At 42.8% G+C, this 61,421-nt stretch overlaps 1 protein-coding gene across 3 annotated transcripts; it reads right to left on the bottom strand.

The window, feature by feature from the left end:
• Window positions 1–883: 883 nt before the first annotated feature.
• Window positions 884–43,781, bottom strand: LOC115162396 (uncharacterized transmembrane protein DDB_G0289901). 3 transcript variants are annotated; one of them, XM_029713664.1, is made up of 12 exons: window positions 43,647–43,781; window positions 42,638–43,102; window positions 5,928–6,114; window positions 5,088–5,132; window positions 4,552–4,647; window positions 3,895–3,939; window positions 3,538–3,699; window positions 3,233–3,367; window positions 3,016–3,159; window positions 2,548–2,679; window positions 2,325–2,456; window positions 884–2,233 (listed from the first exon to the last, which is right to left on the bottom strand). In XM_029713664.1, exons 2-12 carry the CDS (start codon window positions 43,016–43,018, stop codon window positions 2,112–2,114), a joined length of 1,581 nt encoding a protein of 526 aa, XP_029569524.1. In that variant the 5' UTR covers window positions 43,019–43,102; window positions 43,647–43,781; the 3' UTR covers window positions 884–2,111. The 3 variants fall into 3 exon arrangements, with proteins under 3 accessions (XP_029569524.1, XP_029569526.1, XP_029569525.1); XM_029713666.1 differs by lacking the exons at window positions 42,638–43,102; window positions 43,647–43,781 and adding an exon at window positions 13,420–13,649 and having other exon boundaries at window positions 5,928–6,124; XM_029713665.1 differs by lacking the exons at window positions 884–2,233; window positions 2,325–2,456; window positions 2,548–2,679; ... (5 more) ...; window positions 5,088–5,132; window positions 5,928–6,114 and adding exons at window positions 36,049–37,411; window positions 37,503–37,634; window positions 37,971–38,123; ... (3 more) ...; window positions 40,226–40,321; window positions 40,758–40,802 and having other exon boundaries at window positions 42,595–43,102; window positions 43,647–43,770.
• Between the last annotated feature and the right edge of the window lie 17,640 nt (window positions 43,782–61,421).

The raw sequence follows: 61,421 nt of genomic DNA, 5'->3' as shown, positions 1-61,421 counted from the left end.
TGGCACCTCCTTTACCGTGGTGGGAGTCGGCCAATTACGCAAGGCTGAAATGCGGTCACTCTCCATCTCCACCCTTGCTGTGGAAATGTGATACCCTAGGAAGGAGACGGCCTGCTGAAAGAACAGGTATTTCTCAGCCTTGACGTACAGATCATGGTCCAACAGTCTTCCAAGTACCCTGCGCATCAAGGACACATGCTCGGCGCGTGTAGCGGAGTATATCAGAATGTCATCAATATACACCACTACACCCTGCCTGTGCAGGTCCCTGAAAATCTCGTCTGCAAAGGATTGGAAGACTGATGGAGCATTCATCAACCCGTACGGCATGACGAGGTACTCATAATCCCCTGAGGTGGTACTAATCGCCGTCTTCCACTCGTCTCCCTCCCGGATACGCACCAGGTTGTACGCGCTCCAGAGATCCAGTTTAGTAAAGAAGCGCGCCCCATGCATTGACTCAATCGCCGTGGCGATGAGAGGTAGCGGGTAACTGTACCTCACCGTGATTTGATTGAGACCTCGTTAGTCAATGCACGGGCGCAGACCTCCCTCCTTCTTCTTCACAAAGAAGAAACTCGAGGAGGCGGGTGAAGTGGAGGACCGAATGTACCCCTGACGGGATCGAGGAGGGCCGGGTAGAGGTAACCCCAGTTGCGCTAGTCGAGGCACTGGAGAGACTTCCTGTCTCTCCCAGCGGTCCATGGTCTGGACAACGCGATCCATCGTGGCACCGAGATGTTGCAGCATTGCCGAGTGTTCCCGGACGTGCTTCTCGACTCCTCTGTCCGGGGTACCTGCTCCTGCTGACTCCATGGGTGGTGTGAAATTATGTCAAGGTTGTGCGCTACTGGTATGAAGTCAGGTGCAGGAGAGCAGTGAGTTGTGATTCGGCGCACTTTATTTGGCAGAGGCACAAAAGACAGACGCAACTGCGTACAAAAACCTCCAGCCACAGGTAAGAGTAAACAAGCGTGAAAACACTCACAAATATACAAATGTATGACAAATAACAAGTCAAAACAAATGGAAAAATTTAAAAGTGGAGTGGCGATGGCTAGAAAGCCGGTGACGTCGACCGCCGCCCGAACAAGGAGAGGAGCCGACTTCGGCGGAAGTCGTGACAATGCGTGTATTTAAATTACTTTCTTTCATTGATCTCTAATATTCTGAACATTCTCTCCATATATTCTAGTGAGTCTGTTGAGAAAATTCGACTTTACACCAAATTTAAAGGGATGTCTTTAGAAATAAATGCACTGAAAACTATGTACTTTGAATGAAACTCCACTGGGAAATATGTTCGCCAGGAAGTAGGAGGGTTTTCAGTGGTTAAATTACATTTATTCAGCATGTGCAAGGGAACCACACCTGCAAAGCACATTACACACCTGTAATGGGCTGGGTGTGGTGACAACTAAAAAAACAAACATGTTTCCATTATACAATAGACTTCTATTTTGAAAGTATGTGTGTTGATTATTTTGTCACATGCATAAGTGTTCCTCTGAGTGGATGTGCATGCATCTGTTTGCAATACATGTTGAGTGGGTATATACCAGTATGTGTTTCGGCAACACCAAAACGGGGTTTACATATGCACTCATAACACCATTATGAAATCATTCAAATCAAAATCACATCAAGTGTTATTTGTCACATGCCCCAAATACAACAGGTGTGGGTAGACCTTACAGTGAAATGCTTACTTACAAGCCCTTAAAAATTAAATCTAAGAAGTTTTTAACCAAGAAAAAACAGTGTTGAGAAAATATTTACTATAAACTCAGACCCTGAGGAAGGCAGAGTGTTGCCGAAACGTTCAATTGCTGGGAGTTTATACATGGAGAGTGCGATTTTCTTTATTTTGATAGTTTATAGTTTATTCGCCGTTAGTCAGCACCTCCACACAAACTATTACTCTGGGTGTGCACCAGCTCATGTTTTTTTATCGAGAAAATATTTACTTAAATAAACTCAAAAATCTGAAATAAAAATGAACAATGAGAAAAATATAAAATTAACAAATAATTAAGGAGCAACAAAAAAAACATTAATAACATCAATCAGTTTTTATGTAAAGGGCCCTCTTCTCATCCTCTCTCTTCCCTCTACTCTCCTCCCTTCTTTTTAGACGTCCTGATTCTTGAGAAGAGCCATCCCGCCGCTCCACCAACTGCTGTTCTAACACCTCCCACAGCTGCTGTAGCCACTCCTGAAAGCCCTGCAGCACCTAGAGGAAGACCACACACATTGCTGTTCCACATACGAGATACAAATATCCTTACATTACCAATTAAAATGATAAATGACTCCTCACACACCTTCTGCAGCTGCTGTAGTCGCTCCTGAAAGCTCTCTCTCCTCGACTCCTCCCTCCCCTTCAGATGCTCCACCAACTGCTGCTCTAACACCTCCCACAGCCTCTGTAGCCTCTCCTGAAAGCCCTGCAGCACCTAGAGGAAGCCCGCACACATTGCTGTTCCACATACGAGATACAAATATCCTTACATTACCAATTAAAATGATAAATGACTCCTCACACACCTTCTGCAGCTGCTGTAGTCGCTCCTGAAAGCTCTCTCTCCTCGACTCCTCCCTCCCCTTCAGATGCTCCACCAACTGCTGCTCTAACACCTCCCACAGCCTCTGTAGCCTCTCCTGAAAGCCCTGCAGCACCTAGAGGAAGATCACACACACATCGCTGTCCCAAATATGATACAAACGTACTTACTGTTGTGAAGGGTCATGGCTCTTATCCCAATTACCTTCTGGCCACGCCCCCTCCCAGCAACTCACAACACCTGATCAAGCCTTTACCTTACCTACCAAAAGTACCTTGTCCTTTCATGTATGCAATAAAGTGACAACTACTGCTTGCACTTTTACTACTGCCCCATAGTGGTAGCTTACCTACCGGAACCAGCCTTAGCGTGTACAGTCCTTGGCGCTAGAGGACAAACATTCATTTGACTTACATGACCAATTTATCAATGATAAATTAATCTGACAAACCTCCTGCAGCAGCTGCTCCTGTCTCTTCTCCTTCCTCCTTTTCAGGTGTCCTTGTCCTTGTGGCCAGCCATCCTGCTGTTCCCCCAACTGCTGCTCCAACACCTCCCGCGGCTGCTGTAGCCGTTGCAGAGAGCCCCGCAGCACCTAGAGAAGACCACATACGTCACTATCCCATATATTAGAAACAAACTTCCTTACATTACACTGCCATTCACACCTGCCGTAGCTGCTGTAGTAGCTGCTGCCGCTCCTGAGATCCCTGCTCCTGCGGCCACCCATCCTGCGGCTCCACTAAGTGCAGCTCCAACACCTCCCAGCGCCGCTGTAGCCCCTCCTGAAAGCCCTGCAGCACCTAGGTTGACCACATACACATCTGTCACTGTCCCACATAAAAAATATAAAAAATCCAAACAGCAAAGAAAAACGATATCAAGTCATGTGATTTAGTAATTTATGACATCACAAACACCAACATTGGCTATCTTTATTTCATTGAAAGATTGTCGGACTCTTTGTATTTACCTGCTGACTGTAGAACAGCAACAAGACCCCCGGCTGCTACCCCACCTCCATTTACCACAGCCGCTGCAGACATCATGCTTGCTGCATATGATCCAGCAGCAATCCCACCAGCAGTGAATCCTATCGCTCCTAGGACAACTGGTGCCATTGCCACTGCCGCAACTATGAAGGCCCAGCAGAAACACTTGAGCAAGCAACCATAAACATACCTGGCCTCGTGTTATAGGTTGACAATAGTATCACTATCATGTGAATGTTTGGCCTAAACAACAAAACAAAGTAGTAATACATCTGTAAAATTATTTGAAGCTGGTAATTGATCATTTGAATTCATGCTGACTAAATAAATAATCTTACCTGCTCCCACTGTTGCTGTTGCTGCTGCAGCAATTGTACCTGTTCCTAAATGGTAAAGAAAATATTGCTATTTTATGATAACCTCCTTTTATGGCAACTCAACTTGTAATTCACCCAATCCATCAGAGTAACCTTGGTTGTTGATTGTAAACTAGGTACCATTTTGGATTCGAAAGGTTAAAAGGACTTTTACTCAAAAATGTTCTAGCCTGTCAGTCCACCCTTCATATAGTCCCAAAATATAATTATACACATTGCATACGAAAGCCTCATAGCTATCCTAATAGAAAGCCTGTATTTATTTCCTGGGAAAAAATCTATGATTATGCTTTTTGACACAAAACGCATTATCATAGATATTTTCCAGGACTTCTGGTCATGCTGAATACCACTTAAACCTATGAATGTCATGGAGGTGGCTTTGTGACTTTAGTGGGCTTTAGCTCAGTGGGGTAACAGTTTCGAGGAACATGGGTGACCCAAAATGGATACACACAGGATACACATCCTTACATTATAAGAGCAAAGAAAAAACGACAGTCAATCATCAATGATAAATTCTACTCAATAAGTCATATGATCTAAACACTATAATCACAAACACTACCACTGACTTTCTTTATTCCATCATGCCATTAAAGCTTTCTTTGAGTTTACCTATTGTGGCGCCCCCTGCAGTTGCTCCAGCAGCAACCCCAACAGTAGTCAAACCTGCCACTCCCAGGGCAACTGGTGCCCCCACCACCGCCGCAGCTGTGAAGGCCCAGTAGACAAGAGCATGCAACGAGCAAACAAACAAAAACATACATGGCTCCCTGTTATAGGTTTGACAATAGTATCACTATAATGTGAATGACTTAGGCCTAAATGACAAAAGAAAGTATTAATACAACTGTGAAATTATTTGAAGGTAACACCAAGAAAGGCCTTAACCAATAATGTTCAGAGCATAGACTAGAGATTCCTTTTCTTATACTGACAATTATTGTGCCATTTATATTGTGTTTCTTATTCTGGCAATTATTGTTCCATTTACGTTGTTTGAACTTATCAAAAGTATGTTTACAATGGATTTTGACCACAGTGTTTTTTTTTGTTGTTGCAAAAATCAACAAATATAATACAGATCAATCAGATTAGTGGAGTTATTGGATCAAATAGAATATTCATGCTGACTAAATACATTATCTTACCTGCTCCCACTGTTGCTGCTGCTCCTGTAATGATCATCCTTTTTCCTAAATAGAAAATAAAATATTGGTATTTTATGATATCCTGCTTATTGACAAAGCTACTGTGTGTTAGCCAGCAAGTCAACTAGTAATTCACCTAATCCACAACAGTAGCCTAACCTATTGTAATTTGTTGAAAGTAAACTAGCTATTCACTATTTGGGATTTTAAAAGGTTAAAAGGGTGCATTTTACGCAAAAACCATCCTCTAACCCAAGGGGGCAAAGTACGGCCCGCAAAACATGCATCTTTTTTTTACCCCTTTTTTCTCCCCAATTTCGTGGTATCCAATTGGTAGTATTGAGAATTTTCCAGAACATGTGTGGCCATTATACATTTCAGGCCATTTTACATTTCAGTCCACACAGCTATCCTACATTTACTACCTGTAAAATATCCATGACACAAAACACATCATCATGGATATTTTACAGGATTGCTAGTCATACTTAATATCACTTGACAACAGGAAACCTATGAGTGTCATGGAGTTGGCTTTGTGAGTTTGGTGGGCTTTAGCTCAGTGGTCTACTTAAGAGGAATACAGATGACCCAAGATGGATACAGATATGTGACCTGTATTACTGTGACCTGGATTCAACACATTATGTTCTGTTATTAAATCGATGTTTGTTTTGGTAAATTCCAAAAGTGTTGTGTACAACTATTAAATGTTTTCATAAGTGTTTATGATCTTTAAACATTATGGGTGCATGTTGCTATTAGTACAAATGTTGAATATGGTGCTGCCATTTTGATGATCAGAATTGTGAAAGTTTTGGGAAGTTCTGTTTGACTCACTGTTCTGTTTGATACTTTGTGAATCATCCGGGTCCTGAGGCTCCTGACCGTCCCGAGGCTCCTGACCGTCCCGAGGCTCCTGACCGTCCCGAGGCTCCTGACCGTCCCGAGGCTCCTGACCGTCCCGAGGCTCCTGACCGTCCCGAGGCTCCTGACCGTCCCGAGGCTCCTGACCGTCCCGAGGCTCCTGAGCATTGCTGAAGTAAATAGTGAGGGCATCAATCATTGCTGCACATGTTTCAGTCATTGTCAGGGTATTTTAGATGCACAGTCACTCATTGCCAAGGTAAGCGCGTAACAATGTTATCTTCTCTTCGTCTGGCAAACCTATTTTGTCTGCCCTGTGTAATGTACAATTCAAAATATTCTATCCAGTCATTCCAAGGCTCCTGCAGCTCACCTGGTACCGGCAGAGATGTGGTTGGTGCACTACAAAAGATATTGTGCCCCTTTTACTTTAAAAAAATGTAGGTAACTATTTGCATCAGCTTTTTAAGTAAATCCAACAAGGAGGATATTTTAAGTATAATATGCTTCACTTTTAGTGTATTACAAACTCAAACATATTAAGTGCAACAACTGGATTTCAAAAATTCCTTTCATTCAACTTAATTTTATCAGGTTCAGAAATGTTATTTTTTTGTTTGACCTGCTTAAGTCCTTCAAGTCCCAGAACTAATGTTATAAGTTTGATATACTTCATGTAATTAGTTACCAAACTACTATTGTAAGATTAATTTGCTGAATTTTCTCAGTATCGTAATTGATATGTTTTATCTACAAATGTTTTTTGCTCAGTAACTTATTGTACTCAGGTTAGTAAAATGCATTTAAATTGGGTTCCTACTACTCAAATATATACTCACAACTATACTTAAAAAGCTGATGTAAATAGTTACCTCAACATACTTGGGATAATTTACAAAAAAATATTATTTCTATACAAGGGAATACGCAAAAAGAAACAACAGTGTTCAACTTCAACACCTTTCTTTTGAAAAAATAAATGTTATAATTTCATAATTTCTTCAAACTCAAATTGCCCCTTAAACCCTACTCCTTAGGCATTTGTGGAGAGCTCATTATTTTGTAATATGTAAGCATTCTGGGTATAACTACACCTTGCCTCCTTAGGTAAAGTTACAACCAGATAGCTTGCACCTGACTACAAATTATTTCAGATCTTCACAACTGCAGGTTTAGGTGATAGTTTGGGATTAGCACTTTACACAAAGCACAATATGAACTTTAGCTCAAATACCTCATTCAAACTGTTTTAGATTAATTAAAACATGGGTTTTCAAAACATACATTTCACATATTGTTACAAAATACAGTGGCAATAAAAAGTATGTGAACCCTTTGGAATTACCTGGATTTCTGCATAAATTAGTCATTGATCTGATCTTCATCTTAGTCACAACAATAGACAAACACAGTGTGCTTAAACTAATAACACACAAATTATTGTATTTTTCTATATTGAATACATCATTTAGACATTCACAGTGTAGATTGGAAAAAGTATGTAAACCCCTAGGCTAATGACTTCTCCAAAAGCTAATTGGAGTCAGGAGTCAGCTAACCTGGAGGCCAATCAATGAGATGAGATTGGAGATGTTGGTTAGAGCTGCCCTGCCCTATAAAAAAACAGTTACAGAATTTGAGTTTGCTATTCACAAGAGGCATTGCCTGATGTGAACCATGCCTCGAACAAAAGAGATCTCAGAAGACCTACAGTAAGATTCATTGTTGACTTGCATAAAGCTGGAAAGGGTCTCTAAAAGCCTTGATGTTCATCAGTCCACGGTAAGACAAATTGTCTATAAATGGAGAAAGTTCAGCACTGTTGCTACTCTCCCTAGGAGTGGCCGTCCTGCAAAGATGACAGCAAGAGCACAGTGCAGAATGCTCAATGAGGTTAAGGTGAATCCTTGAGTGTCAGCTAAAGACTTACAGAAATCTCTGGAACATGCAAACATCTCTGTTGACGAGTCTACGATACGTAAAACACTAAACAAGAAGCCACTGCTGTCCAAAAAAAACCATTGCTACACGTCTGAAGTTTGCAAAAGAGTACCTGGATGTTCCACAGCGCTTCTCGCAAAATATTCTGTGGACAGATTAAACTAAAGTTGCGTTTTTCCTGGAGAAAAAAAAGGCACAGCACACCAACATCAAAACCTCATCACAACTGTAAATTATGGTAGAGAGAGCATCATGATTTGGGGCTGCTTTGCTGCCTCAGGGCCTGGAGAGCTTGCTATCATCAACGGGAAAATTATTTCCCAAGTTTGTCAAGATATTTTGCAGGAGAATGTAAGGCTATCTGTCCACCAATTGAAGCTCAACATAAGTTGGGTGATGCAACAGGACAACAACCCAAAACACAGAAGTAAATCAACTACAGAATGGCTTCAACAGAAGAAAATACGCCTTCTGGAGGGGTCCAGTCAGAGTCCTGACCTCAATCCAATTTAAAATGTTGAGGCATGACCTCGAGAGCGGTTCACACAAGACACCCTAAGAATATTGCTGAACTGAAACAGTTTTGTAAAGATGAATGGTCCAAAATTCCTCCTGACCGTTGTGCAGGTCTAATCCGCAACTACAGAAAACATTTGGTTGAGTTGCTGCCAAAGGAGGGTCAACCAGTTATTAAATCCAAGGGTTCACATACTTTTTCCACCCTACACTGTGAATGTTTACACATTCTGTTCAATAAAGACATGAAAACATATCATTGTTTGTTATTAGTTTAAGCAGACTGTCTATTGTTGTGACTTAGATGAAGATCAGATCAAATTTTATGGCCAATTTTATGCAGAATTTATCCAGATAATTCCAAAGGGTTCACATACTTTTTCTTGCGACTGTATATGCCAAATTGTCCCTTAAACCTGACTCCATATGCACTAGTGAAGCCCATATAGACATATATTTTGACAGCTATAAGCATTCTGGGTATAACTCCACCTTGTCTCCTTAGGTAAAGTTACATCCAGATGGCTTGAACCTGACAAATAATCTCAGATATCCACTAGCGCATATGGAGTAAGTTTGAAAACAAAGCTGTTTTTTAAACAGGAATTGACAATGTCTCTTATGACTTCACCTGACAAAGAGCATCATGTTAACTGTAGCTCCTATGCTACCTAGCAACTAGCTGTTCAGCTTACGGAGTAGGGTTCAGACCACAGTTTGAGTGGCCCTTTGAGAGTTCTCATATATATCGTTAGATATCTCTGAAAACAAGTAACTTCATCTATAGAGCTTGGAGCCGTGGGGAGGTCCTGAGATCATCAAGTTCCAAGAATACTTTTTGGAACACCTCAAAGGTATATTTCAGTTCTTTGGGGGTACCTTAGATTTAAACCATAGATGAGGCCCATAAGCAAGGTACATGACTGTAACACTGGGAATACCAGCCAGGACCTCTGCTCCTTCGATGCAGATCCCATGCGCTATATTCTGGTGCAGATCCTTCACAGTGAACAACTTAATCACATGCTGAATGAAAAAAAATGAAGAAATAACAGACGGGGGGGGGGGTCTTCTGAACAGATAAGGACAAAAGATGATCTGAGAGCCATAATACTATTGGGGAACCCCTCCCAAAGCATGTGCAGAGTGAGAATGTTCAGACTAATCTTGACTAATCTTTAATGCATATTTCAATGTAGATTAGAATATTAGGTCAAGACAAAAAAATATTTTGATCAATATACATTTTCTACCTACATTGACTATTTTCATTCAGTAGTATGTTGTACCTGAGTGAGCTCAAACAGGGCTGGCCATCTTTCTTTGAAGTCCTTCACAGGAAGGGCCTGAACGACATTTTGGCACTCACAATGTTGTAGTTGTCACATATTTGTACTTCTCCCAGTAGCTCTTTGTACTTCTCCCAGACTCCCTCTCCAGGGTCTCATCTGTTTCTCCAGCAGGGTGGGGTGGGAGGTAATTTACCTCTGCCTTCTTTGGTTTTTTTTTATATTCCTGTCCTCTGGTGATTTTCTCTTGACAGAGTTCACTTCAAATCAAATTTCATTTGTCACATACACATGGTTAGCAGATGTTAATGTGAGTGTAGCGAAATGCTTGTGCTTCTAGTTGCGACAGTGCAGTAACAACAATAATATCTAACAGTAATATCTAACAAGTAATCTAACAATTCCCCAACAACTACCTAATACACACAAATCTAAAGGGGGGAATGAGAATATGTACATATATAGTATATATAAGTATATGGATGAGCGATGGCGAAGGTGCAATAGATGGTATAAAATACTGTATATACATGTGATATGAGTAACATAAGATGTGTAAACATTATTAAAGTAGCACTATTTAGAGTGCATTGTATAAAGTGACTTGTGATCCATTTACTAAAGTGGCCAGTGATTGGGTCTCAATGTAGGCAGCAGCCTTTCTGAGTTAGTGATGGCTGTTTAGCAGTCTGATGGCCTTGAGATAGAAGCTGTTTTTTCAGCTTCTCGGTCCTAGATTTGATGCACTTGTACTGACCTCGCCTTCTGGATGATAGCGGTGAGAACAGCCAGTTGCTTGGGTGGTTGATGTCCTTGATGATCTTTTTGGCCTTCCTGTGACATCGGGTGCTGTAGGTGTCATGGAGGGCAGGTAGTTTGCCCCCGGCGATGCATTGGGCAGACTGCACCACACTCTGGAGAGCCTTGTGGTTGAGGGCGGTGCAGTTGCCATACCAGGCTGTGATACAGCCCGACAAGATGCTCTCAATTGTGCATCTGTAAAAGTTTGTCAGGGTTTTGGGTGACAAGCCAAATTTCTTCAGCGTCCTGAGTTTGAAGAGGCACTGCTGCGCCTTCACCACACTGTCTGTGTGAGTGGACCATTTCAGTTGGTCTGTGATGTGTAAGCCGAGGAACTTAAAACTTTCCACCTTCTCCACTGCTTAGCCCTTCGATGTGTGTGTGTGGGGGGGGGGGGGGGGGGTGTTCCCTCTGCTGTTTCCTGAAGTCCACGATAATCTCCTTTGTTTTGTTGAGTGAGAGGTTGTTTTCCTGACACCACACTCCGAGTGCCCTCACCTCCTCCCTGTAGGCTGTCTCGTCGTTGTTTGTAATCAAGCCCACTACTGTTGTGTCGTCTGCAAACATGATGATTAAGTTGGAGGTGTGCATGGCCACGCAGTCGTGGGTGAACAGGGTGTACAGGAGAGGGCTGAGCATGCACCCTTGTGGGGCCCCAGTGTTGAGGGTCAGCGAATTGGAGATGTTGTTTCCTACCTTCACCAACTGGGGGCGGCCCGTCAAAGTCCAGGACCCAATTGCACAGGGCGGAGTTGAGACCCAGGTCCTCCAGCTTGATGAGCTTGGAGGGTACTATGGTGTTGAATGCTGAGCTATAGTCAATGAACAGCATTCTTACATAGGTATTCCTTTTGTCCAGATGGGATAGGGCAGTGTGCAGTGCAATGGCGATTGCATCGTCTGTGGACCTGTTGGGGTGGTATGCAAACTGAATAATGGTCTAGCGTGGCCGGTAAGGTGGAGGTGATATGATCCTTGACTAATTTCTCAAAGCACTTCATGATTACAGAAGTGAGTGCTACAGGGCGGTAGTCATTTAGTTCAGTTATCTTTGCCTCTTGGGTACAGGAACAATGGTAGCCATCTTGAAGCATGTGGGGACAACAGACTGGGATAGGGAGCAATTGAATATGTCCGTAAACACACCAGCCAGCTGGTCTGGGCATGCTTTTAGGACGCGGCTAGGAATGCCGTCTGGGCCAGCAGCCTTGCGAGGGTTAACACGTTTAAATATTTTACTCACGTCAGCCAAGGAGAAGGGGGGGGCGAAGTCCTTGTTAGTGGGCCGCGACGGTGGTACTGTATTATCCTCAAAGCGGGCAAAGGTGTTTAGTTTGTCTGGAAGTGTGACGGTGTCCGTGACATGGCTGGATTTCATTTTGTAGTCCATGATTTCCTGTAGACCCTGCCACATACGTCTCGTGTCTGAGCTGTTGAATTGTGACTCTACATTGTCCCTGTACTGGCATTTCACTTGTTTGATTGCCTTGTTTATATTCAGACATTTACAAAATAGCCTCCAACACTCTACTCAGCAAATTGGATGCGGTCTATCACAGTGCCATCCGTTTTGTCACCAAAGCCCCATATACTACCCATCACTGCGACCTGTATGCTCTCGTTGGCTGGCCCTCGCTTCATATTCGTCGCCAAACCCACTGGCTCCAGGTCATCTATAAGTCTTTGCTAGGTAAAGCCCCACCTTATCTCAGCTCGCTGGTCACCATAGCAGCACCCACCTGTAGCACACGCTCCAGCAGGTATATTTCACTGGTCACCCCAAAGCCAATTCCTCCTTTGGCTGTCTTTCCTTCAAGTTCTCTGCTGCCAATGACTGGAACGAACTGCAAAAATCACTGAAGCTGGAGACTCAAATCTCCCTTACAAACGTTAAGCACCAGCTGTCAGAGCAGCTCACAGATCACTGCACCTGTACATAGCCCATCTGTAAATAGCCCTTCCAACTACCTCATCCCCATACGGTTTTTTATTTATTTTGCTCCTTTGCACCCCAGTATCTCTACTTGCACATTCATCTTCTGCACATCTATTACTCCAGTGTTTAATTGCTATAATGTAATTATTTTGCCACTATGGCCTATTTATTGCCTTACCTCCCTTATCCTACCTCATTTGCACACACTGTATATAGACTTTTTTCTATTGTATTTTGTTTATTCCATGTGTAACTCTGTGTTGTTGTTTGTGTCGCATTGCTTTGCTTTATCTTGGCCAGGTCGCAGTTGTAAATGAGAATTTGTTCTCAACTAGCCTACCTGGTTAAATAATGGTGAAATAAAATAAAAATGCTGTGAGGATGTTTTTCAGCAGCAGGGACTGGGAGACTAGTCAGGATCAAGGGAAAGATTAATGGAGCAAAGTACAGAGAGATCCTTGATGAAAACCTGCTCCAAGGCGCTTAGGACCTCAGACTGGGACGAAGGTTCACCCTCCAACAGGACAACGACCCTAAGCACACAGCCAAGACAACACAGGAGTGGCTTCGGAACAGGTCCTTGAGTGACCCAGCCAGAGCCCGGACTTGAAACCGATCGAACATCTCTGGAGACCTGAAAATAGCAGTACAGTGACACTCCCCATCCAACCTGACAGAGCTTGAGGATCTGCAGAGGAGAATGGGAGAAACTCCAAAAATACAGGTGTGCCAAGCTTGTAGCGTCATACAAGACGACTCAAGGCTGTAATCGCTGCCAAAGGTGCTTCAACAAAGTACTGAGTAAAGGTTCTGAATAGTTATGTAAATTTGATATTTCAGTTTTAAATGTTTTATTAAATTGCAAAATGCCTAAAAACCTGTTTTTGGTTATTTGAATCAACATGGTTGATTCAAATAACCAACTCATCATCAATCTTTCATTATTTGAATCAGCTGTGTAGTGCTATTGGCAAATACTCACATAAAAAATGGTGGTGTCCGTGGCACACACTCCATGAACAGTTGAGGAAGGGGCCGACATGCGCGCAAACTCATTGGTCCATGTATAGCCCACATAGGTTACGATAATGATAAGCCTTACACGGGTTACAAACCTATGATAATGTTAACCATCAAGCTAAGAAAGCATCAAGCCTTCTATAATGCTTTTTCTACTTTCACTTTCGATCTTCAAGCACGAGATCTCCGCCCAGCAGTGTTGCCAACTCCTCAGTAAGGAAAGTAGCTATTGGCTCTCCTAAAAGTCGCTAGAAGTCGATAAATGACGTCATCACCTAATTTGTTTTAATTGCCATGTGAATGCAATTGTGATGAACGCTGTAGGAGAGGGGAATAACGTCGCGGGAGAGACAAAAAGTGATTTAAAAAAAACAACCTAAATATGTTTAGAACTACAAATGAACTTCTGTCAAGTCTTGTTTTTTTTAATATCACAATTCCAACCTTCTTCCTTTATCCGGGCTTGGGACCGGCAAAGTGACCCATAATAGACACTCTGGCGGAGTTACTTCGTTTTTTATTTAAAAAAAAATGTTTTTTAGATTAGTTTTCTTAATTTGGTTTGGTTTTTAACCTTATGGTCCACTTAGGAGCCTAAAACAAGTCACAGTAAAAGATGAACATTTAAAAAAAAAAAATTCTATACAATCTAAATGGACCAAAAAGAGACAATATAAAAAACTGTCAATGGTAATGTGAGAAAATTATGGTAACTAGTCTGGCCAGGGCGGGATCAGCCAGCGGCGGCTTCCCGCATGCGCGATTCATTTGCAATCTGGACGCGGAGGGGTGAACATCTCTTGCTCTGACTGGGCCGCCTGTGAGTGCTTTGGGACTGGGGTGGGGCCCACGGCAGCACCCGCTGCTCGTTGAGAAGAGTAAGAACGATACGTGCTTCCAACGTCAGTTTCCAATACCACCAGAAAAAGTCGCTAGATTTGTCGCTAGTCGCTTTTTTGAAAATTTGTCGCCAGAGGGGTCTGAATACTCGCTAAATATAGCGACTGAGTCGCTAAATTTGCAAAACTGCCGCCCAGTACCCATTTCAGGGAAATGAGTGTAGGTTTACAGCTAGTGGCATATGCGAGCGAGAGATACAACTCTGCACTTTGTCCTGGGTGAAATACGACGCAATGCAGACAAAGCGGTTAGTGTTTTTTTTTTTTTTTTTACTGGAAGGCAATGGGATTGTGTCGCATTTGGTCAAGAAAAATATGTATTGCTCATTGATAACGTTGGGCATAACTAAGAGACCTTTTGTGCCGAACTTGCGAACATAAACAACAATTTAAAGAGAAATGGATTCTCCAGTTAAAAATGCATATCAGCCAATGAAAAGCGTCGATTTGCTTGCATGTGGCAGAACGCGAAATTGTAGTTGGCTGAGTTCAATACGTTTGTACGTTCTGAGACATTCAATTTAATGGAAACAGTGCTGTACTGAACGACTGGAAAACGGGGAGAGGTTGGATTATGTATGGAGCCAGATAGCTGCCAAAAGGTTGAACGTATGTATCGTTCACATTTTCAAGTTAAAAGTCTCCATTCTCTAATACTCCTCAGTTGAGTTTACTTCACAGTTAGGTCGCTAATGTAATGGATTTTCCAGTGCAAGTCTAGATAGCACTAGCTGTATTACGCCGACAACAGTGAAGTTTCAGTCCGCTAGGTGTCTCTACAGCATGGGCATATAACTGGGTGACGTGGACATCCCCATGCATGCATTCACCTTCTCAAAATACGACTAATTCAATATTGCACTATTCCATTCTCTGGGCTCTGTCTGCAATCATAACCAGTAGTATATCCCAGGAATAATGAAACATAGATTCACCAAACACTTATTATTATTCTATGAATTATTTATGACCACTGGAGTCTTTGCCACTCAAAATATTTTTTTTTATAGAATATTTAGACATTTATTTCATAACTCAAAATCTTGCCAAAGCATATTCTGTTTGAGGGGTTAATATGAATTGAAAATAATTTGACATGATTTATATGAATCTGGTCATGAACATATGGGCCTTCCCTGGGCCTTCCTACAGGGCCTTCCCTGTAGCTCAGTTGGTAGAGCATGGTGTTTGCAACACCAGGGTTGTGGGTTCGTTTCCCACGGGGGGCCAGCACAGAAAAAAAATGTATGAAATTGTATGAATGTATGCATTCACTACTGTAAGTCGCTCTGGATAAGAGCGTCTGCTAAATGACTAAAATGTAATGTAAAATGTATATGGACTTTGAAATGAACAAGGGAGAGGGTAAACGTAGGCTAAGTCTGGCATAAGCTTATTCCCACACTTTACAATAACTCTGTTACAGTGGTTTTAGGTAGTTTCCATATAGGCTATTCCCTCCATCGCAACACTGCTGCTCAGTAGAAGAGCTTGTGATCTCCATTCAGCACCTTAAGGGTTTTTTTATTATTTTTTATTTTATTTAACTAGGCCTGTCAGTTAAGAACAAATTCTTATTTACAATAACGTCCCACCAAAAGTCCTTCTTTTGGAGGCCTTTTGGGACGGGGGCTTGGATTATAATTTTTTTAAATAGGACAAAACACATCAAGACAAGAGAGACACCACAACGCTACATAAAGAGAGACCTAAGACCACAACATAGCATGACAGCAACACATGACAACACAGCATGGTAGCAACACCACATGACAACAACATGATAGCAACACAACATGGGAGCAGCACAACATGGTAGCAGCACAAAACATGGTAGAAACATTATTGGACACAGACAACAGCACATAGGCAAGAAGGTAGAGAAAAAAATCATCATGCAAAGCAGCTACAACTGTCAGTAAGAGTTTCCATGATTGAGTCTTTGAATGAAGAGATTGAGATAAAACTGTCCAGTTTGAGCGTTTGTTGCAGCTCGTTCCAGTCGCTAGCTGCAGCGAACTGAAAAGAGGAGCGACCCAGGGATGTGTGCGCTTTGGGGACCTTTAACCTCTCTAGGGTATGTGGGACGGTAGCGTCCCACTTCGCCAACAGCCAGTGAAATAGCAGAGCGCCAAATTCAAATGCCCTTCTGGAGGCATTCAATCATATATACTCTAATGTAGGCCTAGGCAAATAAAGTGCAGAGCATGCATGATGCGTGCCACTCATCATTCCAACATATTTAAATATTTAATTCATCCTTCATTCAGTTCCATCAATCAGTATGTCATCCATTCTGTAATTTTTCTGAGTTGCAATAGGAACTAAATCAAAGAGAATAGAACAGTCTTATCTATTTGTTTATTGAAATCTTTGTGTGTATTCAAAATTATCTAAATTCTCCAAAGTTCTTAAGCCTATCACTTTAATGATTCAATGTTTAATTTAGGCCTATCCAAATAAACAAATAGGCCTTCAACTTGTAGGCATTGCAATTTAGGCTATTATTTTTAGTACTGGTGTCTTGCGGAATCCTAATGATACCTACAGTATGTTCAACCATTTGGCAGCTATCAGGTATGGAGACAGATACAGTTGCTGCCAAAAGGTTGAACGTATGTATCGTTAGGAACGTATGTATCGTTAGGATCGTAAGACTCTATGGCTGCATGCTTATGCCAGACTTAGCCTACGTTTAACCTCTCCCTTGTTCATTTCAAAGTCCATATGTTCATGACCCGATTCATATAAATCATGTCAAATTATTTTCAATTCATATTAACCCCTCAAACAGAATATGCTTTGGAAAGATTTTGAGTGATGAAATAAATGTCTAAATATTCTATAAAGTTGTTTTTTGAGTGGCAAAGACTCCAGTGATCATAAATAATTCATAGAATAATAATAAGTGTTTGGTGAATCTATGTTTCATTATTCCTGGTATATACTACTGGTTATGATTGCAGACAGAGCCCAGAGAATGGGATGGTGCAATATTGAATTAGTCATATTTTGAGAAGGTGCATGCATGGGTATGTCCACGTCACCCAGAGATATGCCCATGCTGTAGAGACACCTAGCTGACTGAAACTTCACTGTTGTCGGCGTAATACAGCTAGTGCTATCTAGACTTGTACTGGAAAATCCATAATATTAGCGACCTAAATGTGAAGTAAACTCAACTGAGGAGTATTAGAGAATGGAGACTTTTAACTTGAAAATGTGCAGGATTAGGTGACCATATTACCGCCACACCGGCGGTCACGAGTAATGAAGGCAGTCAAATTCCACTTGACCGTTTAGTCACGGTAATTAGGTTTCTCCAAGCTCTGATGTTGCTGATGGTCATTAGTAGCCTACCAAACTTGCTATCTGGTACTCCGCACTCTATTGTCCTTCTTATCACTCTGACATCAATGCAAATGTGATCGAAAATCTAATCAAACACTTATTGAGAGCCAATGTTGCACCAATGTTCTCATGTTGCACAACATTTCTATAGGCTATGCAATTGCGTGAGATGGCTTCTATTAAAAAGAGGAGGATCCCATCAGCTTTTTATAGGCTAGGCCTACTATATTTATATCTCAACTTTCCTAATATTAAGTACATTGCTTGTCTTTACAACAGCTTACCTGACTGGCATGAAAATAAACCCCGGGAAAAGCATCGTCCATTTGCTATTTAAGTGCATAGATTACGTGTTTTTTTTCCCACTGCCCCAGTTTCCGGACAAGTACATGATAATGGTCTATTCTAAATTTAAACACATTTCACACATTATTTACTATATGTAAAGACAAGTTTAAATCAAAAATAGTCTGATGGGTTACAATATAGAGCCTAACTGCTCTACACCCATGTTGGCTGACGAAAAGTACACGTGGAAAGTTCTTCCAATATCTTCAATATGTACCTCAGAATTGGATAAGGATGCGCACAGTTGCATCCTCGAAGTATCTGTCTTAACTTGTAGCCAGTGAGAAATGGAATTACAATTATTATATTCAGCCAAAGGGCACAATAGATTTTTTTGGGGGGCGGCATTACGGCCACACAAAGGGGATGCCGCCGGGAAATTCTAAGCATTGTCAAATTGTGAACGAGAGACTGATGAAGTGTGTACAGCCTGCACAAAAAACAAAGCAGAGCTCATGCCTTTCATAAGACTTTTTTCAAATCATCATTAGAGTCGCATCATGCAGCCTTAGAATGTGTTAAAAATCGAAACATATAGCCCAATGTTTATAACACAACTAAAGTTACATAAATAATTCTAAATTAAGCATATAGGAGTACCAGTTTCTTGGTTCATCGCTCAACACAGAATAGCCGCATGTGCACACTCCCTCAAATCATTTGGAGAAAATATCCTTTCTATTTTATTCACCTTTGTTCAAGTGTATTCTTCATACTATAAAATAATGCCACAGAATTATAAGCAAATATTGTCTGCTAAATGAGTGTAGGCCACAGCCATATGGCATAGTCAGATCAGGACCTAACAACTCAGAGTATGCTATTCTGTTTTTCTGAAATAGACTACATTTTCTTCATATCATGTTTCTTTAGACCTGTCTAAAATAAATAATGGATTTATTGTGAAGGTGTAGGCTATATTACATGGATTTATTAGACTTTTTAAAAATGTAGACTTTCAAAAGGTCTGCATCAGTGGCTTGTAAAGCCAGGAGATGGTAAATGTGTTTATGTTAATTAACGGTCAATTACTGTAAGACCGGCAGTTACTTGCTTGACAATCACCGTCTGACTAAATATCGTGACCGCTACAGCCCTATGCAGGATACCTCTTTCCGGCTTACCTGACTTCCGTTTTTTTGATACTGTGTCATGCTTGTTCGTGTAGCAGTCCTCACAGGTCATTTGGGGTATGTTTTTTTGTTGTTGGTGAGATGAAACTTCCAAAACTTTGAAAGGTTTAATTGTGCATCAGAATTGCAACACAAGATTTGTTGAAGCTGAAAATGTTAGGCTGTAATCGTAACATGGTGTTTGTATGTTCACAGATGAAATTTCACATTTACGTGTCATGCTTCACAGATGGCTTTTTTTTTTACGATCCTAACAATTTTGTATGGATTATCCTAACGATACGTACGTTCACCCTTTTGGCAGCTATCTGGCTCCATAATTATGGGGTTGGGGAACACTGTAAAGTGTCCATGGCCGTATTTAACGTCACTCATTGCTTTAGGCCACACCCACCAAACGGGAGCAAATGTACCTCAAACTCCGTTCAAAAACATTTTGCCGGAAACGTGTCATCCAGCACAAATCGTTCTGGAATGTAGCAAACGTTCAAGCGAACTCAATGCACCTCAGGTCCCATCAGATAACATAGCCACGTTAGCCCTATGCTAACCTCAAAAGGTGGTAGCCTACTAAATATATCTTGACACAACTTCTTCATCAGCCTGTGAAAGAATTTAGACTTCATATCCACCAACCAATGGCATTTCTTAAAATAGGTCAACCCTGGCCACTAGAGGGATATTTTAAACCTACAAATTCAAGATGTACTTGTTCCTTTGGTCTGTAACAAAATGTTGCTTGCCAATATTTTACTGATGCATCCTTGACAAGTGGTGCTTTCAAGACAACTGAACTCTGGGGGGAAAAAACTAGGTCAAATTATGACGTCAGGGATCTTCAGGTTGGAAAGTCTGAGTTCTAGAAAGATGCCAGAGTTTCTGACTTGGAATGCCGAGTTGGATGACCTTTCAAAACTATTTTCCCCAGTTTGAACACATTTTTTCCTGAGTTCCCGGTAGAGTGGTGAAGAGGAAGTGAAGCTCTGTCGACCCTTTGATTCCGGAAGTAATTTAGACATTCATTGTAGTCATTGCACTTTGTAGAGTTGCTATTTTCTCTAGTTTTCTTGTGTCAATTAACTTGTGTCAATCCTGGATTACTCATTATATTATTATATTAATAAAGTCTGATTTAATCAACAAATACGATAGTCAGTTTAAAAAAATGTTAAGGGTACAAAAATGTGTACATATCTGTGTATGTTGGCAAAATCACTACATATCCCATCGAGCCAAGCGGGGAGAGGCTCGTAGTCACAGTTCCAATGGTGCAAAAATCTGATCAAATAGTGACGTCAGCGATCTTTAGGTCGGAAAGTCTGAGCTCTAGTATGATGCCTGAATTTCCGACTTGGAATTATGAGTTGCAAGTTCCCAGTTGCCTTGAACGCTGGACAAGAACAGTCAGAAATGTCCAGCTAACCCTACGCCAATGACGCCAGTGGATCTCAAAACTGAATTTCGATCCACGTTAAGTAGCAATGATATCCTTCGTCACGGTTGTCTTACGACAGATATCTTGATTCAGTCATAACTATTCAACAAAACAATAAAACGTAAAATAATTTTCAAGTTTCTTTCCAGCTAATTTCTTAGTTACTTGATTTCATAACTAAAAAACTAGTTTTGAAGTTGAGGGTGCAGTATTTATGAAGTTTGGCAATGGACAAAAACTAGCATTGTTAAGCTAGCCAGCTATTTTAGCCAAGGAAAAGCTTGTGCCTAGTGACATGCACACTAGGCTAGTTCAGGAGACACTGTCGTTTTTATGCCCTGATATCAGCAGCTGTCGGCAAAATGTTTTTATTAAACATTTTCAGAGATTCAAATGATTAAACCAGATGACTAGAATTAAGGAGAGTAAATATATATAGAATCCCAAAATCAGATGCAACTGTTAATAGTAGAACAAAGCTAAAAACAATGTTTGTGTGAAGCCTTAATACAGAAAATGAATGGCGAAGTTGCTTCCGGACACGTAGACTCCTATTCCTCACCACTCTGTTGTCTAGAATACACTGAAGTCAGAGATTTCCGAGTTCCCAGTTGTTTTGAACGCGACATGACTATGCAAGCTGCTACTAACCTTATACAACATTTTCAAGGTTTCACATATATGACAAAATACCATGTTTCACACACATCCATATGCTTTTATTCATAGCCACAGGCAGTGGCGACCCTTCACTCAGGCCTGTTTTGAGCCCCTCTTCTTTTGCAAAAAAATATTTAAAGAAATGTTTTTTGTTGTTGCCTATTTTGCATGTTATTTGGGCATTAATATGTGTCACATATCAGTTTGCAAACAAAAATTTATCATTTGAGTAAGGTAGCCCAAAAATGCAGTTGTTTCAGTTTAGCTCAGTGCTTTCTGTGGTGGAGGGGCAGCCAGTGGAAAACACAGAGTGTAGGGGTTGGTAATCTTGTCTAGTTGCGCCGTGATTGGCTCAGTGTCTTGTCACTCATGGGGACACTACGTCGTCGCAAAATCTACAGGGAGAGCTAGAAAGTTCAAGCCCCCTTGGGTGCTGCCATAGATTTACATTAGAAGTACCTGTAGAAAAGGCCAGACCTTCAGATTTAGTATTTCCCTATGCACCCCTAGTTTGTCCCTTTAGCTCATCAGTCAATCACCCCTAACTTTCTATCCAATCAGAGAAATTCTCTTTAGCCTGCTGGTTGTAAGTCCCGCCTCTAGCCAAGACAGAGAACCGACGGTTTGTGATCATCCACAGAAGTAATAGGAAGACAAGTTTCAGCATGTTCAACTGTATTTATTTGTACGTGCATCTAAAAGTATGTAAGAATAAGTCATGCTTACCATACTGTATGTGTGCTGTCGGGGGGGATAAAGTAATCCGTGTTTATTATAAAGTTGTAATTTGTAATCGCTTATGCATCGTCATTGTTAGCAACTACGTTAGCTACTTAGTCAGGCTAAATATTTGCTATGCGTCATGCACACAGTGCATTGCAGTTATGTTTAAGCTTGAGATATAAGATTTAGGTCCCTTTATTATCGTGGTCATAATATGCAGAGTTGTTTACATTGTACAGCCTGCTGGTAACTGCAACATATTATGTTGCAGTTACTGTAGAGATAGCCTGCAGAGTTCTGGCATACTATCCAAACAGTTCGAGCTTCTACTTTTAAAAATCCATCTCTCCAGAAATAAGTACCTCACTGTTGCCGCTTGGTATAGACCCCCCTCAGCTCCCAGCTGTGCCCTGGACACCATATGTGAATTGATTGCCCCCATCTATCGTCAGAATTCGTACTGTTAGGTGACCTAAGCTGGGATATGCTTAATACACCGGTCGTCCTACAATCTAAGCTAGATGCTCTCAATCTCACACAAATGATCAAGGAACCTACCAGGAACAACCCCAAATCTGTAAACATGGGCACCCTCATAAATATCTTCCTGACCAACTTGCCCTCTAAATACAACTCTGCTGTTTTCAAACAGGATCTCAGCGATCACTACCTCATTGCCTGCATCCGTTATGGGTCCGCAGTCAAGCGATCACCCCTCATCACTGTCAAACGCGCCCTAAAACACTTCTGTGAGCAGGCCTTTCTAATCGACCTGGCCCGGGTATCCTGGAAGGATATTGACCTCATCCCATCAGTAGAGGATGCCTGGTTGTTCTTTAAAAGTGCTTTCCTCACCATCTTAAATAAGAATGCCCCTTTCAAAAAATGTAGAACTAAGAACAGATATAGCCCTTGGTTCACTCCAGACTTGACTGCCCTTGACCAGCACAAAAACATCCTGTGGCGTACTGCACTAGCATCGAATAGTCCCCGCGATATGCAACTTTTCAGGGAAGTCAGGAACCAATTTACACAGTCATTTAGGCTAGCTTTTTCAAACAGAAATTTGCATCCTGCAGCACTAATTCCCAAAAGTTTTTGGACACTGTAAAGTCCATGGAGAATAAGAGCACCTCCTCCCAGCTGCCTACTGCACTTAGGCTAGGAAACACTGTCACCACCGATAAATCCACGATAATCGAGAATTTCAATAAGCATTTCTCTACGGCTGGCCATGCTTTCCACCTGGCTACCCCAACCCCGGCCAACAGCTCTGCAACCCCCGCAGCAACTGGCCCAAGCCCCTCCCCCTCCCTGCTTCTCCTTCACCCAAATCCAGACAATCTGGACCCTCTCTTCCTAAAATTATCCGCCGCCATTTTTGCAACCCGTATTACTAGTCTGTTCAACCTCTCTTTCATATCTTCTGAGATTCCTAAAGATTGGAAAGCGGCCGCGATCATCCCCCTCTTCAAAGGGGGAGACACTCTAGACCCAAACTGTTACAGGCCTATATCCATCCTGCCCTGGCTTTCTAAAGTCTTCAAAAGCCAAGTGAACAAACAGATCACTGACCATTTCGAATCCCACCGTACCTTCTCCGCCGACCTGGCCAAGGCTTTCGACTTTGTCAATCACCATATTCTTATCGGCAGACTCAACAGCCTTGGTTTCTCTAATGACTTCCTCGCCTGGTTCAATAATTACTTCTCAGATAGAGTTCAGTATGTCAAATTGGAGGGCCTGTTGTCTGAACCTCTGGCAGTCTCTATGGGGGTGCCACGGGGTTCAATTCTCGGGCCGGCTTTTCTCTGTATATATCAATGATGTCGCTCTTGCTGCAGGTGATTCTCTGATCCACCTCTACGCAGACGACACCATTCTGTATATAATCCGGCCCTTCTTTGGACACAGAGTTAACTAACCTCCAAACGAGCTTCAATGACATACAACACTCCTTCCATGGCCTCCAACTGCTCTTAAATGCAAGTAAAACTAAATGCATGCTCTTCAACCGATCGCTCCCCGCACCCGCCCGCCCGACTAGCATCACTACTCTGGACGGTTCTGACTTAGAATATGTGGACAAATATAAATACCTAGGTGTCTGGTTAGACTGTAAACTCTCCTTCCAGACTCATATTAAGCATCTCCAATCCAAAATAAAATCTAGAATCGGCTTCCTATTTCGCAACAAAGCCTCCTTCACTCATGCTGCCAAACATACCCTTGTAAAACTGACTATCCTACCGATCCTTGACTTCGGCGATGTCATTTACAAAATAGCCTCCAACACTCCACTCAACAAATTGGATGCGGTCTATCACAGTGCCATCCGTTTTGTCACCAAAGCCCCATATACTACCCACCACTGCGACCTGTATGCTCTCTGTATGCTCTCGTTGCAAAAATCACTGAAGCTGGAGATTTTTATCTCCCTCACGAACTTTATGCATCTGCTGTCAGAGCAGCTTACCATTCGCTGCAGCTGTACACAGCCCATCTGTAAATAGCCCATCCAACCAACTACCTACCTCATCCCATATTTGTTTGTTTTTCTGCTCTTTTGCACACCAGTATTTCTACTTGTCCATCCTCATCTGCACATCTATTACTCCAGTGTTAATTCCTAATTTGTAATTACTTCGCCACTATGGCCTATTTATTGCCTTAACTCCTTACTTCATTTGCAGACACTGTATACAGATTTTCTATTGTGTTATTGACTGTAAGTTTGTTTATCCCATGTGTAACCCTGTGTTGTTGTTTTTGTCGCACTGCTTTGCTTTATCTTGGCCAGGTCGCAGTTGTAAATGAGAACCTGTTTTCAACTGGCCTACCTGGTTAAATAAAGGTGAAATGAGTTCTGTTATACTCACAGACACCATTCAAACAGTTTTAGAAACTTTAGGGTGTTTTCTATCCAAATCAAACAATTATATGCATATTCTAGTTTCTGGGCAGTAGTAATAACCAGATTAAATCGGGTATGTTTTTTATCCGGCCGTGCAAATACTGCCCCCTACCCTAGAGAGGTTAACACCGAATCTTACCAAAATGTCCACTCCCACATAGACTATATGTGGGAGGTCCGCGACAACCAGTAGGTAGTGAGATACTTTCTTGGTCCAAATGCGGATTGATAGCGCACACACCCCTACTGCGGTGAGTGTTGTCTGGGGATTCGTTCCCAGTGGAAATCTAAACGTTTTCGGCACAAGGGGATGACAGTTAGCCGTTGTTGAATATTTCCAAACTGATTGCGGATTTTTCGGACCAGGTTGCCAGTCTGGCATCCTCAACTATAGTGCCGTTTAGGCACATGCCCCCTATCAGAGGAGGGCGGTAAGTGTCAGCTGGTGAATCACCCAAGCCACACAGGAAAACCTCATGTTCGGTTAAGTTCCGAGTTGAACTCACCTTGTCATTTGCCACCAATGGCGGGCTCATGGCCAAGTTCACCGGGTTTGCGTCAGATGCTGACGTCGAACCCACGTCGTTGCACAATGTATGGCAGGTAGTCTTGGAAGAATGCGGTGAAGTCAACAGAGTTGGCATAGGTATTTGTGAACAGATTTGATTGGTTTTCCAATCCATTAGTGGTACTAAACGGTCAATTAAATCTATCCCAATAAGCATCCGTTCGATGTCAATGCTAGTCACATACACGGGGTGGATCAGTGACACGCTTTCGACGTTGAGTTTAAATAAGAGACGCTTGGTTAGTGGCGAGGTAGCTTGGGTGAAACCCCTAAGCTTCGTGTCGCAACGTTCCATTTCAACCAACGTTTTGTTGGGTCCACTGCCCCTTTTAGTTCATCCAGCAAGGTTTCGGATATGAGGGAAATTGTCAAACCCGACTCTATCAGAGCGTGACAGGTCAAACAGTCCTCCAGGACTGTTCTAAGGTATGGCCTGTTCGAGTTGATTTTTCTCGTCATATCCCCAACAAAATGGAGTGGGTTGGGAGTACCGAGCGGTTTGTAATCTTTGTCGATTTCCAAGAAGGATAACTCACCTATGTGACCCAGTGGGTCCTCTATCGGAATGGGAGAGGAATCATCTGTTGCAAAGCTGCTTATCTTGTGCATCTCCACATCCATATCCAAGCCTGTAGACAAAACCTGCGGGCTTGTGTCTAGAACGAACGGTCCCTGGACAGGGATTGGAGTGGGGGCGGGGGTAATGGAAATTTTGACGTCCTCTTGAATTGCATGAGTTTCGGCGGACTTGGTTTCCAACAATTTTACCCCTAATCATAATGACTTATCCTTGTCCTCTTTCTCAAATTTCTTACGATGCAGTACATCTCTTATCAGAGCTTCTATATTATTTCGGTTAGCGTTTAGATCATTGTTGAACACTTTGTTGCCATTGTTACCCTTGTGTCCTGACCCTTTGTGAGGGTTAGGCGCAGGGACATATTGGCAAGTTTAGCATAGTTGTTTTGCACGTGTTGCTCTTGTAGACGGATGAACCTTGTCACGTGTCTGTTGGATGTTCGCTTCAAAATGTAGAGCCTGTCTGCATTCGTAGCATTTGGGTAGCCATCCAAGGCGTCCTCTAGGTCTGCTAAGAATGTCTTAGTGTCGTTTGGCTTTCCTGGAACGGGATCGAAGAGGCGGAAGTTTTTGACGATTTTGTCAAGGCGATCCCCGCCAAGTGCGCGGGGAGCATCTGTACTCTCCCGTGGGGAATTGTGGGCCGAGAGGTCAAGAGGAAAAGTCAAGCTGTGGTTGTGTTGGTGAGGAGGCCCCAATTCCCTGTGGGCTGAATGGCCAAAAAGAAAGAGGCTGAAATCTCCTGTCATCTACATTCCCTCGTTCTCTGCGCTCCGGATGTGAGCTAGGTTGCTTGGTTCGGTCATCCCGCGATAGAGCGTGACTGTTCTGGAGTTCCTCCAGATGATACCTAAGGGTGGTGTTCTGCTGCATCGCAGAGTCCACCTGGGAGTTGAGGGTGTTTATTTTAGACACGTAGGTGTCGCACTTGCTCCGCTCGGCCTCATACTTATCTGTCATGGATTGCAGGGAGAGGTCTCGAGTGTGGAGTGAGAGATCTAGTGATGCGATGTCCTCCTTTGTTTAGAGGTCACATTTTCCAACTTTCTTACCTGGTCTTTCTCATCCTTCATTAAATCAGCGACTTCAATGAGTTCTGCTGTTTTGTCATCCAACTTGGTCATTGTGTTCATTAACTGATCATCTTTGGTCTGCAGCTTTTGGAATAGAGCATTATTGCTTTGAGTGGTTTCATTCACAACCGTTTGCAGGGCATCAAGTTGCTCGCCCCGGTTTCTAGCTAGCTCCTCAGATTCATCTAGTTTTGCGTGGACTTCATCGTATTTAGTTTTGGCTAAAATGAGTTGTTCCTTTACGGACTTGGTCAAGAGTTTGTTCGCGTTCTTTGTTATAAGGGTTAGACAGATCTTCCAATTTATCTGTCCTCACACACAGTTCCTCGGCTAGCAGTAGCTTATCTTTTTCGGCTTTCGATGCCAGCTCCCTGGTTCTCTCCACCTGTGCCTTGAACTCCCCAGCTTCCTGCTCGTGCCTCTGCTGGGCACTGAGATACTGGTGCACTGTCCATCTCTGCTGGTGGGCATAGTTGAGGGCTAAACTGGAGAGAACCTTCACAAGGCCTCCGCCTGATGGTCTATTTTGAAGAGCGTCTGTCGCAATGTCTGCATTTTTCTCGCTTATGGCATCGAAATCTAACATTTTCAGCCACCTTGGCATAGTTAGGACTTGCATCGTTGCTGAGGTCAACGATCAATCTTTCTGTGGGTCCACTGATTAGAGGGAAAATGGGTGGAAACCCATCTGATGGATTGCTCATTGTTATGATTATCAGTTATTTCAATTTACGTAATGTTTGGGTTTTTGAGTTGGAGGCGGCAAACACGATTTAACTCAGTTTGTAAACATCAATAAATCATCAAGACTGGGTCAGTAATGTGAGTTGGTTATTACTGAACTTGCCAAAACAGATTTAATTGATTAAATCGATTTTAATGATAAATCTAACCTGTATAGGCTATTTGGGAATTGTAACTTTAATTCACCTGAAAGAGTTGCTATCTCTAAGTTAACATTGAAAAGTTTAACGATGTCTCATTGGTTAGAACACATTAGTTTGCGTATTATTCCAAAAACCAACCTGGAAAGGTAGTGTAGCAATTTCATGTATGTATTAAATTGAATGAGACAATGATATCCAATCAGTTGAGACTGGTTAGATATCGTACAGCATAACCTGAATTATTTTAAAATAATTACTGGTGATTCTTCACCACCGGAGGTCACTGTTAACACAAGCTAAAATCGACAAGGTACCAGTGAAGGTAGAATTTCACAATGCTGTTAAAAGGTCTCCCTAAACACCATTAAGCTGGTAAAACAGATTGAATTTATTAATCAATTTGAATGATTAGTCAACCCCGTATAGGCTAAAGGATTTAGCTTTAATTAACCTGAAATAGTTGCTATATCTAAGTTAATGTGGAACAGTTTAACCATGTCGCATTGGTTAGAACACATTAGTTTGTGTATTTTTCCAATAACCATCCTGGAAAGGTAGTGTCGCAATTTCATGTATGTATAAAATTGAATGAGACGATGATATCCAATCAATTGAGACTGGTTTGATATCCTACAGCGTAACCTGAATTATTTCATGAAAAATGACTGGTGATTCTTCGCCAGAGGTTACTGATAGCGCAAGCTGAGATCTCACAGGATTCCCGCCTGGCGCGGGAATTCACTATGAACAAAGGGGAAAACAAAAATGTCTGCTCCCCTTTGTTAGCTTAGCATCTGGCGCAATGCTTAGCTTTCCTTGCGCGGGGTTTCCATTTCGCAGCGCAAGGGAAGTTCCCTCCAACAAGGGAACAGGTTTACTAGGTGACGTCTCACGTTCAACCCTTAAACTCGTCACGTTACCAAACGCGAGAGGTAGAGAGATAATGACTTTGCTTCGGTCAAGCGAATATATCTACTCCAATTTCCGTAATGACTGGCTCATATGTCGAGCTCTAGGATTTGCTTATGAGCGAGTCAGACCGCTCCTGATAGCGATCGACAGAAATAACACTAAGTTGGGCCCAACTAGTATTATTCTCAGAATGCCTGCATCGGCTGGTACATATGCCCTAGCTCGTAGCATTCAGTAGACCCCCCCTACACACTGGCTTTCGTCAGATATACCACGGGGGTGGTTCTCTCCCGACCAGTATCTGGGTGAAATGGAACGTCACACACGCTTCTCTCCCGCACTAGTCCTGCCTATAGCTATTAATGATATATATGTATCTTGCTACACAATTGGTATGGAATTAACCCAACAGTGCGGCCTAGTTTTATCTTAGATTTCTCACACGGGGGCGCCAATATGTTGTGACGTTGTATTGGTTAATGTGACGACTGCTGCTCATCGAATGATTAACGGGTTACAATTGCGTGATTAAATGAATCAGGCAATTATTAACTCATTAACCTGGGGCACCATGGGAACGTGGTTTTATTGAGTTTTTATTTCCCAAATTAACTCAAAGAATATCAGAATATTGATTTTACAACAGTCGCTAATTAATCAAATTCCTTTACAGTCTCATTCTGAACGTCGCATAATCCGTAAATCTGCACAAACCCGGGTCCCACCAATGAGTTCGTACCACACCAATTTTAGTTGATTATTTATTTACTAGAAAGCTAAAATTATAATAAAAGATACACATACACAAAAACACAGTCTAGGCTATTGATTAGAACTTAGTATAAAGGGCCAACACACTATGAAGCGTGTTACCCAAAATTAGGATTTCAAAAAGAGAGAAAAAGAGAGTACACGAGAGAAACATACATTTGGGTGCATTTGTCAGCTATGCTTATTTGAACCCTAGCCTTGCCCCGAACTGCCGCTCTTATGGGTCAGCATATAATGAGGTAATTACGTGTTGAAGGTCTCCGTGGATTCTCCGCGTGGACCGTTTAGGCTTCTCAATGACGCTCTTCTCTGGTGCAACTCTCTGGTTGTCCTCACGATGTCAGTGTCCTTTTGGCTTAGTGGCCTGATTCGTCGCCCTTGTTCTGAAAGGGATCTTCAGAGGACAGCCAGCTCTGTAGCTCAGCGCTCACAGCGTAGGAATGGAAACAGTGTAGATACCACGATTCGATGGGGAGTGGAGACCGGGTGGTCCGGCTTGAATTCACCCGCTTAGACACAGCTACTCATCCGTAGCATGGTGTCATGACTGTCCTGATCAGGTCAGGGTACAGGAGACCACCACCCTACAGATTATCTCCCAAACCCCCAACAGAGGAGGAGAGATCTAGGGGTCTGAAGATGTGGGGGTTTTATGACACCTCATGCCCATAATACAGAGAAATTCCTTTGTCCTAACAATGGAGAACTGGCCTCAGAACCTTAAACATGCAATAAAGGAACTTTGGTACAATGGTTTATGTCAGCCACAATGGTGGTTATGACGAAAAGTGGAATATTAAAATGTATGTAACTTTTGTAGTTGTTTTTAAAGGTTAAGAGATGACGTTATTATGAAAACATTGTACCTTTAAGAGTTTTCCCAGTATATGCCTGATGTTTATACATTGTACGCTGTTTGGAAAATATCCAAATCAAACAGAATGTTTTGATAAAGATGAAATGTGAAGTTAGTGTCTAAAATCGGATTTTTAGCCAAATCTAAGCCTTGCCCCCTGTACTTGGTCCGCCCAGAGAATCGCCCTAAAGGCTGTTACACCCACTTCTGACCCGAGGGTATAAGACAGGAGAGTGAAGAATTAACATAGTAGACTATTGACCCCAAGCTGCAGCCAAGGTCTAACAAAGTCGACGAACCCCAAAACGAAACACAAGGTTGAAGACAAAGAAATATTTTTCTACACGAGCTACGGACGAGTAGCTGTGTCTAAGCGGGTGAATTCAAGCCGAACCACCCAGCCTCCACTCTCCATTGAATCGTGGTATCGACACCATTCGAGCCGAAGCTGTGAGCTCTGAGCTACAGAGCTGTCTGTCCTCAGAAGACCCCTTTCCGATCAAGGGTGAGGATCAGACCACTTAGCCAAGAAGGACACTGACATCGTGAGGACAACCAGAGAGTTGCGCCGGAGAACTTCGTCATTTAGAAGCCTAAACGACCCACGCGGAGCTTCCCACCTTAGAACTACAACACGTAATTACATCATTATATTCTGACCCATAAGAGCGGCAGTTCGGGGCAAGGCTAATTTTAAATAAGCATGGCTGACAAATGAACCCAAATGTATATTTCTCTCGTGTACTTCCTTTCTTTCTCTCTCTTTAAAATCCCCATTTTGGGTAACAAGCGCCATAGTGTGTTGGCCCGTTATACTAAGTCCTAATCAATAGCTAGACTGTGTTTTGTGTATGTGCATTTTTATCATCATTTTAGCTTGCTAGTAAATAAATAATCAACTAAGATTGGTGTGGTAAATTCAGTGGTAAAGCCCGGGTCCGTGCAGATTCCCGGATTATACGACTTTCAGATTATGAGACTGTAGAGGAAACTGATTAATTTAGCGACTGTTGTAATCGATATTCTGATATCCTTTGAGTTAATTTGGGAAATAGAAACTCAATCAAAACAATGTTCCCATGGTGCCCCAGGTTAATGAGTTAATAATTGCTTGATTCATTGCTTAATTCATTTAATCACGTAATTATAAAGCGTTAATCATTCGATGAGCAACAGTCGTCACATTAACTAATACAACGTCACGACAATGGGTAGAAAAAATATTTCTTTGTCTTCAACCTTGTGTTGCATTTTGGGTTCGTTGACTTTTCAGACTTTAGCTGCAGCACGGGTCACTTAGTCTGATATGTTAATTCTTAACTCACATGTCTTATACCCTCGGGTCAGAAGTGGGCGTAACCGCCTTTTGGGCAATTCTCTGGAGGCAAGGTCTAGATTTTACTCAAATCCAATTTTAGACAACTTCACATTTCATCTTTACCAAAACATTCTCTTTGATTTGGACATTTTCCACACAACGTACAATGTATAAACATCAAGCATATACTAGGAAAACTCTTAAAGTTACAATGCTTTCGTAATAACGTCATCTATTAACCTTTAATAACAAAACAAAAATGACAAAGTTTCATATTCCATCTATTGTCATGACCACCATTGTAGCTGACGAAAACCATTGTTCCAAAGTCCCTTTATTGGATGTTTGATGTTCTGAGGCTGGTTCTCCATAGTGAGAGGACAAAGGAATTTTGTCTGTTGCCTAACATTTACCATGGGCGTGAGGGGTCATAAAACCCCCACATCTTCCTATCCCTTGAGATCCTTTCTCCTCTGGTGGGAATGAAATCTCTCTGCAGGATTGTGGTCATTGGTAACCTGAGCCGAGCAGGACAGTCATGACATTATTCATAAACAAATGTGGTTTCTACTGACGATTGAGATGTACAAACTATGGCATAAGGGGATGACAAGCGGATAAGAGGCGGTCCGTAATATCAATTAAGACATTAATGAGCGAGCTAGGACGGATGTAGTCAATATAACTATTTGTTCAGCACTTTTGAAATGTACAGTGACAGAATTCAGAACATGGGCCATTCTCACAGTACACCAAGTCAGAACCGTAGGATAAATAAAGAGGACATATAAGCAGTCAATGAAAGTTCTTACAATATTCAATTTCTCAAAAACAGGTTAAAGGCTACATGTGCACCACCAAGTCAGAACAGTAGGCGAAATTAGGTGAAAATAGACCAAATTATTAGGGTTAGGCACATGGGCTACTAACAGCTTACTACACAACATACACTTAGTGATACTTTCTTGCGCTACAGTTTATTTATAAAATTAAAAATGTTTTGCTAAAAATGTGGGGCTCAAAACAGGGGAGGGGGGGGCTCTGCCCCAACTGCCCTGAATGACGGTTCGCCACTGGTGTCCTTGGGCTGATTCTGGGCAGTCATTAAATTTGATTCTGGGCTGAGTCCGACACCCGATTCCGGGCTGATTCAATCAGTTCCGGCTCCCCGGAAGAGTGCCGCTTCTGGGCCAATTCCTCATTGCTAGCTGGGGCTTTGCCCCACTCTGCCCTGAATGACGGGTCGCCAATAGGAATAAGATATACGACCTCATCAGTTCTACTTGCTAATGTGAGATTTTTAGATTACATTGACATTTTAGTAATTTAGCATTCATCTTAAGATAGCTATCCAAATATCAAAGTAAGTACATTTTCCTCAAAATAGCTAATCAGCAAAGTCAGAGCCAGTAAGGTGTAAAAAAAGTTCAAGTTTGTTTGTCATATACACATGTAGTACAGAGTGCAATGAAATGCTAACTTGCAGGTAGTTCAATGAAATAAATTCACTAATTATTATATATATATCTATATATATATATATTTTTTACAAATAGTTACATAACCTATATGGAAATAACAGATATGAGCCAAGCATGTTTACCTGTAGAATGGAATAGGTTATAATACGTCTATGATTCATTTAATTTGGTCAGTTTTACCAACTCAACATTACAACATATTTACCCCGTTTAAAATTTGCAAAGTTCAGCTTCAGTCCAAAGTGGGACACTGCGTTACTGTCAAAAGATATGTGGTTCAGTCAGAAAAACATAATTTCTTTCTGGAACAAAAACCTCTTGGGCTGAAGCCCCGGAAACCTTCCATTGTTATTTCTTTCCTCTGTCACGTTTGTGTGGTTGTTCTTTAGGATTGCTAGCAATAGTGGATCATATTACGCTAACGTATTACATGTTGTGCAATAATTAAGGGCATGTAGTCTATTTGAATCTTTATGGAACGCAGCGAGTTCTCGGCCCAAGGCACGAACGCCGCCCACTCTCCCGGCCCGTCCTGGCAATAAGACCGCAGAAACCTGCCCACATCCTGGTTCACTCTCTCCACCTTCCCGTTACTCTTGGGGTGAAAACCTGAGGTGAGGCTGATCGAGACCCCCAGACGTTCCATGAAAGCCCTCCAGACTCTCGAAGTGAACTGGGGACCCCGATCAGACATTATATCCTCAGGCACCCCGTAGTGCCGGAAGACGTGTGTAAACAAGGCCTCCGCAGTCTGTAGGGCCGTAGGGAGACCGGGCAGAGGGAGGAGATGACAGGACTTAGAGAAACGATCCACAACGACCAGGATCATGGTGTTTCCCTGTGAGGGAGGAAGATCGGTCAGAAAATCCACCGACAGGTGTGACCAAGGTCGTTGTGGAACGGGTAAGGGATGTAGCTTACCTCTGGGCAGGTGACTAGGAGTCTTGCACTGGGCACACACCGAGCAGGAAGAAACATAAACCCTCACGTCCTTTGCCAAGGTGGGCCACCAGTACATCCCAGTCAGACAGCGCACCGTCCGACCAGAGGAGGGTGACAGAGGAGGGTGACGTGTGGGCCCAATAGATCAACTTGTCACGGACAGCAGACGGAACGTACAGACGCCTGACGGGACACTGGAGGGGAGCGGGCTCTGCACGCAACGCCTGCTCAGTGCCCGTGTCCAGCTCCCACACGACCGACGCTACCAGGCAGGAGGCCGGGAGAATGGGAGTCTGATCCATGGTCCGCTCCTCTGTGTCATACAGCCGGGACAATGCGTCTGCCTTCATATTCTGGGAACCTGGTCTGTAGGACAGGGTAAACACAAAACGAGTAAAGAACATGGCCCACCTTGCCTGACGAGGATTCAGTCTCCTCGCTGCCCGGATGTACTCCAGGTTGCGGTGGTCAGTCCAGATGAGGAAAGGGTGTTTAGCCCCCTCAAGCCAATGTCTCCACACCTTCAAAGCTTTACCACAGCCAACAGCTCCCGGTCCCCCATTTCATAGTTCCGTTCCGCCTGGCTGAGCTTCTTCGAGAAAAAGCACAGGGGCGGAGCTTCGGTGGCGTGCCCGAGCGCTGAGAGAGCACGGCTCCTATCCCAGCCTCGGACGCGTCCACCTCCACTATGAACGCCAAAGAGGGATCCGGATGGGCCAGCACGGGAGCCGAGGTAAACAGAGCTCTTAGGTGCCCAAAAGCCCTGTCCGCCTCAACCGACCACTGCAGACGTACATGACCCCCCTTCAGCAGTGAGGTAATGGGAGCAGCCACCTGGCCAAAACCCCGGATAAATCTCCGGTAGTAATTGGCACCTCCTTTACCGTGGTTGGAGTCGGCCAATTACACAAGGCTGAAATGCGGTCACTCTCCATCTCCACCCCTGCTGTGGAAATGCGATACCCTAGGAAGGAGATGGCCTGCTGAAAGAACAGACATTTCTCAGCCTTGACGTATAGGTCATGGTCCAACAGTCTTCCAAGTACCCTGCGCACCAAGGACACATGCTCTGCGCGTGTATCATAATGTCATCGATATACACCACTACACCCTGCCCGTGCAGGTCCCTGAAAATCTCGTCTACAAAGAATTGGAAGACTGATGGAGCATTCATCAACCCGTATGGCATGACGATGTACTCATAATCCCCTGAGGTGGTACTAATCGCCGTCTTCCACTCGTCTCACTCCCGGATACGCACCAGGTTGTACGCGCTCCTGAGATACAGTTTAGTGAAGAAGCGCACCCCATGCATTGACTCAATCGCCGTGGCGATGAAAGGTAGCGGGTAACTGTACCTCACCGGGATTTGATTGAGACCTCGATAGTCAATGCACGGGTGCAGACCTCCCTCCTTCTTCTTCACAAAGAAGAAACTCGAGGAGGCGGGTGAAGTGGAGGACCGAATGTACCCCTGACGGGATCGAGGAGGGCCGGGTTGAGGTAACCCCAGTTGTGCTGGTCGAGGCGCTGGAGAGACTTCCTGTCTCTCCCAGCGGTCCATGATCTGGACAACGCAATCCATCGTGGCACCGAGATGTTGCAGCATTGCCGAGTGTTCCCGGACGTGCTCTCGACTCCTCTGACCGGGGTACCTGCTCCTGCTGACTCCATGGGTGGTGTGAAATTATGTCAAGGTTGTGCGCTACTGGTATGAAGTCAGGTGCAGGAGAGCAGTGAGTTGTGATTCGGCGCACTTTATTTGGCAGAGGCACAAAAGACAGACGCAACTGCGTCCAAAAACCTCCAGCCACAGGTAAGAGTAAACAAGCGCGAAAACACTCACAAATATACAAATGTACAAATGTATGACAAATAACAAGACAAAACAAATGGAAAAATGAAAAAGTGGAGCGGCGATGGCTAGAAAGCCGGTGACGTCGACCGCCGAACGAACAAGGAGAGGAGCCGACTTCGGCGGAGGTCGTGACAATGCGTGTATTTAAATTACTTTCTTTCATTGATCTCTAATATTCTGAACATTCTCTCCATATATTCTAGTGAGTCTGTTGAGAAAATTTGACTTTACACCAAATTTAAAGGGATGTCTTTAGAAATAAATGTACTGAAAACTACTTTGAATGAAACTCCACTGGAAAATCTGTTCGCCGGGAAGTAGGAGGGTTTTCAGTGGTTAAATTACATTTATTCAGCATGTGCAAGGGAACCACACCTGCAAAGCACATTACACACCTGTTATGTGTTTGGTGTGTCAAAGGGCTGGGTATGGTGACAACTAAAAAAAACATGTTTCCATTATACAATAGACTTCTATTTTGAAAGTATGGGTGTTGATTATTTTGTCACATGCATAAGTGTTCCTCTGAGTGGATGTGCATGCATCTGTTTGCAATACATGTTGAGTGGGTATATACCAGTATGTGTTTTGGCAACACCAAAAGGGGGTTTACATATGCACTCATAACACCATTATGAAATCATTAAAATCAAAATCAAATATTATTTGTCACATGCACCAAATACAACAGGTGTGGGTAGACCTTACAGTGAAATGCTTACTTACAAGCCCTTAAAAAATATATCTAAGAAGTTTTTAACCAAGAAAAAACAGTGTTGAGAAAATATTTACTATAAACTCAGACCCTGAGGAAGGCAGAGTGTTGCCGAAACGTTCAATTGCTGGGAGTTTATACATGGAGAGTGCGACTTTATTTATTTTGATAGTTTATAGTTTATTCGCCGTTAGTCAGCACCTCCACACAAACTATTACTCTGGGTGTGCACCTGCTCATGTTTTGTTATCACAAAAATAAATTCAAAAATCAAATAAAAATGAACAATGAGAAAAATAAAAAAATAAAAAATAATTAAGGAGCAACAAAAAAAACATTCATAACATCAATCAGTTTTGATGTAAAGGGCCCTCCTCCGGGATCTCTTCTCATCCTCTCTCTTCCCTCTTTACTCTCCTCCCTCCTCTTTAGACGTCCCGATTCTTGAGAACAGCCATCCCGCCGCTCCACCAACTGCTGTTCTAATACCTCCCACAGCTGCTGTAGCCTCTCCTGAAAGCCCTGCAGCACCTAGAGGAAGACCACACACATTGCTGTTCCACATACGAGATACAAATATCCTTACATTACCAATTAAAATGATAAATGACTCCTCACACACCTTCTGCAGCTGCTGTAGTCGCTCCTGAAAGCTCTCTCTCCTCGACTCCTCCCTCCCCTTCAGATGCTCCACCAACTGCTGCTCTAACACCTCCCACAGCCTCTGTAGCCTCTCCTGAAAGCCCTGCAGCACCTAGAGGAAGACCACACACACATCGCTGTCCCAAATACGATACAAACATACTTACTGTTGTGAAGGGTCATGGCTCTTATCCCAATTACCTTCTGGCCACGCCCCCTCCCAGCAACTCACAACACCTGATCAAGCCTTTACCTTACCTACCAAAAGTACCTTGTCCTTTCATGTATGCAATAAAGTGACAACTACTGCTTGCACTTTTACTACTGCCCCATAGTGGTATCTTACCTACCTGAACCAGCCTTAGCGTGTACAGTCCTTGGCGCTAGAGGACAAACATTAATTTGACTTACATGACCAATTTATCAATGATAAATTAATCTGACAAACCTCCTGCAGCAGCTGCTGTAGCTGCTCCTGTCTCTTCTCCTTCCTCCTTTTCAGGTGTCCTTGTCCTTGTGGCCAGCCATCCCGCCGCTCCACCAACTGCTGCTCCAACACCTCCCGCGGCTGCTGTAGCCGTTGCAGAGAGCCCTGCAGCACCTAGAGAAGACCACATACGTCACTATCCCATATATTAGAAACAAACTTCCTTACATTACACTGCCATTCACACCTGCCGTAGCTGCTGTAGTAGCTGCTGCCGCTCCTGAGATCCCTGCTCCTGCGGCCACCCATCCTGCGGCTCCACTAATTGCAGCTCCAACACCTCCCAGCGCCGCTGTAGCCCCTCCTGAAAGCCCTGCAGCACCTAGGTTGACCACATACACATCTGTCACTGTCCCACATAAAAAATAAAGCAAATCTAAACATCAATGATAAATTATATAGTCATGTGATTTAGTAAGTTATGACATCACAAACACCAACATTGGCTATCTTTATTTCATTGAAAGATTGTAGGATTCTTCGTATTTACCTGCTGACTGTAGAGCAGCAACAAGACCCCCGGCTGCTACCCCACCTCCATTTACCGCAGCCGCTGCAGACATCATGCTTGCTGCATATGATCCAGCAGCAATCCCACCAGCAGTGAATCCTATCGCTCCTAGGACAACTGGTGCCATTGCCACTGCCGCAACTATGAAGGCCCAGCAGAAACACTTGAGCACGCAACCATAAACATACCTGGCCTTGTGTTATAGGTTGACAATAGTATCACTATCATGGGAATGTTTGGCCTAAACAACAAAACAAAGTAGTAATACATCTGTAAAATTATTTGAAGCTGGTAATTGATCATTTGAATTCATGCTGACTAAATAAATAATCTTACCTGCTCCCACTGTTGCTGTTGCTGCTGCAGCAATTGTACCTGTTCCTAAATGGTAAAGAAAATATTGTTATTTTATGATAACCTCCTTTTATGGCAACTCAACTTGTAATTCACCCAATCCATCAGAGTAACCTTGGTTGTTGATTGTAAACTAGGTACCATTTTGGATTCGAAAGGATAAAAGGGCTTTATGCTGCAATAGTTTGTGTGTCGCGGGGCTAGGATCAGTCTGTTACAGTTTATCTGGAGTATTTATCCTGTCTTGTCCTGTGTAATTTTAAGTATGCTCCCTCTAACTCTTTCTCTTCTCTCAGAGGTCCTGAGCCCTAGGACCATGCCTCAGGACTACCTATCCTGATGACTCCTTGCTGTCCCCAGTCCACCTGCTGTCCCCAGTCCACCTGCTGTCCCCAGTCCATCTGCTGCTGCTCTCGTTTCAATTGTTCTGCCTGCGGCTATGGAAGCCTGACCTGTTCACCGGAAGTGCTACCTTGTCCCGGACCTGCTGTTTTTGACTCTCTCTACCTCTGAATGATCGGCTATGAAAAGCCAACGGACATTTACTCCTGAGGTGCTGACCTGTTGCACCCTCTACAACCACTGTGATTATTATTATTTGCCCCTACTGGTCATCTATGAACATTTGAACATCTTGGCCATGTACTGTTATAATCTCCACCCGGCACAGCCAGAAGAGGACTGGCCACCCCTCATAGCCTGGTTCCTCTAGGTTTCTTCCTAGGTTCCTGCCTTTCTAGGGAGTTTATCCTAGCCACCGTGCTTCTACATCTGCATTGCTTGTTGTTTGGGGTTTCAGGCTGGGTTTCTGTATTGCACTTTGTGACATTGGCTGATGTAAAAAGGGCTTTATAAATCAATTTGATTGAAAAATAAATGTGATTTTAATAAAGAAAAATGTTCTAGCCTGTCAGTCTGCCCTTCATATAGTCCCAAAATATAATTATATACATTGCATACGAAAGCCATCCTAAGCTATCCTAATAAAAAGCCTATATTTACTTCCTGGAAAAAATATATGATGATGCTTTTTGACGCGTCATCATAGATATTTTGAAGGACTTCTGGTCACGCGGAATACCACTTAAACCTATGAATGTCATGGAGGTGGCTTTGTGACTTTAGTGGGCTTTAGCTCAGTGGGGTAACAGTTTCGAGGAACATGGGTGACCCAAAATGGATACACACAGGATACACATCCTTACATTATAAGAGCAAAGAAAAAACGACAAAGTCAATCATCAATGATAAATTCTACTCAATAAGTCATATGATCTAAACACTATAATCACAAACACTACCATTGGCTTCCTTTATTCCATCATGCCATTAAAGCTTTCTTTGAGTTTACCTATTGCGGCGCCCCCTGCAGTTGCTCCAGCAGCAACCCCAACAGTAGTCAAACCTGCCACTCCCAGGGCAACTGGTGCCCCCAACACCGCCGCAGCTGTGAAGGCCCAGTAGACAAGAGCATGCAACGAGCAAACAAACAAAAACATACATGGCTCCCTGTTATAGGTTTGACAATGGTATCACTATAATGTGAATGACTTAGGCCTAAATGACAAAAGAAAGTAGTAATACAACTGTGAAATTATTTGAAGGTAACACCTAGAAAGGGCTTAACCAATAATGTTCAGAGCATAGACTAGAGATTCCTTTTCTTATACTGACAATTATTGTGCCATTTATATTGTGTTTCTTATTCTGGCAATTATTGTTCCATTTACGTTGTTTGAACTTATCAAAAGTATGTTTACAATGGATTTTGACCAGTTTTTTTTTGTTGTTGTAAAAATCAACAAATATAATACAGATCAATCAGATTAGTGGAGTTATTGGATAAAATAGAATATTCATGCAGACTAAATACATTATCTTACCTGCTCCCACTGTTGCTGCTGCTCCTGTAATGATCATCCTTTTTGCTAAATAGAAAATAAAATATTGCTCTTTTATGATATCCTGCTTGTTGACAAAGCTACTGTGTGTTAGCCAGCAAGTCAACTAGTAATTCACCTAATCCACAACAGTAGCCTAACCTATTGTAATTTGTTGATTAGTAAACTAGCTATTCACTATTTGGGATTTGAAAGGTTAAAAGGGTGCATTTTACTCAAAATCCTCTAATCCAAGGGGGGCAAAGTACGGCCCGCAAAACATGCATATTTTTTTCGCCTTTTTTTCTCCCCAATTTCGTGGTATCCAATTGGTAGTATTGAGAATTTTCCAGAACATGTGTGGCCATTATACATTTCAGGATAGTCAGCAAAACTAGTGATCTATGTGTGCTAATATGGCCTAATATGTACTGTTACTATGGTTACACCTCTTGGGTCTTTTCCAGAACATGGGTGTCCCTTTCAGAGGAGTTGGCAGGATGACATGTCTGCCTATTTCTGTAAAGTACCAAGGACTGTTGCTATGGTCCTACATGCATGCACCGGTCTTAAGGCGACATATTTTTGAACTATTGGTGTGGCTCTACAGTTTCCATGCCCTAATATGAAACCAAACTAAAATGAATAAGGCAATAAGATAACAGTGGCTAAATGCCAGAGGGGATGAGTCATTAAGAGGAGTTACTATGGGTGTGACTTAAGGAGGAAAAATGTATAAGAAGTATGTGCCAAGACTGAAAGTAGTTGATTTCATGAACCAGCTTGGCTTTTGTTATGTTGTAATAAATGTCTATTTGAACTCACAGGCTCCGGTATTTGAGAGATATGATGGACTAAATATTTCCATGACAGCAGTTAGTCTTGTCCCATCGCTGCAACTCCCGTACGGACTCTAGAGAAGTGATGGTGGAGAGCCGTGCGTCCTCCAAAACCCGACCTGCACTGCTTCTTGACACAATGCCCGCTTAACCCGGAAGCCAGCCGCACCAATGTGTCGGAGAAAACACCGTACACCTGGCGACCGTGTCAGCGTGCATGCACCCGGCTCGCCACAGGATTGCTAGAGCGCGATGGGACAAGGAAATCTCAGCCTGCCAAACCCTCTCCTAACCTGGATGACGCTGGGACAGTTGTGCACCGCCTCATGGGTCTCCCAGTCACGGCCAGCTGTGACACAGCCTGGGATCGAACCCGGGTCTGTAGTGATGCCTCAAGAACGGTGATGCAGTGCCTTAGACCGCTGCGCTACTTGGGAAGCCCCCACAAATTGATTTTAACAAACAATTGGTCCCCCCAAAAATGCGTCCCTCCGTTGAATTTCAAAATCCCGATGTGGCCCTCGAGCCAAAAAGGTTTGCCCACCCTTCATATATTCCCAACATATCATTACATTGTGCACTAGAGCCTCACAGCTATCCTACATTTACTATCTGGAAAATATCCATGACACAAAACACATTATCATGGATATTTTCCATGATTGTTGGTCATACTTAATACCACCTATGAGTGTCATGGAGTTAGCTTTGTGAGTTTGGTGGGCTTTAGCTCAGTGGGATAATACTTGGATGGATACAGACATGTTGCTGTGACCTGGATTCAACACATTATGTTCTGTTATTAAATCGATGTTTGTTTTGGAAAATTCCAAAAGTGTTGTGTACTTAACACTCCCTGGCCAACTATTAAATGTTTTCATAAGTATTTATGACCTTTTAACATTATGGGTGCATGTTGCTATTAGTACAAATGTTGAATATGGTGCTGCCATTTTGATGATCAGAATTGTGAAAGTTTTGGGAAGTTCTGTTTGACTCACTGTTCTGTTTGATACTTTGTGAATCATCCGGGTCCTGAGGCTCCTGACCGTCCCGAGGCTCCTGACCGTCCCGAGGCTCCTGACCGTCCCGAGGCTCCTGACAGTCCTGAGTCTCCTGACAGTCCTGAGTCTCCTGACAGTCCTGAGTCTCCTGACAGTCCCGAGACTCCTGAGCATTGCTGAAGTAAGCAGTGAGGGCATCAATCATTGCTGCATATGTTTCAATCGTTGTCAAGGTATTTAAGATGCGCAGTCCCTCCTTCCCAAGGTAAACCCTTAACAGTGCTATCTTCTCTTCCTCTGGCAAGCCTCTTTGTGTAATGTACGACTCAAAATACTTTATCCAGTCATTCCAAGGCTCCTGCTGCTCACCGGGTACGGTCAGAAATTTGGTTGGTGGGGACAAGCTTGATTCTGGCGTCATCTTCGTTTGCCTTGGGTTTAACTGCTTCGGGCTCAGTCAAATTCTGTCAGGGTTGGTGCAACTTCGGGTGCAATTCAGATGAAACTGCAAACAGTGGGAGAAAAGTTACAGCATTTGACTCTCGCATTACACACACATTTCAAAAGGCGGGGCAAAGTGCACAAGTTATAACTCTATAGAGTTAAAGGAAGGTACTGTATTTGGAACATTATTTGTGCCACAATTAAAATATAAAATGATGACAACAAATCTTGAATGCGGCACACATCTAATAACAAAAGGTCAGATGGAATGTTGAAACATAACGCGTCTACTGTAAAAGAAAATCCCCACACATCGGAAAAACGAATGACCACATCGATTCTTGAAACAACATCTATAACAAATGATGTAGTTGAATATTTAAAGCACACCCCTAAATTACAAATTACTAACTTCAAAATTGAAAACACTAAGTAAACACACACATACATTACTTTAAGTCAGTGGTTTTTTGAGAAAGTTATAATAATAATCTGTAATCTATAATAATCTATTATAATAATCTACATGCGCGCAAACCGATTGGTCGAGGTAACAGCACACATAGATTATAATGATGATAGTAAATCTTACACGGTTTACAAACCTGTGATAATGTTAACCTTCCAGCTACAAGGAGCATCACGCATTCTAAATGTTTTCCCCAGTTTCACTTTCCAGCTTCAAGAACGATATCTCCGCCCAGTAATTATTTCAGGGAAATGAGTGAAAGTTTCCAGCCAGAGTGGGATATGTGAAGCGAGAGATACTACTCTGTACTTTGTTCTGGGTGAAATTTGACGCTATGCAGACAAAGTGGTTAGTGTGTGTTTTTGACTGGAAGGCAATGGGATTGTGTCGCATTTGGTCAAGAAAAACATGTTGTCCATTAATAACGTTGGGCATAACTAAGTGATCTGAGGGACGTATTTGCAAACATAAGCAACAATTTAAAGTTAAACGTCACTCATTGCTTCAGGCCACACCCACCAAACGGGAAAAATGTACCTCAAACTCAGTTCAAAATGTTTTGCGGAAACGTGTCATTCAGTACAAATCGTTCGGGAACGTAGCAAACGTTCAAGCGAACTGAACGCACCTCAGGTCCCATAAGATAGCATGGCCACGTTAGCCCTATGCTAACCTCAAAATGTGGTAGCCAGTAAATATATCTTGACACAACTTCTCCATCAGCCTGTGAAAGAATTTAGACATTAAATCCACCAACCAATGGCATTTCTTAAAATAGGTCAACCCTGGCCACGAAAGGGACATTTTAAACCTAGAAATTCAAGTTGTACTTGTTCCGTTGGTCTCTAACAAAATGTTGCGTGCCAATATTTTACTGACGTATCTTGACAAGTGGTGCTTTCAAGACAACTGGGAACTGAAAAAATTCATGACGTCAGTGATCTTCAGGTAGGAAAGTCTAAGCTCTAGAAAGATGCCAGAGTTTCCGACTTGGAATGCCAAGTTGGATGACCTTTCAACCAGGGGCGAAAATCTGATATCAACTTTGGAGGGGACAATTACATGACATTTTCTCAAGAGCAATTCCTGAGAGGGACACCAAAAGTAGTGCTGTAACACATAGCCTACATTGTAATATGGTAAATGTATATTGAGGAACCAAAGAAATAAGGTGTTTGCCGTACTCCTAACTACCGGTACTCAAAACTACACAACTAATCACAACAGCAATACCATTGCCTTTAACAAATCTTAGTTCAGTCACCAGTTTAAGTTGAGAGTGGGGGTATCCATGGCATTTTCCAATTATGTTCCTATTTTACAAGTCAAAAAAATTGAGAACCTTTCATAATGTTGCCAAACAAAGACTCAACAAACTTACCTGAGACTCCCTGTCTCTGCCAGTCTGTCCCTGCATATCTGTCCCCAACTCTGCTGTCTGTGTGCCATCTGTTGCCTGCTCTGCCTAATGACATCATTGTGAAACATTTCCATTAGAATTTCATTTCTTTCTTATGAAGATTTTATCAACTAGTCTTTGAGATATTAGGCTACTAGGGTTCTTACTATGCGTTTTGGTGTACTGAAAAATACTCTGATGTCCGTCTTTTATTTTTCTGCCATTTTTCTACCTGGCTGGCTGGCTGGCTACACACACACACACACACACAGTGTGTAGGTTATTTACAGTAGGAGCTTCTATCATCTTCAATCATTCTATTTGGGCTTCGATCTAAAAGGTAGCTTGCAAATGTGAAACGGATTAAAATGACAAGAGTTGACAGCTGTATGAGTTCACCATTTACACAATATATGCTGCAACCTTTTGTAATTTTAATAGTTTGTTTCATATTGGCTGGCTTCCAACAATAGCTGAATTTGCAAAGCTAGCGAGCACCAATTCAGTTTCAGTGGTGTTTGCTATAATCTTTGCTACCCGGGTTAAATAAAGGTGAAATAAAATAAATAAATAAAAGTTCCCTTGCGACAATTTAGCTTTTGCAACGAGACCATTAAATATATTTAAGACAATGGTAGAAGAGAGTGTAGTTCTGTTCAGTTTGGACTTCAGTTTATCGCTAACCTTATCACAGGGACTTTGAGGCACTAACTTACATCATCTGCATGCTGATCTTGGAATAAATTGACGATAGCAAAGATTCCATCTTTGACGACGCCACATAAATGGAATAGGTACTAGCTAGCTTAATAGTTAATATTTGCGCGCTAGCTCTGCATATTCAGCTAGTGTGTGTGCGCGATTGACTGGATTAACCTCACGTCAGTTACGTTCATTGAGTCCCTTTCAGACAGTAGACACGACCCCTCTGTTACCTTGCCAACTAAGGAACTGGCAGTGGATCAAACCATTGTGAGGCAAAGGGTGGGGGGGTCACAATCTTTTGAAACTTAAAAACGCGCTATTAAGTGTCTATAATCAGCACAATTGCTTTCATTGTAATTTAAATAATATTAATAATACGCATAGTTATGTTTCAGTGATATATTGGGGGGGACAAATCATATTTTTCCCAGGATGGGGGGGTCGTGTCCCCCCCCGTCCCCCCCGGGATTTCCGCCCCAGCTTTCAACAACAAAAAATCCCAGTGGGAGCACATTTTTCCTCAGAGTTCCCAGTAGAGTGGTGAGGAGGAGCTCTGTGGACCCTTTCTTTGATTCCGGAAGTAATTTAGCCATTCATTTTTTATTTAACTAGGCAAGTCAGTTAAGAACAAGTTCTTATTCACAATCACGGCATACCCCGGCCAAACCCTAACGATGCTGGGCCAATTGTGCGCTGCCCTATGAGACTCCCAACCACTCCCAGTTGTGATACATCCTGGAATCTAACCAGGGTCTGTAGTGACGCCTCTAGCACCGCTGAGCCACTCGGGAGCCCTCAATGTAGTCATTGCGCTTTGTAGAGTTGCTATTTTCTCTAGTTTTCACGTGTCAATTAACTTGTGACATCCCTGGATTCTTCATTATGTGAATGAAGTCAGATTTAATCAACAAATACAATAGTCAGTTAAAAAAAATGTTAAGGGTACAAAAATGTGTACATACCTGTCTGTGTTGGCAAAATCACTACATATCCCATCGAGCCAAGCGGGGATAGGCTGCCCGTTGTAACAGTTCCAATGGTGCGTTCTAGACAACTGATAACTCAGAAAAAAATCTAGTCAAATAGTGACATCAGTGATCTTTAGGTTAGAACGTCTAAACTCTAGGATGATGCCTGAGTTTCCAACTTGTAGTTCCAAGTTGCTGTAACGCCCTGGCCATAGAGAGGGGTTTTTGTTCTTTATTTTGGTTAGGCCAGGGTGTTACATTGGGTGGGCGTTCTATGTTCCTTTTTCTATGTTTTTGTATTTCTTTGTTTTGGGCCGTGTGTGTGGCTCCCAATCAGGCACAGCTGAAGCTCGTTGCTGCTGATTGGGAGTCACACATAAGGAGCATGTTTTTCCTTTGGGTTTGTGGGTAATTGTTTCTGTCAGTGTTTTGTACCAGACAGGACTGTTTGCTGTCGGTTTACTCGTTTCTTGTTTTGTATAGTGTTCATGTTGTTTATATTAAATTCTGATAATGAACACTAACTCCGCTGCACCTTGGTCCACTTCTTCAGACGACAGCCGTTACAGAATTACCCACCACCAAAGGACCAAGCAGCAGGAGAACAGCATGGATGGATGGACGTGGGTGGATTTAAGGATGTTCGTGTCCAGGGGTATGGAAGAGTTAAGGGAACCCGAGAGGCAGCCCCAAGAAATTTTTTGGGGGGGGCACAAGGGCTGTGAAGAGGGGCAAGGATGGAGCCCCAGGCCAGCTCCCCGCACTAGCCCTGAGGTACGTGTCTCCAATCTGGTACGCCCAGTACCAGCACCCGCACCAAGCCCAAGGTGCGTGTCCCCAGCCCCGCCAGTCAACAGTCGTCGGAGCTGCCCGCCAGTCAACAGTCGTCGGAGCTGCCCGTCAGTCAACAGTCGCCGGAGTGGTCAGACTGCGCTGAACTGCCGGAGTGGCCAGACTGCGCTGAACTGCCGGAGTGGCCAGACTGCGCTGAACTGCCGGAGTGGCCAGACTGCGCTGAACTGCCGGAGTGGCCAGACTGCGCTGAACTGCCGGAGTGGCCAGACTGCGCTGAACTGCCGGAGTGGCCAGACTGCGCTGAACTGCCGGAGTGGCCAGACTGCGCTGAACTGCCGGAGTGGCCGGACTGCGCTGAACTGCCGGAGTGGCCGGACTGCGCTGAACTGCCGGAGTGGCCGGACTGCGCTGAACTGCCGGAGTGGCCGGACTGCGCGGAACTGCCGGAGTGGCCGGACTGCCCCGACCTGCCGGAGTGGCCGGACTGCCCCGACCTGCCGGAGTGGCCGGACTGCCCCGACCTGCCGGAGTGGCCGGACTGCCCCGACCTGCCGGAGTGGCCGGACTGCCCCGACCTGCCGGAGTGGCCGGGCTGCCCCGACCTGCCGGAGTGGCCGGGCTGCCCCGACCTGCCGGAGTGGCCAGGCTGCCCCGAACTGCCGGAGTGGCCAGGGACGCCCGCCAGCCCGGTGAGTCCTGTGCCTACGCCTAGGGCCAGGCCTCTGTCATGTCTCCCCAGCCTGGTGAATCCTGGGTCAGTGCCGTCAGAGCAGCCAGGGTCGCCCGCCAGCCAGGCGCAACCATCGCCGCCCGCCAGCCGGGCGCAGCCAGGGTCGCCCGCCAGCCGGGCGCAACAAGGGTCGCCCGCCAGCCAGGCGCAACCATCGCCGCCCGCCAGCCGGGCGCAACCATCGCCGCCCGCCAGCCGGGCGCAACCATCGCCGGCCGCCAGCCGGGCGCAGTCAGTGTCGCCCACCAGACCTTCGGCGCGGCCAGGTGCGCCACCGAAGAGGGCGACGTCAAGGGTGGAGCAGAGGCCACGTCCCGCACCTGAGCCGCCGCCGTAAGAAGGCCCACCCGGACCCTCCCCTTCAGAGTCAGGTTTTGCGGCCGGAGTCCGCACCTTTGGGGGGGGTACTGTAACGCCCTGGCCATAGAGAGGGGTTTTTGTTCTTTATTTTGGTTAGGCCAGGGTGTTACATTGGGTGGGCGTTCTATGTTCCTTTTTCTATGTTTTTGTATTTCTTTGTTTTGGGCCGTGTGTGTGGCTCCCAATCAGGCACAGCTGAAGCTCGTTGCTGCTGATTGGGAGTCACACATAAGGAGCATGTTTTTCCTTTGGGTTTGTGGGTAATTGTTTCTGTCAGTGTTTTGTACCAGACAGGACTGTTTGCTGTCGGTTTACTCGTTTCTTGGTTTGTATAGTGTTCATGTTGTTTATATTAAATTCTGATAATGAACACTAACTCCGCTGCACCTTGGTCCACTTCTTCAGACGACAGCCGTTACAGTTGCAAGTTCCCCGTTGCCTTGAACGCTGGACAAGAACAGTCAGAAATGTCCAGCTAACCCTACGCCAATGACGCCAGTGGATCTCAAAACTGAATTTGGATCCGCGTTAAGTAGCAATGATATCCTTCGTCACGGTTGTCTTACGACAGATATCTTGATTCAGTCATAACTATTCAACAAAACAATAAAACATAAAATAATTTTCAAGTTTCTTTCCAGCTAATTTCTTAGTTACTTGATTGTATAACTAGAAAACGACTTTTTAAGTTGAAGGTGCAGTATTTATGAAGTTTGGCAACGGACGAAAACTAACATAGTTCAGCTAGCCAGCTATTTTTGCCAATGAAACCCCGGGGAAAATAAACTTGGGCCTAGTGACATGCTAGTTCAGGAGACAGATTGTAATTTTTATTCCCTGATATCAGGAGCTAATGGCAAATAGTTTGAATAAACAATTCAGAGATTGACATGAATGACTCAGATGATTTATATTTAAGAAGAGCAAATCGATATAAAATACCAAGCCCCACCTATTTCAGGCCCCACCTATTTAGCTAAAAATTTAAAAAGTAGTACTTTTTTGGTTGTTTCCTGTTTTGCATGCTATTTTAGCATGAATGTTTTTTTATTTATTTAACTAGGCAAGTCAGTTAAGAACAAATCCTTATTTACAATGATGGCCTACCCAGATGATGCTGGGCCAATTGCACACCATCCTATGGGACTCCAAATCACAGCCAGATGTGATGCAGCCTGGATTTGAGTGACACCTCTTGCACTGAGATGCATTGTCTTAGACCACTGCGCTACTCGTGTTACATATCAGTTTGCAAACAATGTAAAACAAAATGTATTGGGTTAATAAGCGGCATACAGACATTATCTCTTTTTTGCCTTTTTGAGTAAGGCAGCTCCAAAATGCAGGTGTTTCAGCTTAGCTCAGTGCTTTCTGTGGTGGAGGGGCAGCTAGTGGAAAATATAGAGTGCAGGGGTTGGCAATCTTCTCTAGTTGCACCATGATTGGCTCAGTGTTCTGTCACTCATGAGGACACTACTTCACAGCAAAATCTACAGGGAGAACTAGAAAGTTCAAGCCCACTTGGGAGCTGCCCTAGGTTTACATTAGAAGTGCCCATCCAAGAAGGCTCAAGGTCCTTGGCCACAGACATCAAATCACTTTATATCTACTGTTGTTTTGATTGGACTGATCATGTCAACATCATACTTTCAAAATCTTAGCTAGCAAGCTAGACAAGCAGTCATCATCATGAATCAAGTCAGCAATCTACTGGCAAATCCTTTTCAATCCTTGTAATATGAAGATAAATTATATAGTGCTCAAAAAAATAAAGGGAACACTTAAACAACACATCCTAGATCTGAATGAAAGAAATAATCTTATTAAATACTTTTTTCTTTACATAGTTGAATGTGCTGACAACAAAATCACACAAAAATAATCAATGGAAATCCAATTTATCAACCCATGGAGGTCTGGATTTGGAGTCACGCTCAAAATTAAAGTGGAAAACCACACTACAGGCTGATCCAACTTTGATGTAATGTCCTTAAAACAAGTCAAAATGAGGCTCAGTAGTGTGTGTGGCCTCCATGTGCCTGTATGACCTCCCTACAAAGCCTGGGCATGCTCCTGATGAGGTGGCAGATGGTCTCCTGAGGGATCTCCTCCCAGACCTGGACTAAAGCATCCGCCAACTCCTGGACAGTCTGTGGTGCAATGTGGTGTTGGTGGATGGAGCGAGACATGATGTCCCAGATGTGCTCAATTGGATTCAGGCCTGGGGAACGGGCGGGCCAGTCCATAGCATCAATGCCTTCCTCTTGCAGGAACTGCTGACACACTCCAGCCACATGAGGTCTAGCATTGTCTTGCATTAGGAGGAACCCAGGGCCAACCGCACCAGCATATGGTCTCACAAGGGGTCTGAGGATCTCATCTCGGTACCTAATGGCAGTCAGGCTACCTCTGGCGAGCACATGGAGGGCTGTGCAGCCCCCCAAAGAAATGCCACCCCACACCATGACTGACCCACCGCCAAACTGGTCATGCTGGAGGATGTTGCAGGCAGCAGAACGTTCTCCACGGCGTCTCCAGACTCTGTCACGTCTGTCACGTGCTCAGTGTGAACCTGCTTTCATCTGTGAAGAGCACAGGGCGCCAGTGGCGAATTTGCCAATCTTGGTGTTCTCTGGCGAATGCCAAACATCCTGCACGGTGTTGGGCTGTAAGCACAACCCCCACCTGTAGACGTCGGGCCCTCATACCACCCTCATGGAGTCTGTTTCTGACCGTTTGAGCAGACACATGCACATTTGTGGCCTGCTGGAGGTCATTTTGCAGGGCTCTGGCAGTGCTCCCCCTGCTCCTCCTTGCACAAAGGCGGAGGTAGCGGTCCTGCTGCTGGGTTGTTGCCCTCCTACGGCCTCCTCCACGTCTCCTGATGTACTGGCCTGTCTCCTGGTAGCGCCTCCATGCTCTGGACACTACGCTGACAGACACAGCAAACCTTCTTGCCACAGCTCGCATTGATGTGCCATCCTGGATGAGCTGCACTACCTGAGCCACTTGTGTGGGTTGTAGACTCCGTCTCATGCTACCACTAGAGTGAAAGCACCGCCAGCATTCAAAAGTGACCAAAACATCAGCCAGGAAGCATAGGAACTGAGAAGTGGTCTGTGGTCCCAACCTGCAGAATCACTCCTTTATTGGGGGTGTCTTGCTAATTGCCTATAATTTCCACCTGTTGTCTATTCCATTTGCACAACAGCATGTGAAATTTATTGTCAATCAGTGTTGCTTCCTAAGTGGACAGTTTGATTTCACAGAAGTGTGATTGACTTGGAGTTACATTGTGTTGTTTATGTGTTCCCTTTATTTTTTTGAGCAGTGTATATATAAAACATATTGGTGCTCATCGGCCATTGGACATAAACATTAGACAACAAGTGGAAATCGCAAATTCAACAATGAGTGTTTTGGAAGGAATCAGTGGCTAACTGCAAGGGTTGCCAAGCCATCACTATTTTTCTTCCCCTGCCTTCAATTCGGTGGAGAGGGTCTGTGGTCTAAGTCTGTTTTTTTTCAAAGCTTAAAAGGATAAACATTCACATGCAACACCATGAGCCAGAAAAGGTTGAATACATTGGTCATGCTGTCAATCCAGCATGACTTCTGCTTCGTTCAAAACAACTGGGTACTCGGACCTGGCAAATCTCAGACTTCAGTGCGTTCAAGACAACTGAGAAATCGGGAAAAATGATCTCTGACTGTGTGAATACCTTTTGAACGGTCATTCAACTCTGAATTCCAAGTCGGGAACTCGGGCCTCTTTCCAGAGCTCCGACCTGAAGATCACTGACATCATGATTCAACCTTGTTTTTTTTCAGAGTTCCCAGTTGTCTTGAAAGAACCTTAAATCTAGAGAATGCCAGACTTTGATGAAAAAGTTTCTGGAAAAAAGTTTTTCCTGCGCTGCAGACGGCTATATCAGTCCAAATTTTTCAGGGGGTGCTGCAGCACCCTCAACACCCCCAGGGTTGTTGAGTAACAGATTACATGTAATCCATTACAGGTAAGGGATTACTAAAAACCGGTAACTGTAATCTGTTACGTTACCAGCAAAAATATTGTAATCAGATTACAGATATTTTTGAAAAACTAGATAATTACATCGAGGATTACTTTTAAATTCAGAAAATATGTTTGCGGAAAAAAACCTTTGACACTGCTTTGTTTTCTCAATGACATTCAAATTACATTGAAAAAAGGCACAAGTTTAAATTTGTTCCACCTGAGCGAGTCTGACCACAAGTCAGAGACCACTATGATGCCAATTTGTAAGTCGCTCTGGATAAGAGCGTCTGCTAAATGACTTAAATGTAAATGTAAATGACACACCACATGTTTGATGAATCGCAGGAAAAGAGCAAGGAAGAAGCTTTTGTAGGCTACAGACCAAACTATGTGTTCCAATGGTGCGACTGCTGTCCGCATCCAAAGATTATCCAATTTGAATAAACGCTAGGAGGTAAGGATGACAGCAGTGGTGTAGTCTACGGCGACACGGATATCACTTATTATGGATATCTACATAGCGCATTGATGTGAATCACACTGCTGCTCTCTCGTTTAGCTATTTGCGCCTTACGGATTGTGGTTGTTGTCGATGGCTGTTCGCAAATCTAAATGTGTATTTGAACCCAATAATGGTTGAATTCAAGAAGAGGCGACTCTGGGATGCTGGCCTTCTAGGCAGAGTTCCTCTGTCCAGTGTCTGTGTTGTTTTGCCCATCTTAATCTTTTATTTTTATTGGCTAGTCTGAGATATGTCTTTTTCTTTGCAACTCTGCCTGGAAGGGCAGCATCCCGGAGTTTCCTCTTCACTGTTGACGTTGAGACTGGTGTTTTGCGGGTACTATTTAACCTGTTGGGGCTAGGGGGCAGTATTTTCACGGCCGGATAAAAAACGTACCCAATTTAAACTGGTTACTACTCTTCCCCAGAAACGAGAATATGCATATTATTAGTAGATTTGGATAGAAAACACTCTAAAGTTTCTAAAACTGTTTGAATGGTGTCTGTGAGTATGGCAGCCAAAAACCTGAGAAGATTACAAACAGGAATTGGCCTGTCTGACAATTTCTGTTCCTTCTGTGTTATCTCTATCGAAATTACAGTATCTTTGCTGTTACGTGACACATTCTAAGGCTTCCATTGACTCTCTGAAGGCGCCAGGAAGTGGATTGGGGCGTCTGCTGTCTCTGGGCAAGGTTCAGGAGCTCTGTTTGTGAGTGGTCTGTCTGGTGGCTCAGAGCCTGGAGATGCGCGGTCACGAGAGACCACCATGTTTTTCTTTCTCTATTTGAATGAATACAAAGTTCTCCGGTTGGAATATTATCGCTATTTTACGCGAATTTTTTTATAAAAATGGATTTTAAACAGCGTTTGACATGCTTCTAAGTACGGTAAAGGAACATTTTGAATTTTTTTGTCACGAAATGCGCCCGCGCGTCGCCCTTTGGATAGTGACCTGAAGGCATGAACAAAACGGAGTTATTTGAATATAACTATGGATTATTTGGAACCAAAACAACATTTGTTGTTGAAGTAGAAGTCCTGAGAGTGCATTCTGACGAAGAACAGCAAAGGTAATCCAATTTTTGTAATAGTAATCCTGAGTTTACTGAGCCTCGACGTTGGCGAGTGTCTGAATAGCTAGCCGTGATGGCCAAGCTATGTACTCAGAATATTGCAAAATGTGCTTTTGCCGAAAAGCTATTTTAAAATCTGACACCGCGATTGCATAAAGGAGTTCTGTATCTATAATTATAAAAATAATTGTTATGTATTTTGTGAATGTTTATGCTGAGTAATTTAGTAAATTCACCAGACGTTTTCGGTGTGTATGCTAGTTCTGAACATGACATGCTAATGTAAAAAGCTGGTTTTTGATGTAAATATGAACTTGATTGAACAAAAAATGCATGTATTGTATAACATAATGTCCTAGGAGTGTCATCTGATGAAGATCATCAAAGGTTAGTGCTGCATTTAGCTGTGGTTTGGTTTTTTTGTGACATATATGCTTGCTTTGAAAATGGCTGTGTGATTATTTCTGGCTGGGTACTCTCCTGACATAATCTAATGTTTTGCTTTCGCTGTAAAGCCTTTTTGAAATCGGACAGTGTGGTTGGATTAACGAGAGTCTTATCTTTCAAATGGTGTAAAATAGTCATATGTTTGAGAAATTTAAGTTATAGCATATTTAAGGTTTTTGTATTTCGCGCCACGGTATACCACTGGCTGTTGAATAGAGTGGGACGCTCACGTCCCACGTTTCCCATAGAAGTTAATGACGCTGCCAGTTGAGGACTTGTGAGGCATCTGTTTCTCAAACTAGACACTCTAATGTACTTTTCCTCTTGCTCAGTTGTGCACCGGGGCCTCCCACTTCTCTTTCTATTCTGGTTAGAGACAGTTTGCGCTGTTATGTGAAGAGAGTAGTACACAGTGTTGTATGAGATCTTCAGTTTCTTGGCAATTTCTCACATGGTATTCCTTCATTTCTCAGAACAAGAATAGACTGACGAGTTTCAGAAGAAAGCTATTTGTTTCTGGCCATTTTGAGCCTGTAATCGAATCCACAAATGCTGATGCTCCAGATACTCAACTAGTCTAAAGAAGGCCAGTTTTATTGCTTCTTTAATCAGAACAGTTTTCAGCTGTGCTAACATAATTGAAAAAGGGTTTTCTAATGATCAATTAGCCTTTTAAAATTATAAACTAAGATTGGCTAACACAACGTGCCATTGGAACACAGGAGTGATGGTTGCTGATAATGGGTCTCTGTACGCCTATGTAGACATTCCATTAAAAATCAGCCGTTTCCAGCTACAATAGTGATTTACAACAATATAATATCTACACTGTATTTCTGATCTATTTGATGTTATTGTAATGGACCAAAAATGTGCTTTCTTTCAAAACCAAGTGGCCCCAAACTTTTGAACGGTAATGTATATCCATTGATTCTTGAAGAATATAACTTAGAAATGCCTCATGAGCTTAGTTCAGTTGTCACACTCCATGAGAACCCAAAATATAAGCTTGTCCGTTTTGTTATTGTTTCATCTGTGGATTTGCCCTTTAAACAGCTGCATATTATCAAGATATCAAAGTGTCACCAACAAAAATGTAAAAAATAAGCCTATAGCAAATGCAGCATATGGCATTCATTATTCACATGTAAATAGCACTTTCCAGTAGTGCTCAAAGCATGCCATTCCATGAGCACAGCATTTATTTTTCGACTCAAATCAATGAGCCCAATCAGTCCTCCATGACAACAAACCATTAACAACAGAGTAGGGTTAGCTAATAAGTCCTTAGTTTTGGGGTTATGCTCAGGCAAAACCATTTGGCTAATCTATACTTCCATATTTCTAAGTCCTATTCTTAAAGATCAAGGTGCATAACATTTATTGAAATGACTGGAATTCTGATAGACATTGGTTTTTAATGTAAAGATATAATTTAATCGTATTATTATATGTAGTAAAAAGTGATGGGTTAGAAGAAGCCTACATAACCAACCCATAAAGTAAAATGTAACATCCATATATGGCCAGCTATGTAAACTTTAACATTGATTTATCCTAAAAGTAATGGAATGTAATCAGTTTACGTTACTGAGTTTGTGGTAATCAAAAAGTTACGTTACTTATTACAATTTTGGACAGGTTACTAGTAACTGTAACAGATTACATTTAGAATGTAACCTACCCAACCCTGAGCACCCCATACTCCCACAATTATGCTTTAATTGGAAAAATATAAATGAGGTCCTTACAACATGTAAGTTTATCAACAATGAAGAATAAAACGAAGCGCCTTCTGCATTTGTCAAATAGCAGTCATGTAGGCTATCATGGTCGTCATCGCTTCTCTGTGGCACACAGTGCATAAAGCAGATGTTGACTCACAATTGATAGTGCACTTTAACCATAGATTGTAACAGTGGGTTCCAGCCCCCTCCACTGCAAGCTTTTTTTGTTGAGGAGAAAACTGTTAACTGCCGGTCCTTATGCTCGATTCAAAACGCATAACGAAGTAGATGAATATAATAATGCATAGCAGCTAGCGTACATGTACATGTAGCCTACACAAGACTTGTCGATTTCGAGTCCTGCAGACTCGTGATGAATGTCTTTAATAAGCCTAGGCGTCCCGCTAGCGGTACAACTTCCGGTGAAACTGGAGGGCCCGCAATTCAAGTAAATAATCATAAAAATTATGATAAAAACTAGACACTCTAATATACTTTTCCTCTTGCTCAGTTGTGCACAGGGGCCTCCCACTTCTCTTTCTATTCTGGTTAGAGACAGTTTGCGCTGTTATGTGAAGAGAGTAGTACACAGCGTTGTACGAGATCTTCAGTTTCTTGGCAATTTCTCACATGGTATTCCTTCATTTCTCAGAACAAGAATAGACTGACGAGTTTCAGAAGAAAGCTATTTGTTTCTGGCCATTTTGAGCCTTTAATCGAATCCACAAATGCTGATGCTCCAGATACTCAACTAGTCTAAAGAAGGCCAGTTTTATTGCTTCTTTAATCAGAACAACAGTTTTCAGAAGTGCTAACATAATTGCAAAAGGGTTTTCTAATGATCAATTAGCCTTTTAAAATGATAAACTTAGATTGGCTAACACAACGTGCCATTGGTACACAGGAGTGATGGTTGCTGATAATGGGCCTCTGTACGCCTATGTAGACATTCCATTAAAAATCAGCCGTTTCCAGCTACAATAGTGATTTACAACAACATAATGTCTACACTGTATTTCTGATCTATTTGATGTTATTGTAATGGACCAAAAATGTGCTTTTCTTTCAAAAACAAGAACATTTCCAAGTGGCCCCAAACTTTTGAACGGTAATGTATATCCATTGATTCTTGAAGAATATAACTTATAAATGCCCCATGAGCTTAGTTCAGTTGTCACACTCCATGAGAACCCAAAATATAAGCTTGTCCGTTTTGTTATTGTTTCATCTGTGGCCTACACAAGACTTGTCGATTTCAAGTTCTGCAGACTCGTGATGAACGTCTTTAATAAGCCTAGGCATCCTGCTAGCGGTACAACTTCCGGTGAAACTGGAGGGCCCGCAATTCAAGTAAATAATCATAAAAATTATGGATATTAAACATTTAGGTACATATAAGTGTCTTATATCAGTTGAAAGCTTAAATTCTTGTTAATCTAACTGCACTGCCCGATTTACAGTAGCTATTACAGCGAAAACATGCCATGCAATTGTTTGAGGACGGTGCCCCACGTCAAAATATTTTTCCACCGGCACAGGTTTCATACATTCCCAAATAGCGATTAAATATTCACTTACTATTTTAAAATCTTCCTCTGATTTGTCATCCAAAGGGTCCCAGCTATAACATTTAGTGTCGTTTGTTGGCGCCATCGATTTGAGTAATCCACTTGTTCAATATGCAGAGAAAGGAATCCGAAAATCTACCCCTAAACTTTGTTTCAACAAGTCAAAATAAGTTTCTATTTACTCCTCAGATACCCTAAAATGTAATCAAACTATAATATTTCTTATGGAAAGAAGTATGTTCAATAGGAAACTGATTTTTGCAGGTGCGTCCTGAATTCATGGCGTGCGCAAACACGAATTTCCAAGACTGTCCCTGTACTAAAACTGATATTTCTTATTCGTTTTGGAAGTTACAAGCCTGGAACCTTGAACATAGACTGCTGACACCCTGTGGAAGCCATAGGAATTGCATCCATGGAGCTAATTTTCAGTATGCCCTTAAACTTGATGTTCTCTTAAAATAAAACAATTCTGGTTGGTTTTTCTTTGGATTTCCTCCTACCATATCTATTGTGTTATATTCTCCTACATTATTTTAACATTTCTACAAACTTCAAAGTGTTTTCTTTCCAATGGTACCAATTATATGCATAGCCTGGCTTCAGGGCCTGAGCAACAGGCAGTTTACATTGGGCATGTCATTCAGGCGGAAATTGAGAAAAAAGGGGCCTAGCTCCAAGAAGTCAAAATAACTGCAATACTTGCATCTGTAGCATGATAACGAGAGTGCAAACGACCTACTGTACACGTTGGAATGCTCACCGTTTTCGAGTCAAATAACGCATATGTGACAAAGCAGATTATTTAAAAAATGCATATTAAACTTGTAGGCCTACATTTAGGTGTATAAGTCCATGTATTAGAGCCTATGCAATATGATTAGTAGGCAATAGCAGTGTTTGTTAGCAAGGATGAAGAAAGAAGTAGCACATTTTAAAATTAATTCACAATTTTTGTTTTTAAGCTGTTGTCTGTAGGCGTCCCTTTTCAACATATTAACAGTGCTTAACTTGCGCCAAAGCTGGGGAACAATACTATGTTAAGGATGGGGGAGAAGGAAGAAAGAATGGGAATGTGGGAGAAGAAAAGGGAGGGAAAAATTAGGAAAAAGAGAGAACAGGGAAAAATGTAGGGTTCTTCTTCATAATATGTAAAAAGTACTTGCGCCTAACGCATTAAAGCAATTGAGTAGAGGTTACTCAAACATCTCCAACTGCCAATAGGACTCAAATTATATACAGTTGAAGTCGGAAGTGTGCATACACCTTAGCCAAATACATTTAAACTCAGTTTTTCACAATTCCTGACATTCAATCAGAGTAAAAATTCCCTGTCTTAGGTCAGTTAGGATCACCACTTATTTTAAGAATGTGAAATGTCAGAAGTAGAGAGAATGATTTATTTCAGCTTTTATTTATTTCATCACATTCCCAGTGGGTCAGAAGTTTACATACACTCAAGTAGTATTTGGTAGCATTGCCTTTAAATTGTTTAACTTGGGTCAAATGTTTTGGGTAGCCTTCCACAAGCTTCCCACAATAAGTTGGGTGAATTGTGGCCCATTCCTCCTGACAGAGCTGGTGTAACTGAGTCAGGTTTGTAGCCCTCCTTGCTCGCACACACTTTTTCAGTTCTACCCACACATTTTCTATAGGATTGAGGTCAGGGCTTTGTGATGGCCACTCCAATACTTTGACTTTGTTGTTCTTAATCCATTTTGTCGCAACTTTGGAAGTATGCTTGGGGTCATTGTCCATTTGGAATACGCATTTGCAACCAAGTTTTAACTTCCTGACTGATGTCTTAAGATGTTGCTTCAATATATCCACATAATTTTCCTTCCTCATGATGCCATCTATTTTGTGAAGTGCACCAGTCCCTCCTGCAGCAAAGCACCCCAACAACATGATGCTGCCACCCCCGTGCTTCACGGTTGGGATGGTGTTCTTCAGCTTGCAAGCATCCCCCTTTTCCCTCCAAACATAATAATGGTCATTATGGCCAAACAGTTCTATTTTTGTTTCATCAGACCACAGGACATTTCTCCAAAAAGTATGATCTCGGTCCCCATGTGCAGTTGCAAACCGTAGTCTGGCTTTTTTTATGCCGGTTTTGGAGCAGTGGCTTCTTCCTTGCTAAGCAGCATTTCAGTTTATGTCGATATAGGACTCGTTTTACTGTGGCTATAGAGACTTTTGTACCTGTTTCCTCCAGCATCTTCACAAGGTCCTTTGCTGTTGTTCTGGGATGGATTTTCACTTTTCGCACCAAAGTACATTCATCTTGCGTCTCCTTCCTGAGCGGTATGACAGCTGCGTGGTCCTGTGGTGTTTATAGTGTACTATTGTTTGTACAGATGAACGTGGTACCTTCAGGCATTTGGAAATTGCTCCCAAGGATGAACCAGACTTGTGGAGGTCTACCATTTTTTTCTGAGGTCTTGGCTGATTTCTTTTAATTTTCCCATGATGTCAAGCAAAGAGGCACGGAGTTTGAAGGTAGGCCTTGAAAAACATCCACAGGTACACCTCCAATTGACTCAAATGATGTCAATTAGCCTATCAGAAGCTTCTAAAGCCATAACATAATTTTCTGGAATTTTCCAAGCTGTTTAAAGGCACAGTCAACTTAGTGTATGTAAACTTCTGACACACTAGAATTGTGATAGAGTGAATTCTAAGTGAAATAGTCTGTCTGTAAACAATTGTTGGAAAAATTACTTGTGTCATGCACAAAGTAGATGACCTACCGACTTGCCAAAACTATACAGTGGGGGAAAAAAGTATTTGATCCCCTGCTGATTTTGTAAGTTTTCCCACTGATAAAGAAAGGATCAGTCTATAATTTTAATGGTAGGTTTATTTGAACAGTGAGAGACAGAATAACAACAAAAATATCCAGAAAACGCATGTCAAAAATGTTATAAATTGATTTGCATTTTAATGAGGGAAATAAGTGTTTGACCCCCTCTCAATCAGAAAGATTTCTGGTTCCCAGGTGTCTTTTATACAGGCAACGAGATGAGATTAGGAGCACACTCTTAAAGGGAGTGCTCCTAACCGTGCTCCTAACCGCAGCTTGTTACCTGTAAAAAAGACACCTGTCCACACAAGCAATCAATCAATCAGATTCCAAACTTTCCACCATGGCCAAGACCAAAGAGCTCTCCAAGGATGTCAGCGACAAGATTGTAGACCTACACAAGGCTGGAATGGGCTACAAGACCATCGCCAAGCAGCTTGGTGAGAAGGTGACAACATTTGGTGCGATTATTAGCAAATGGAAGAAACACAAAAGAACTATCAATATCCCTCGGTCTGGGGCTCCATGCAAGATCTCACCTCGTGGGGTTGCAATGATCATGAGAACAGTGAGGAATCAGCCCAGAACTACACGGGAGGATCTTGTCAATGATCTCAAGGCAGCTGGGACCATAGTCACCAAGAAAACAATTGGTAACACACTACGCCGTGAAGGACTGAAATCCTGCAGCGCCCGCAAGGTCCCCCTGCTCAAGAATACATATACATGCCCGTCTGAAGTTTGCCAATGAACATCTGAATGATTCAGAGGACAACTGGTGAAAGTGTTGTGGTCAGATGAGACCAAAATGGAG

The sequence above is a fragment of the Salmo trutta genome, chromosome 25, assembly GCF_901001165.1.
Source record: "Salmo trutta chromosome 25, fSalTru1.1, whole genome shotgun sequence".
In the NCBI taxonomy this organism is placed as follows: Eukaryota; Metazoa; Chordata; class Actinopteri; order Salmoniformes; family Salmonidae; genus Salmo; species Salmo trutta.
Note: the sequence above shows the minus strand (reverse complement) of the source record. Positions and strands in the feature narration are given on the sequence as shown.

What these genes read in the sequence shown, in the direction of transcription:
- LOC115162396 (XM_029713664.1), bottom strand. Translation starts at nt 43,018, where the DNA reads ATGACGCCAGAATCAAGCTTGTCCCCACCAACCAAATTTCTGACCGTA. An exon ending in TACTACAGCAGCTACGGCAG is followed by an intron (nt 3,160 to 3,232) that starts GTGTGAATGGCA and finishes GGTCTTCTCTAG; the next exon opens with GTGCTGCGGGGCTCTCTGCA. An exon ending in AGGAGCAGCTGCTGCAGGAG is followed by an intron (nt 2,680 to 3,015) that starts GTTTGTCAGATT and finishes ATCTTCCTCTAG; the next exon opens with GTGCTGCAGGGCTTTCAGGA.